This window comes from Megascapheus bottae, unplaced genomic scaffold, assembly GCF_031878675.1.
Source record: "Megascapheus bottae isolate mThoBot1 unplaced genomic scaffold, mThoBot2.hap1 HAP1_SCAFFOLD_43, whole genome shotgun sequence".
Classification (NCBI taxonomy): Eukaryota; Metazoa; Chordata; class Mammalia; order Rodentia; family Geomyidae; genus Megascapheus; species Megascapheus bottae.
The window spans coordinates 1,810,950-1,874,561 of record NW_028327392.1 but is presented as its reverse complement, the minus strand read 5'-3'; the positions used below and the strand labels follow the sequence as shown (position 1 = coordinate 1,874,561).

Genomic DNA, 63,612 nt, shown 5'->3' with positions numbered 1-63,612 from the left:
TTTAGGGCTGGGAGTTTGGCCTAGTGGTAGAGTGCTTGCCTAGCATGCATGAAGACCCGGGTTCAATTCCTCAGTACCACATACATAGAAAAAAGCCGGAAGTGATGCTGAGGCCCAAGTGGTAGAGCTTTAGCCTTGAGAAAGTCTAAGAACAGTGCTCAGACCCTCAGCTCAAGCCCAGGAATGGCAAAAAAAAGATGAAAATTTATCCAAGTTTTCAAGATAGTCAAGCCTTGTTTGTTACAGTTTTAGGTACATAATATTAACGTTTGCAACTAAGCTCTGTACTTGGGCACCTCATTCCTGTAATTCTAGCTAGTCAGTAGACTAAGAGCTGAGGATGGTGATTGGAAGCCAGGCCACGCAGGAACGTCCATAGTTAACCAGTGAAAAGTGAAAAGTGGAGGAGAGTGGCTCAAATGGTACAGCACAACCTTTAAGTTAAAAGCTACAAGGCAGACTTAGAGACTGAGGTTGTGTCTGTGCCAGTACAGTCCCCAAAAAGGCCACCATAAAATACAAATTGTGTGGCATCTGCTTACTATAGGAATGTCACACTCATGATCCTTCTGCCTCCAGAGTAGCTGAGATTAAAAGCATGTACCATCACACTCAGTTTCTCCTTCTTGTCCTTCTTCCATTTACTGTGCTGTTCTTTTGGGACAAGTCTGAGACAAGGAGAGCCTAGTTGGCCTTGAATTCCAGATCTTTCTGTCTCAGCCCTCTGGGAGCTGTTATTACACATAAGCTTCACCATAAGTGACATATTATTGTTTCCTACCATAGTATAGTTTTTGCATTTTTAGGAACACTGCAGAACGCACCATTTCATGTAAAATTTGTTTCGTTCTGAGATACTTACATTTATTACATAAACACTCTGCATTATTTTCTTGGTTTTTATTGTTTTCCTTGTTACACTTAGTGAAGTTTGAACTCAGAGGCTTGTGCTTGCCAGGTAGTTTGGGGTTGATTTTATTTTAACTATTGAGCCATACCCCTTGTTAGCTTTGTGCTTGTGATTGTCTGAATAGGGCCTTCCTTTACCTCAGGCTGTCCTGGACCTCTATCCCCTTATTTATGCTTCTCACAGAACTGGGATGACAGCATGAATCACCATGTCCAGCTTTTTATTGTTGAGATGAGCTATTGTGAGTACTTGGCTTAGTCTGGCCCTGGACAATGGTATTATCAATTCCAGCCTCCTGAGTCACTAGAATTAGAGGTGTGAGCCACTGAGCCTGGGCTACACACTCTATGGAAGTCTTTCTTCAGATACATTTATTTCTCTCAGGGAAATATCTGGAATATAAGTGCTAGCTCATAAAACATAAATGTAAATTTTATGAAAATGTCAGATTTTCATATTAAGTGAAGTAAGCCAGACTCAAAGGAACTTAGGCTCAATGGTTTCCCTCATTCGTCATAATCAGTACAAACCTTGGGCTCTACTAGCAGAGATCTGCAATAGAGCAAAATCTTGATACATAAGCCCATATAATGTGAAGCTAATTGAAAAGACCTCCAGGATATTGAAACAAAAGCCATATAATGAATGATTGTTGTCCTAATGTACTATGTTGTCTCTCATCTCCTTTGCTGTCCCTTGGTTATCTCATATTGCTATAGTATCTCACTTTGTTATCTGATATATTGAATTTATTTGTATTTGGATATTTGAAATTTGATAGGGAAGGGGGGAAAACCAAGACGGGTGGGGGGTGTGGGGGGGAGGGAAATGGCTACCAAGACATGTGAAAGGGTATCAATGTATGTGAATTAATGCACCTTCTATCTGGCAAATATCATGTAACCCTTTTACTAATTAGAGTAAAAAAAAAAGAAAATTTCAGATTTTTTCCCCAACATTGTATCCAAAATAATGTAGAAGTGTTAAAATTGCTCTGTATCCTTGATGATCCCATGTGTTTTGGGCTTCTTAAATTTAATTTCTCAGGCTAAAAGTGTAGTGATTTTGGCCTTTCATTTTAATTGTTGATGAGGTACATTTATTCTACACTTCCTCCGGGGCTTCATCAAAATTTAAGTCATATGAAGCCCTGTATATATAGTAATTATATTATGAATACACATGAATATATTATGAATACATGGAGCTATTGGGCTAGTAGTTTGTTCATAAAATCTGAAACGAAAAAGTATGAAATATTCAGAACTGGTACATCCAGAGAGCAGAATGCTTTCCTAGGTAGGAGCAGGGAATTAGTCTGTCCAAAAGATTGTAAATTATATAGTATTTTAATTAAGGATTACTCCTTGACAACAGCATGTAGCTTCATCATTTACATAGTGTGTATGAAGCCTTTGCATTCAGGTTTCTGCGTCAAATTAAAGACAAAAAGAAAAATAGCATTTTTATACCAATAATACATTTGCATTGTCATTTTTTCCACAGGTGCAGATGGTGCATAAAATGCCCTTGGCACCAGAGATGTAATCACACCATCTAATATATTTATGAACATTACTGGGACTATGATACTGAGGTAAAAATCTCAGTCTAGTTGGTTTTTTTTTCTGTGTTAATCTTTTGCTCAGTGGCAAGACATATGTATAAAGATTTTCTTTGAGCTAGGCACCAGGGACTCATGCCTGGAATCCTAGCTACTCAGGAAGCTGAGATCTGAGGATCAGATTGAAGCCAGTAGTGGCAGCAAAGAATCAGAAGTGGAGCTATGACTCAAGTGGTAGAACGGTAGCCTTGATTGTAAAAAGGGAAAGGATAACATTTAGGCCCTATGTTTAAGCTTACTGTGTTAGAAAACAAGAGCAGGCAAGTTTGCATTTCAATGTAATCTGCTTTTTCGCCTTTCTTAAGTAAGCAGATTTAAAAACATAGAAAAGTGTTATTAGTGAAGAGACTAATTTGCAGCAGTGCTATTAATTGGAACAAAAGGAAAGATCATGAGAAAGAACATGTATAGGAATTTAGGGTTATGTGCTTTCTTCAGCAATAGATATTTGAATATCATAAGTAAAGGATTGTGATTAGCTGAAGATACCTGGGGTCAAGTATTTATTTTTTCTTTTAATTGTTACACAGCATTTCACAGAAAAATTCTGAAGCAATGAATAGTGATGAATAAAAGATAAAAACTAGTCATAGAAACTGTCACCATACAAAAAGTTTCAAAATTATCTCCTAGACTTCCATAACAAGTTAGATTGCTGATGTCTTTGAATATTAATATGTTCAGATAATTCCTCCCTGAATACAAGACCTATGTGCAGACATGATTATACAATCTATCATCTATAAGTCTGTCTTTTCTATCTGTCATTTATGTACTTCCTGGTATAGGAATTGGGGCTTGAACTCATGACTTGTCCTTCTGTTTTGCTTTTATTCCCAATAAATTCCTGGTTGAACTATGCACCCTAGCTATCACTCTGTGTGTCAGGAAGTTGTGACTGGACATGGGTGTTTGGATTCCTGGTCAATGGCTCTACATCCTAAAAAGACATACTGGCCATACAAGTCGTGTATCAGCCCCTGTATTCATGATCTTTCATGTCATATACATGTTTCTCACATTTTCCTGTCCCATTCCTGCTAAGAGAGGAAGTTCAAGCATCTTGTCAGAATGTGATCTCCACATCTCCCACTGGCTCATTGTTCATCCCATTATTCTGCAGACTCCTTGCTTAGTTCTTTTGAAGAAGTGTGCTGCTCAGTCCTCTGAGGCTGAAGAGCTAAGGATACAAACTCCAGTGAAGGCACGAGGGCAAGGTAAGTAGTCCAATTTACTTCTAAAAAGTCATTTAACTGAAATTTTCTCAACAGATACTGTTATGTTAAATGGTCAATCAAAATGATAGCTAATAAAGGTAAGCTTAGAAGTAGATCCACAGAATAATTAAAGTAGTACACTGCATTTGCCTTTTTCATTACAGGTCAAAAGTGACCTTGTGAATTGATAATTTTTTAAGTCATCAAGCTCTCTGAATAGGATCAGTGGAGCAAGCCACAGAATGGGGCTTCGTAATGAGTTTCACTATCCACTACTGCTCCTGGCCCTACTGTTTACTTTTTTTTTGCCAGTGCTGGGCTTGAGCTCAGGGCCTAAGCACTGTCCTTGGATTTTCTCAAGGCTAGAACTCTACCACTTGAGTCTCAGCACCATTTCTGGCTTTGATCTATGTATGTGTTATTGAGGAATCGAACCAGGGTCTTCACGCAAGCTAGGCAAGCACTCTACCACTATGCCAAACTCCTGCCCCCCCTACTGTTTCTTTTTATCCTGTTGCTTCACTTGCACCCAATAAATTAGCCACCAAAATGGTTCCATGCACTTATCTTGGGTAAGCTTCTGTATATATTCAAGTGATGAAGATCTGGGTCACTGAAGTAATTCCTGCTAGGCCCGGGAGCATGGCCTAGTGGTAGCCTCTTGCCTTGCTTGCATGAGGTCTTGGGTTCGATTCCACAGGACCCCATACACAAAAAATGCTGGAAGTGGTGCTGTGGCTCAAGTGGTATTGCTCTAGCCTCGAGAAAGCCAAAGGTCAGTGTTCAAGCCCTGAATTCAAGTCCCAGGACTTTTGCTTCTTTAAGGATCAAATTTTCTTTTGCTCTAAATACCATGATTTATCTGATTTTAGTAGGTGAGACTGATAAAAGATAATGGTTTTCTCGGCAGGACATGACTCAGTCTAATGCAGCAGAAGGACAAGACATGTGTGAGAGAACATAACCTTTGGTATGTTCATTATTTACATTCTATCTTCTCCTATAAGGGGTCTTTGTATTTTCAATAATATAGCCAAAGGAATTTATATCCCAGGTTACTCTAAACAATCAGTGGGACAAAGCATTAAGTGCTCTATAATTCATTTCATAAGTATGAATATTGGGATATTTCTTAGAAATGTCAATATCTTATATTCAATATGATACTTGGAGTTACACTCAAAATGGATGATTATGATTTGTGCTTCTGATAATAAATATGCCTCATGTAGATGGGCACGGTGTCTCATGCCTATAATCCTAACTGAGGCTGAGATATGAGGATCAGGATTCAAAGCCAGCCCTGGCCCTAATGTCCATAAGACACTGATCCCCAATTAACCACCAGAAAAATGGAGGTGGTGCTGTGGTTCAAGGGGTAGGGCAGTAGCCTTGGGCTGAGGAGCTCAAGGAAACACCCAGGCCCAGAATTCAGGTCCTACATCCAAGAAAAATAAAAAAATAAGTAAATATGCCTCATGTGATAAAAGTTTAAATCCCAATCGAAGACTAAGCATTCTGAATTGTGAATCCTATTTTGTTACTAACTCTTAGCTTCTTTCGAATTTGATAATTCTCAGAGGTTTCAAATTCATAATTTCATATTAAAATCATTAGTGCCAAAGATTTGGGCAGAAATATATCGTGTGCTGTGCTGTGAACTTCAGTATGTGGATTGAGCAAGTGAAGAATCTGACCTAATCTAACTAGTTGTGTCAGAGAGGTGTTTGAGAAGGGTGTTTAATATCACAAAAAGCAGAATATTTCATTTTAATGAATTGGATCAGAAAATGAAATGTTTATTGGCTAATTTAAATATAGCTCAGCATAGATTCACATTGGATATTTTGCTGTGAATACACACAGATTAAAGAACCAATATGCGTGATAACCAAATGGAAGAAAGCCCAGGAACCCATATATACAATAGGAACTTAGGAATCATGGCTTCATGCCATGTTAAAATTGTGTTATATATTCAAAACTGAATCAGTTTCCCTTTCCGAATATTAACCTATGGAGACACCATCGGTGAACAAACTACGCATGTTTGCATTGTATTGACATGATGGACAAGGTATCTGTCAGCAAAGAATTTTAGCTCTAGCACCCCTTCCAATGAAGATGTTGAGAAAGATTTAAATCTCCTTTGTTCCTGAGATGGAAGCCAGAAGGAGGAAAAGTCCCTATTCAGACAACGGATTTCCTAATGAGACCTTGATCCTCCATGGAAAGAAAGCTGAGAAACAAGTGAATCTCTAGGAGGATCATTGTCCAGGGAGACAAGCAGAGCATGCCTAGGTTCATCATTTTACCCTGACAGTCAAGGGTTGAGCAGTTCTCAGCTAGAAAGATACCCATTATCCTGGTGTTTACGTTGTAATCAATTGGAAAGAAATTTTGCCAGAAGTCCAGTTCTCATTTTTCACACTTAACAAATAACTGTTCTTATGCCAGACTCAAAGGAACATAGGCTCAATGGTTTTCCTCATTTGTCATAATCATTAGAAACCTTGGGCTCCCCTAGCAGAGATTTACAACAGAACAAACCGAGATACATAAGGCCATATAGTATGACACTAAATGAAAGGACCTCCTGGATATAGAAACAAAAGCCATATAATGAGTGATTGATATCCTTAACGTGCTATGTTATCTCTCATCTCTTATGCTGTTCCAGGCTTATCTCATATTGTTACAGTTTTTCAGCTTGTTGTCTGATATATTGTACATATGCTTATTTGGTTATTTGAAATAGGGTAGGGAAGGGGGAAAAACAAGATGAGGGGCGGAGCGGAGGGAGGGAAATGGGGACCAAGACATAAAAAAGGGTATCAATGTTTGTGAAGTAATGCACCTTCTATCTGGTGAATATAATGTAACATTTCTAATAATTACAATAAAAATATATGAAAAAAAGAAATAGCTCTTCTTACCAGATACTTTTCCTTTAGATAATCAAGAGCCTGGGATTTGGTAGGTCCATGTTCAAAGCCAACCCATCATGAAAGTCTGGGAGACTCCCTGTTCACAATAAGTAGCATTAAAGGAGGCAGGCAGTGTGCCTTATGAGATGAGGTCGAAGCCAGACATGGTGTAGAAAGTTGAGCAAGAGTTAAGAGAAGCCCTAAGTTTAAAAGTTGACATGCTCAGAATCTGAAATCGAGAGAGAGAGGGGGAGAGAGAGAGGGGGAGAGAGAGAGAGAGAGAGAGAGAGAGAGAGAGAGAGAGAGAGAGAGAGAGAGAGAGAGAGAGAGAGAGAGAGCGCACGCACAAGCAGTAAGAAATTGTCCTTTTAATTTCTTTAAGCTTATTATACCTTTTTTCTTCCTAAGGGAAAGTTTACATTGTGGTAAAACTTTCAGTATTTAAAACTAACACACTGACTAAAATTCCATTGAGTTTTCTTGTCAGTGAAAGCTTTTTCTTAATGCATAGATCAATATGCTCTTGTGTCCTTGTGCATCTAGGAAAATACTCTTTCTTTTTCTATTGCTGTTGATCCTAGGCCTTTAATTGAGGGCCTGGGCACTGAGATGTTTTTCTTTTTTTTCTTCTTTCTTTTTTCTGTGCCAGTTCCAAGGCTTGTACTCATAACTGTGGCCCCGAGCTCAGGCCCCAGGACTTACAAAAAAAAAAAAAAAGAAAGAAAGAAGGAAAAAACAAAAGAAAGAGGCATTGTCCCTGCGTTTTCACAGGCTAGTGCTCTACCACTTAAGGCTCAGCACCACTTTCAGCTTTTTCTATGTATGTGGTACCTAGGAATTGAACCCAGGGTTTCGTGCATGCTAGGCAAACACTCTACCACTAGGCCATGCTTCCGGCCCACTGAGGTGTTTTTACTCTTGGTTACCACTCACCCATTTGAGCCACAGCTCTACTACTGAATATTTGAAGGTTTATTAGAGATAAGTCTGTTAGACTTTGATTCCTAAGCAGATTTCAAATATGGATTGTGAGATCTCAGCCTCCTGAGAAATTAAGATTACAGATGAAAGCTAGTAGAGCCCAGCTGACCATTACCTTTTCTTTTGCTTAATTCAGTATTAGGATCCTTCTTATCATACAAATATCATCTTTTGATACATAAGCAAATTCTCTCCTGGAAAGTGTTTCTGTATTTTATTACTATCCTAGTGAAAATATTAGTACTTTAAAAAATATGTATTTGATACCCCATCCTCCATAGCTTATGGGATGTGCAAGGTTGCTTTCTGTGTTCTTGAGTTAATTGCTTGCTGAAATATTCTCACCAGCCGTACTTGTGTATATCTGTAAGGTTTTTCTATAGTCACATGCTTGAATGACATGAACAATGACCTGACAACAACCATGGCCGCAACAACAGTGGTTTCACATGAAAATCAGAAGAAAAGAGCTCAGTGATAAAGACACTGAAAACAACAAAGTTAATTTTTTACGAATTCAAACATTTTTACTTAATTAATTTTGAATACCAATTAAGGAATGGTAGCCATGAATTATAGCTGAAATAGGATCTTTACATCTTTATCTTATGTATTTGCTTTTTAATTTTTCCTCTAACCTTTAAGAAGAAGAAAGAACTCCAGGTCTGGTAATGAATAATTATCTCATTTGTATATTTGATGTATGGGATTGAATGTATTTTCTGAAATACATATACATTTTGAAATACTGTTATTTAATTTATAGATCACACATCAAATAAATGGAGCAGATGATTCTAATGTCTTCTCTCAGTTGTCTGAATTGGTCTCAGAAGAGTCTGCCTTGCCTCATGATGAGCATTTCTCCATGTAAAATACCACTGAATACCTCTAAGTTCTTTTTGTCTTCCCCCAGTTCTGGGGCTTGAACTGAGACTCAAACTGTGACCCTGAGCCTTCTTTGCTCAAAGATAGGGATCTACCCCTTGAGGCACAGCCCATAGCTGTCTTTCTCTGAGTATTTTACAGGAGATGAGAGTCTTATGGACCTTCCTGCAGCAGCACCCTTCTCTGTGCTCTCCCATTCTCACTGAGGATCATACCGCTTCCACCTACAATACTGCAAGAACCATAGGTGCCTTTCACATTCACGACAACTCCAGAGACCATGGTCAGTTTTGTAAATGCTAATCCCATATTTAGTGTACACCAGATCTTTTCAAGCAACATGGCCACAATGTTATAGCTCTCACTATCTGTAATCTCAGTGTGTCTGTGGCTAAGACCAGATTTGAAGTTCCAGACCAGCTGGAACTACATAGTGGGAACCTCTGTCAAAAATTAGCAGGCGTGGGCAGGAGTGGAAGAAAGGAAAGGTACAAAGAAGGGAAGTTCAAAAAGCTTTGTAAGTTCTCATTGCCTTTAGCCATTAATTGAAGCTTCCTTTCTGTTTTCACAAGCACACTGTAGGGTAAGATTTGTTGTGTGTTTTAGCATTCTAGTTTGTCCATGCCTTGAATGCACATTGGTGTCCTTTTACTATAAAACTGAAGACTGCTGATGTTTGCTGTCCTTCAAGGGGTGATTTGTGATTGTGTATATTCTTTGGAGATCTGCCTTTCCATACTTTCCATCTACAAGAGTTCAGATTACCATAAATCTAATAACTTTCTTTTTAGAGTGGATACTTTCTGGCATTAACAAGATCAGTGTGTGTGTGTGTGTGTGTGTGTGTGTGTATAGATGTGTGTAGTAATGCTTGAAATCCAATCCAAGAATCTTGCCTGTTTTTTACTTATGGCGGGCTCTGTTCCACTTGAGCCTGCACTTTCTGGGTTTTGGATGGCCCATTGAAGATAAAGGTCTCCTATATTTGCCTGCCCCTGGTAGCTATGAACCAACATCCTCTGAGCCTTCTGAGTAAATAGGATTATTAGTGATCAACTACTGGCATCCATATCTATTGGCATATGACTTTGATCTTTATTCACTTATAAGAAATGTCAGAGGAAATCAAATGACATCATTAGGATTACTCTGAGAAAACACTGATGTTTAACACATGGGTTAACATTCGCTGTGCTCATCAACCTTCTGTATGATTTCAATCTTTTATATCTGTAATGAGCAATTAGATTTCTTGAGCCCTGTTTTTGGCAATGATGAGGTCACTTACAAAAAAGTTGGTTCTTCCTCTCTTGGTTTTATAAATTGTAGGATATTTCAGGACAGGATTTATTGAGGGTTAATTTTGCCCTGCTGAGGCAAGGCATTTCTGATGTCCTCTGCTCTGTAATGACATCAATTCCTGGCAGAGTGTGAACAATAGGTAGTTTCCTGTCATCTCTTCATGTGTTTTATTCCTCAATGTCAGGCCCCTTTCTGAACACACGTGATCCATTGCTCTGTTACATATGCAAGGGGGTCCTGTGTAGCTCTCCTGGATTTCCCTCATATCTCTCTGTACTCTCCAGTGCGCTGTCATGTGACAGTCAAGCTCCTAGCTTCCTTCAGCCTGTTTTCCTCACCATTGCATCTTGGGAACTTGGAGTATGCACCACCTAGCTTTCTTCTTTTTGTGCCTTGGTCTGTACCCCTCTCACAGAAGGGCCTGGGCACTGGGAACATTTTCTTCACTGTCTCTCAAGGACACCCATCTATAATAGTTTAGCAGTGCATTCACTGACTTCATTCTCTCAAATATGTTGTCTTCAAAGTGCTTTAGTGTGGTTTGCTTGAATACTTTTGGATTGGCTTCATAGAGAACCACAGCTCAGTACAGCTTACTGCACCTTAGGTAGAAACAGACTGCCATGAAGCATCAGTAAATATTGTAGATTGATTGGATACATATCAGCTCATAGTCTCTCTTCCTGTTTCCTTTTTAGGAAAGCTAGTTTCTTCTGGAAAGTACTTCTGTGCCTAGTGAAGGTCAATTCCTAGTGCAAGGAGAAAATGCATCTACTGAAGCGACAGTGGTCATTTTTCTGCCTTTCCACTGCCCTAGGCTCTAAGCTAACCCAGAACAGGGATGTAACTCATTTATCTGCAAAGCTTCATGCAGTGGTTTCATGGAGTAGAGTCTTTTTATGCACTTGGACAGAAGAGTGAATGAGAAAATATGGATACATGTGTTCCTTTATGGTTAAAAAACTGAGATAGCCTTTTTACTGTTTTTTTTTCAGGTTGTCTATTTCACCCAGAATGCACTTCATTTATGTAATGATCTTCACAACTTTAAAAAAAGACAATGGAAAATACATATGAGAATATATTTGGAAAATACGTGCAAATGCCAAGAAAAGGAACAAGAAAAAAGCAAAGAACGTATTATCACAACTACAGTGTGAAGAGCAAAAAGGAGAATTTTGTCTTTTTGAGGATGTGCCAGTCTATATGGAAAATCTTGAACAGCATTTAGATCTATACATACAACTTCATAGCTTTCTGACTCCCCTCTCAGGTGCTTAAAGGTGTGTTTTTATAGTGTTCACAGTTGGGGATAAGTTATTTTACCAATGATACCTGTAATAATTAAAGGCAAATTTCTTAAATCACAATTATAATGACTTCCTAAAATTAGAATATACTGAGATCTCATTGTAAGGCAAAATTTTTGAATATAGTATTTGTTGATGCTGCCAGGAATAATATTTTCTATATGATAATTTTATATGTTCCTATTCACTTACTTTCAATAACTACTTCTATGTATAGTATTGTAAAATTTAACATGTGTAGTTAACAAATTTTTTGATCAATACCTGCAAAATACTCATAAAAATTTGTTTGTTCACAATTCCTCAGCATTCAGCCATGTTGTCATACTTTTCCATTATTGCTGACAGTAAATGCATGCAAAGGCATTTTTCATTTATTCGTTAGTCCTGGTCCTCAGAAATTCAAGTTCCTTAGGCATACTTTATTGACTAACGAAATGCTGGTATTTGTCCTTGGCAACCTTCACAGGACTGTGGACAGAATGAAGGAGGCCACTGAAGGAATTTCCTTGGTGACTGCACACTCTCAGTCTCTTGCACATACTCCTGTCACAAGGCCTAGCATCAAGGGCTCTTCTATGAAAAGACTTCCACATGATGCAGAATTGAAGGGAAGTTTCCCTCCTAGAGAAAACCATGTGACTTCTTCATCAAATGCATACACTTCAGTTAAGAGCCTGGACCAGTACCTGAGCAGGGTCAGTTGCATTTCAATATGTTCCACTGGTTTGCAAAGTTTGAATGATTACGCTTCAGTTTTGACATCCTGACTTGTTTGACTACCTTGTGCTCAGTTAATATTGCTATCATTCAGTGTAGCTTGTTTTATTTTGTGGATCCTGGGGCTTTAAATCTGGGCCTGGGCTCTTTCCCTGAGCTGTTCTGCTCAAGGCTAGGGCTCTAACACAGGGAGTCTTCCAGACTGTTGTGATGAATTGGCATTGAACTTGGACCTTCCAGTTCCCAGCCTCTTGATTAACAAAAGTATAAATTGTGTTTGATAGGAAGATATTTCTTTATTCTGGTGGTAGGGCTTGAATTCTGGACGTAGATGCTGTCCCTGAGCTCTTTAGCTCAAGGCTAGTGCTCTACCACTTGAACCACAGCACGACTCCCAGAAGATATTTCTTTATTATTATTATTATTATTATTATTATTATTATTATTATTATTATTATTATATTGTAATGTATAGAAGGATTACAGTTACATTCACCAGATAGTATGTGTGTTACTCAGAAAATATTTCTTAAATGTGAGAAATATTTCCTTCTGCCATCATTCCTTTCCTATTCATTATGACAACATAGATGCCAAGGAAATGGGTATCTTTCTAGCTGCCTCCTGCTCATTCCCTGACTGTAAGGATAAAATGATGAACCTAGGCACTCTCTGCTCTGCATCCCTGGAGGCATGTCTGTCAGTATTCTTTCTCTGGAGGAGCCATATCTCAATATGAATGTTTCCTCCTACTGGTATTCCTTTCAGCCACCAAGAAAAATCCTTCTCAATTCCTACATTGAAGGGGTTCTGGAGACAATTCTTTGCTGATACAACACTACAATGTAAATATGCATCCTGTTTGTTCACTGATTAACTTTTTCTCCAGCGGTAAATTTTCAGAAGGAGAAATTGATTCAGTGTCTATACATAGCAAATATACAATGTAACACAATTTTATACATAATTTTATAAATAACAGAATTTTAACATGGCATAAATTACCAATTCCTATGTTCCTACAGGATATGTGGATTAATGGTTTCCTTCAACTTCGTTATAGTCTCTACAGGGACTTTTATCTGTGTATACTCACAGCAGAATGTCCAATGTAAATCTATGCTAAGCTGTATTTACATCAGTCTATAAACACTTGATTGTATTTTTTTGATTCCACTCATTAAAATGAAAGATTGTTTGTTTTGCAATATTAAACACCCTTTCAATTATCTCCTTCAGACACAAGAAGTTAGGTTATGTCAGACTCTTATCTCCCTCAATCTATACACTGAAGGTAACACTTGGACACTACATGGTATATTTACACCCTTATCTTGGGCATTAATGATATTAGTATGAAATTATGAAGTTGGAGCCTTTAGAATTATTTTCATTTGGTAAGAAGCTAAGGGTTAAAAACAAAATAGGATTCTTAATTCCTACTGCTCTGTAAGGCTGATTTGGATTTAAACTTTTATCATGTGAGGCATATCACAAGCACAAATCATAATCACATTTTGAGTATAAATCCAAAGAAGAACACAAAAACATGAAACGTCCATATAAAATGTTAATTTGAAAAAAATGAAAAAATGTATGTGCAGAAAGACTTAGAGAAGAATGGTTAACACAGGTGCAGTGACTTACATCTATAATCCCAGCTACACAGGAAGCTGAGAAGTGAGTATGGTAGTCCAAGAACATCACAGCAAAATATCACAAGTTTCAGCTCAATAAAAAGCTGGATGCTGTGGCTCAAGTCTGTCATGTGGGCTCTGCGAGAAGCCCAGGGGGCCCATGCCAGGTTCTGAGCCTCCTGTGGGACATGGAAGGCTGTGGGCCTTGAGGGGCCCTGAGGAACTAGACTTGGCCTGATCCTACCAGGCGCTGAAGTGAGCAGCATGGCAGAAAGGTGCTGCATCCTCCTGAAGCTCCCAAGTGCATCCACTACCCAGAGAGCAGAGCAAGGAGGTTTCCAGTCAAGGAACCCAAGGCCTTGTCACCCACTGTCCCCTATGCAGAGTGGGCATGCCCGAGAGTGTGGGGGCGGAGCCCAGAGGAAGGGGGCGGGGACAGCACAGCCCCAATGCCAGGGCCTCTGGCCAGTCAGCTAAGGTCTAGGGCTTCCTCACTGAGGGCTCAGCATAGGATGGGAGAACTAGATCCTGCCAACCACTGGATGTCATCTGGAAGAGAGGAGACAAGTCGAGTCGCTTCCTGTAAATTATCCAGAGCTGCAGCACTCCCCTCTCAAACTCTGTTTTCGTGTGTGTGTGCGTGTGTGTCCTAAGGCTTGAACTCTGTCCCTGAGCTTCCTTTTTTTTTTTTTGGTCAAGACTGGCTTTAAAACACAATCCTCAAATCTCAAGCCCTAAACTAGCTCAGATTTCAGGCACTGGGAACTGGATGTTTGAATTTTTAACAGACTACTTCACCTAGTCGTCCTTCTAAAGACTTCAAACCGGGAACTGGGATATCCATATTGCACATTTGGAAACTGAGGCACAGAGAAAAGAAGTAACAATTCAGGTGGCAGGGATTAACAGCGTTGCTTCCTATTAAGCTTCCTGGTCTCTGTGGCTTTCTGAAGGGTCTGACCCAGCTCCTGATTGGTCTATGGGCTTCTGTTCCTGCACCCCCTTTATAGGAAACACTGTGGACACTGGGATGGGATCGTTCTCTGTGTGGTTGTCATGGGCACTGTAGTGTGCTGAACACCATCCGGGGCCTCCATCTTCATGTAAGAAGCACCTACCTTAGGTGTGGCAGCCAAAGTGTTCCCAGATATGGCCCCGCAGGCCCTTCTGCATTACAGGTAATCACATTCTGGTGCCCTGGCATCAGGTGATCACCACCTATGAGCCAACCTTCCTGTGTTGGTACACCAAGACCCAGAGGAGAAAGATTCCTCCATGCCCATCCATGCTTCTGAGATAAGATTTGTGCTCTAGAGTGCCAAGTGTCAGTAATCCTAGCTACTTAGAATGCTGATATCTGAGGACAGCCAGAAAGAAAAGAGCATAGGACCAAAATATCCAAAACCCAGAAGTGGAGCTGTGACACAAGGAGTAAAGCACTATCCTTGATAACAAAAACTAAGGGACAATGCCAAAGGCTGATTTCAAATACAAATATGAGCACAAACAATAAATGGAGAGAGAAAGGGCAGACTGACACTGTCTAAAAAGAAGTGAACCTGTGACAGCTGGGCACTAGTGGCGAATGCCTGTCATCCTTGTACTCGGGAGGCGGAAATTGAGGATCACAGTTCAAAGCCAGCCCAATTAGTAAAGTCCATGAGACTCATCTCCAACGAACGACCGGAAAATCAGAAATGGTGCTGTGGCTCAAAGTGGTAAAATGTTTGAGCAAAAGAGCACAAAGGCAGTGCCCAAGCCCCCTGACTAGTAAAAGTTTGAAAAGAAAAATAAATGCATTCATTATCTGACTTTCGTAGCTGTAACCTTGTGTATATCACCTTTATAATAACAATAACAAATAAAACTTAAAAATAACCAAATAAATGAAATTTCCTCCCTGAAAGGATTACTGCCTAATACATCATCACAGAAGAGGGCCTGACAGGAGGCAAAGGGCAGCTGGTTGACCTGCAGGGTCACTGTTCAGTGCTCTGGTTCCTGCTCTGCCTCATGACAAAAAACCCAAATAAACAAAAAAACAAGAGGAGGATTTACAGGGAATGACAAGGAGTGAATTCTTCCCCATATTGTTTATGTCCACATGGTTTCTCACCATCATGTATAGTTTGATTCGCAAGGCACTTAGACCAGAGACACTATTCACACAATGTTTATGCAAATAGGTTTTTCTCTTTAGTGTGAATTCTTTCATGTCTCTAATGGTGAGAGAGTTGTGTGAAGAAAATCCCACTCTGCTTACACATATAGGGTTTTTTGTCTGAGTTCTCTCATGTTTTTGAAGGTAGCAGGGATGAATAAATATTATTCCACACTGCTTACATCCTTAGGATTTCTCTCCAGTGTGAGATTTTTCATGTCTTCAAAGATAACCAGAAATAATGTTTTCCCACATCACTCACATTGAAGGGTTTCTCTCTAGTGTTACTACTTTATTGTGCCTCAAGTTAACAAGACAAAGAGAATGTTTTTCCACATTGCATATATCTACAGAGTTTCTCTCTGGTGTACATTCTTTCCTGTCTTTTAAGGAAATGGGGAAGAATGAAGGTTTTCCCACATTGCTTACATCCATAGAGCTTCTCTCCAGTGTAAGTTCATTAAAGGACCCTGGAAAAGTGGAATGTTTTTTCATATTGTTTACATTCCTAGGATTTCTCTCCAGTGTGAATTCTTTCCTGGGCTTTTAAGGTAAGTAGAGGAAGGGTAGGCTTTCTCACATTGGTTATAACCATTGTGTTTCTCTGCAAGATGAGTTACTTTATGCCCTTGAAGGATACTGGAAACTTCTCTATCTCCCTCTCTTTCTCCTTCTCTTTCTCCCTCTCTCTCTCCCTCTCTTCCTCTCTCTTTCTCTCTGTCTCTCCCTCTCCGCTACCTCTAACTAACTATTCCCTGAAAAGAACCAAGAGAAAAATAGAGTAAGAGATTTATAATGTTCAAATGAACCCCTTTGAGAATCCAAAAGGAATTGTGGACTGGATCATTAGTCTTTACATTTGACAGCAGAGAGCCTATCAATGCCATTTCTTTTTTGTGAGATTGTCTTATTTTCTGACTGTTATAGTAGACCTTGTTCATTATCTCCTTTAGAGCATTTTTAATACTTGACTATCAGATCTGAGTGTTTTACAAATATTGCTTTCATCAAGTCTTTGCTTCTTCTACAGTTTTCCTTTTCTTTGATCCGCTCCTTTTGAATTGCTATGATAAGTTTTTCTCATGCCTAAATTCAAGGCAAGTATGATAGAATGATGTAGCTCTTTATATTGACAAAGAAGTTTAATATGATTTAGTTGTTTATATCACTTGGGCCAGCTACTTGTCACACATAACATTTCAGTTCAAAACTTTAACTAAAGAAAAAGGATGAAAGGTGTGATTTTTAAACCATTTTTTTAAAACATGGGTCAATTTCAGAAAGTTCATGATGATGAATTAGACATGTTATATGTAGAGAAAGATGATAATGTATTGAAGAAAAGAGTCCCATGAACTGTTTTTCCTTACAATTCTGTCTTCCTTAGATTTGGCTTCAGACAAAATGACTTGAGATTGCTAATATTACTTGTTACCACTGCAGCAACCCTTCATTTTGGAAACAAGCTTCTGAATGTGTTATAATTTGAGGTTCAACTGCCTTTCACAAATATCCTCACACATCTGTTGGAGCAAGTATTGTAACACATTTGAATTTCAAAGTTTTTGAGACTTGATTCTTTTCTACTTAAAAGGAAGAAAATTTGGGCCGGGAGTTTGGCCTAGTGGTTGAGTGCTTGCCTAGCATGCACAAAAACCTGGGTCGATTCCTCGGTACCACATACATAGAAAAAAGCTGAAAGTGGTGCTGAGGCTCAAGTGGTAGAGCTCTAGCCTTGAGAAAGTTCAAGGACAGTGCCCAGGCCCTCAACTCAAGCCCCCCCAAAAAAGGCAAAAAAAAGGAAGAAAATTTGAGGCAAATAAAAAGAGTGATACTCTTGCACTTTAGTGGGTTTCAAAATGGAGTCAGGAATCAGAAATATCACTATAATATAGATTCAGCTTATGATCAGTAAACTGTAAAATATTATCCTAAACTACCATATACCCAATTCATTACTATGATATGACTTTAGTTCCTTTTTTGTATAAAAAGTACAATATTCATATGAAACAGGATAAATAAAGAAAACTGAAATGTGCTTATTGATGGTAGTGCTTTTAGATATTCATTTCATGTAAAAATGTCTCTGAAATGTAGCATTAATTACTAGAATGTTCTCTTGGCTCCCATCATCTCTATTTCCTCTCCTCTTATCCTATGTTGCTCTGCTCTTTTGCTTTTGGAAGAAGTATTTTCTATTCTGACATGTCTGGAATCACATAAATGGAAACAATCTGTGGTTACTTTTGGCATTTCCTTCCCACTATATTCACCCAGTGAACTTCACGTGCAGTACTATCAATCATGAATAAAAATAATTTTCCTATTTTGGAGTAGTTTGGGGGAGAATGGCAAAATTTTATTTTCTAGCATTGCCCTCATATCTGCCATGCAAGTGGCTCACACCTGTAATCCTCGCTACTCAAGAAGTTGAGATCTGAGGATCATGGTTCAAAGCCAGTTTGGACAGAAAAAATACCCATGAAATACTGATCTCCAATTAATCACTCAAAAAGGGGAAGTGGCACTGTAGCTCAAGTGGCAGAGTACTATCCTCAAACACAAAGAGGCACAGCACCTCGGCCCTGAGTTCAAGCCCCACAACTGACAAAAAAAAAGATGCAGGCATAAGATGATTGGTAACAGAAAATTGTTGAAAATGAGGAAAATAATATAATGAAACTATAGCTAGTGTATTTTCAGTGGACTCTGTTTCCAATGAGGTTCTGGATTTGATGTTCTTTTAACCGTTATTTGGCCTTCCACAGGTAAATTTCTTTACAGACACAAGCTGGTGTATTTCAGGTGGAAAGCTGCAGTGCCTCTTGGGTTCCAGATACAAGCATTGTGAACAGTTGTCTGGAGGAATTATGATGGAGATGCAGTCAATGAAATGGAAAACCAACTAGATGAGAAGACTACAGGTCTCATGACCACTACAGAAGAGATTTCCATCCTAAACTAGAGAGCACACTCTTAGGTTAGGTCCCAGTAGTCTTTTATGCTGTGACTCAACAAAGGACTTCACTGAGAGGAGCAGTTTGGGACTTATCTTTACAATGTCTTTGATGGTTACCTGCATGCTCATTGCTGGCTACATCTTTGATATTAAAATTTAACTCTTAGGTTAATGGAGCTGCGCTGCACTTTGTTCTTTACTTTCTTGGGTAAACCAATATGTATTAGAAATATGCAGTGATTATACCTGAAATGTGTCTTAGCTGGGCACTGGTAGCTCACACCTCTCATCCTAGCTCCTCAGGAGGCTGAGATCTGATGATTGCAGTTCAAAGCCAACCTGGGAAGGAAACTCCATGAGATTCTCACTCCAGTAAACTACTCAAAAATCCTGAAGCGGTACTATGACTCAAGTGGTAGAGTGCTCACCTTGAGCAAAAGAAGTTAAGGGACAGCACCCAGGCCCAAATTTTAAGCCCTAGGATCAGCCAAAAAAAAAAAAAGCTTACACCGATCACCCCTCATACCATAGAGACTTAGGTGATTCATGATTATACATGTAGTACCAGCCTCAGCTCCAGTTTGCACCCAGGTGATGTCTAAACCCAGCCCCTCTTCTTCCTGATGACAACCCAGAGGCTCCCATTCATGACAGTCCAGCCCTGCTAGACCTTAGCCAGCCGACTCACCCTGGCCTGCAAGAACCACATGGCCATGTGTGGATGTCAGCCTCTACAGGGACGGGAGCTGTGGTACAGAATGGAAACTGTGTGGCAAGAGCAGCTGTGACTACCCAGGACAAATTTTACCCCAGGGTACCTCCTCAGCCATTATACCACCTTACCTAACAACTGAGAATGACTTCAAACTAAACCAATGCTTCCATTAGTTACCACTAAGGGGGGGATGAACTATCTAACCCAGTCCTGGCCTCTGGCCACCCGGAGTTAAAGCACACCTCTTGCTGGTTCCTCATTGCCCCAGTTGTCTGCTTAATTGGTCAGAAGTTAGCCTCGCTGCCAATTAAGCTTTGCTGACTTTCAAAACCCAGCTCAACTTCCCTTCCTGGTTGAGAGAATCTTTTTGGAAATAGCCAGCTCTAGGCCCACTGTCTTCAATAAAAGACCTTCAAGTTTCTCTGTACATGGCACTCCTCTGTTTTGACTCATGGGGATACAAGAGGAACTGAAGAAGCCTCAAAAAAGGAGCCTGTGTGTTCCCAGAGGCTGAAGTTGTTGTCTTGTTCTTCACAGGATAGAAACAGGGATGCACTCTACACAGTGTCTGGCTGAGATCACCAGAGAGAAAGCATCAGGGAGATAGAAGGTTGGGCCTTCCAGGGAGATTTGAGCTATGATCACAGCTAGGTCTGTTTAACTCTAGGCTCTGGGGTTTGCATCAAAAACAGTATTCTGAGGACTGGTGGCTCAAGCCTGTAATTCTGGCTTCTCAGAAGGATGTGATCTGAAGATCACAGTTCAAAACAGCAAAGGGCTGCTTCCTAAAAGCAGAAATGAAACAAACCTAGACTCCCACCACCTCCAACCTCAACTACAGTTGAGAAATCAGTGGTCACTGGGCTACGATCATCAAACTCTGGGATTTATCCAATAGACTCACCAATTTACAACAATGTTAAGTGTTTTATTTGGTACATAGTTGTAAATAGTTGTGGCCTACTGTATAAATAGCATATCCATCAGTACAAACCCCCAATTTTTTCTATTATCTGTATTGATATGTATAATTATTGTAACCAGAGTTCCCCCACACACTAGAGAACAAGAACTGTTGAGTCCATCTACCCAACTGTCCCATCATAACTGCTCACCATATTCTTTCCTCAAAAGAGTAGGAGATAAATCTGAAAAGTCAAGATAAACTAAACTGAACTTGTTGGATGCTGGCGGTTCACACCTGTAATCATAGCTACTCAGGAGGCTGAGATCTAAGGATCAAGGTTCAAAGCTAGCCCAGGCAGGAAAGTCCATGAGATTCTTACTTCCTATTAAACCCATCAGAAAACTGGAAGTGGCATTGTGGTAGAGAGCTAGCCTTGAGCTGAAGAGCTCAGGGACAAAACCAGGTCCAAGCCCAGAGTTCAAGCCCCATGACCAACCAAAAAATAAATAAGCCCCCCAAAGCCCCCCAAAACTTAACTGAACTTGATAGGCTTGAAGTTTTAGTTGTTGTTTGGTTTTGTAGTTATTTGGGATTAATTAGAATTGTATTCTTGAAAACTATAGACTTAAACTATCATCTGTGCTTCCAGAGGAAAAAATGATAATGCCAGTCCCAACTTTTTTTTTGCCAGTCCCAGTGCTTAAACTTAGGGCTTGGGAAAAACTGGAAGTGGTGCTGTGGCTCAAAGCAGAGAACTATCCTTGAGAGAAAAGAGCTCAGGAACCATGGCCAGGCCCAGAGTTCAAGCCCCACCAACCACCACCACCAACAAAAACAATGTTCCTCTCTTCTATTAATAACCCAACATTATCTTATCTCACTTTTCTCCACCTATTCCCAAACATATCTACCACCTCTGACCATCTTTCTACTGAGGAGTAAGAGCAGCAATAACAAGAAGTAGAAATTAAAAGTCTTTTGTTGTGTAACCAGCATGATAATGGAAGCTTTATTGAGCATAACGAAAGTGTTATTGGAATCTATCAAAACAGACATATTGTAAAACCTTTAGGAACTCTAGGCTCACTACATTGAAATTTCTGATTCTGATGTGAAAGGCCAATTTGGTTTTGCCCAGGTATCTAGAAGTTGGCCAGGTTCTTGTGCTGTACCAGGCATTCAGATCTCAGTTTGGGACATTCCTGTGTACTCATGAACACCTTCTTCTTTGCCTTTCACAGCATCCTTTGGGCAAACAGTTTCTTTTTGTCACATTTTACATGAGGCTCTGTGATATTCCTTTGCTTTTTTCTTAAAGATTTCTGGCATCACAGCAATCTTTTACTTCTCTTGGGCATTCTTCTTGTTTCCAGGAACAAAGGAGGACTGTAGTTTAAAATATTTAAAACAGATGAATTAACTCTGAACTTTAAACCCATTTGTGTGTGCGTGTGTGCGTATCTGTGCGTGTATGTGTGTGAGATAGACACACACACACACACACACACACACACACAGAGAGAGAGAGAGAGAGAGAGAGAGAGAGAGAGAGAGAGAGAGAGAGAGAGAGAGAGAGAGAGAGAGAGATTCTAAAAGAGTATTGAACTCTTCCTAGATCAGGACTCGTGAAATCTGATATTTCAAAGAATAAGAAAATCAAAGACTCAATCACATTAAGTGAAGTAATCCAGGCCCAAAGGAATCTATAGGCTCAATGGTTTCCCTCATTTGTAATAATTAGTACACATCTAGGACTCTCCTAGCAGATGATTACAATAGTGTAAAACCTAGGTACCTAAAGTCATATAGGATGAGACTAAATGAAAGGATCTCTAGGATATGGAAACAAGAGCTTTATCTTGTGTGACTGTTGTTCTTAATGTACTATTTCTCTTTTCTTTTTTGCCCTTTGGTTAATCTCATATTGTTACTGTATCTGACTTCATTGCCTGGTATATTATATATATGTTTATTTGTTTATTTGAAATAGGAAAGGGAAGAGGGAAAACAAGATGATGGGGAGGGGGTGGGGAGAGGGAAATGGAAACAAAAACACAAGAAGGGGTATCAATGTGTGAGAAGTAATGCACCTACTAACTGATGAATGTAACTGTAACCCTTCTATACATTATCCCAACAATAAAAGAATATCAAAGACTCAAAGTCAAAAGTCAAATTCCACACAGCATAATCATGCATACATGATATCCGTTAGATTCTATGGAAACATTCTATGATTTCTATACCATTAAAAATCAGCAAAAACCTACTTGCCTCCAACTATGTAAATTATTTTCCCCTACATCTTGCTTGGGTCAATGTATTCATTTTTCATACTCAATCATCATTTTCTTGAAAAATAATTCTCTAATCTTTCTGCTAAGTGCTAAGGAGAATGTTCCACATTTGTGTTAAGCCTAACAATGGGGAAGTAGAAAGCTTTTGTGTGCTCCTCATTTGTGCCAGATGAGTCCAGTAAATGACTGTGTATCATGAATACCTGGAGCCTCGTTTTTTTTTAGATGAAAAACTCTGAAACAAAACAAAATAAACACTATCCAGCTAGGATATCATGAATTATATATTAAAACATGTTTGGGCATCTTTCATTTTTTTCCTTCTATAAGCCTATTTGGGCAGGAGCTGAACAGGAAGATGTGGCTGAATTTCATTTTTAACCCAGACCTGTGTGACTTCTCTGTGTGTTCAACATCTAGAGTATCCCATCAGAGCTCTGAGCCAAGGCTCACTGATGTAAATGGCTAAACAGCTGGGTCACATGACATATTTGTCTATGTGTTCCAATAAATATTTTGCTTCTGTAATTTTTAATCTTGGTCTAGAAATATTCAAACAGTGGATAAATAGCAAAACTGTCATCAATGTACTCTCACACACTCAGCAGTGACTGGCATGTGTCACAGTTTACACATTTCCAGGGGTGCACACACGGGGACTTACCGGGTCTGTATCATAAGGTGGGATGAAATGGTTACATGACACCTATAGATGAGAGGAGGACAGTAAGCGCAGAATCTGAATAGGAGAAACAAATTGATAATTTAAGCTCGCCATCCCTAACATAGAAGTTATTTATTACTACTCACTTATCCATCAGGCATTCTAGTGATGGTATGACTGAGAATTTAAAGACAAAGAATAGAGCTCACAAGTGTGGCACAGGAAGTTGGAAACAGAGTATAGTAAAATTCACTTATTTCCTTAAAATTCAATGGAAATACATCATCACTTCCAAAAGAATGAGAATAATAAATGTTATTTAGGAAAACTTGTTCTTGTCAAGAACATTGTAATTATGAAATTTTGTAGCTGGGTGCCATAGCTCACTCCTGCAATCCTACTTACTCAGGAGGCTGAGATCTGAGGATTGCAGTTCAAAGCCACCTGGGCACTAAAGTTTGTGAGTTGTTCATTTCCAATTAACCACCAGAAAACTGGAAGTAGCACTGTGACTTGGGGATATGGCAGTAGCCTTGAGCTAAAGAGCTCAGGGACTACGCCCAGGCCTAGATATCAAGTCCCACAACTGACAACAACAAAAAATGTAGGTCAACAAATGACACAATTTTATCCATGAAACAAAGTTCAGTTTTTAAGTTTACAGGTCTAGAAAATTCTCTGCTGACATTGTAAGCATATGAGTTCAAGAGTGGATGGTAAGCTTGAGATGGTGCAGGACAATCAGGTTCTGTGAGGTGAAATCACGCAGGTAGTAAGCATGGTCAGTGATGTGTCTAGACAGCAGTGTTCATTTCCAAACCAATTCAGATGCAGCTTCCACAGAAAGTTAAAATGCCAATTTCCATATCCTTATGGAGGCAAGTTACACAAAACATATCTTTACTCACTGTACCTTTGTGCTTATATTAGTACTCTTCAAAAGAGTTAAAACACAGAAGCAAAACAGGTATCTGTTCATCAAGGAGCACATGCATAAATACAATATGTGGCCAAAACAGAGAATCATTCAGCTATAAAGAATGAAATAATATCATTTGCAGGAAAATAGAAGTAGAGCTTATCATGTTAAGCCAAATGTACCAGACTGAGAGAATCAAATGTCACTGGTTCTCTCTATCTTGTAAATCTAGACTTTAAAGATGAATAATAGGAATGTACAAGAGGAACTTTTGGGGGAAGGGACAGCAGTGGGAGTGAGGACATGACAGAAGAAGGTATGGGACATGTATGAAATGCTCTTAAGTATACTATTTGATAACTATGAATGAAACCAGAACAACTATTGAAATTATTCTGAGAGTGGAGAGCACAGGTATGGAGGATATTGGAAGCACCACTGTAAACAACAAAGACATACCAACAACAACAAAATAACTGTAGAGATTCAGCATGAGAGCTTGAAGTTTTAAAAAATGCCCAGATCTCCAATTCTATTATGAACACTGAATGGTAGCAATATTAACTGAACACAAAGCAGTCAAACAAGTCAGGATTTCAAAAACTGAAGAACAATCATTCAAATACTGCAAGCCAGTGGAACATATTGAAATGCAACTGACCCTGCTCAGGTACTGGTCCAGGCTCTCAACTGAAGTGTATGCATTTGAGGAAGAAGTCACATGGTTTTCTCGAGGAGGGAAACTTCCCTTCAATTCTGCATCATGTGGAAAGTTTTCCATAAAAGAGCCCTCGCTGCTAGGCCTTGTGACAGGAGTATGGGCAAGAGACTGAGTGTGTGCTATCACCAAGGAAATACCTTCAATGGCCTCCTTCATGCTGTCCACAGTCCTGTGAAGTTTGCCAAGGACAAATACCAGCATTTCGTTAGTCAATAAAGAACGCCTAAGGAACAATTTCCTTTTAGCAAATCAACTTAAAAGGTTCTAGATAATATTCCCAAAAACTAGAAAACATTCAGTCTCATCATCTATCTATATACTATGAGCGGAAACAAGCATTTGTCACTGAATTATAATTCAGTCACAACCTCTGGAACGAATAAGAGCTGAATGCAGGATCAGAAATCATTTTAAAAGCTCTTGAGCAGTTTCTTCCTTTTATTTATCTTCAATGAGGCCTGACAGGACTTGCCCCTTCTGTCTTCCACTTGCCATCACACTGAACAAGGAAATATTTTAACCCCTTCTTCATTTCTCCTTTCAGTGCAGTAGAGAAACACCAAAGGCATTTTTTCCATTTTCCCAAGATTAAATGATTATTTAAAAGGCATGCCACACTGTATAGAAATCAACATTCTCTCCCATAATTCTGTGCATCTGGGACTATAGAAATGTCACTGTCCCTGCCTCACATCTTCAAATTAACATTCTCAGGTCATAATAATAAGAGTTCCCACAGGAGACCTTCCAGAAAAACAAGCTATTTCCTTGGCTCATATTTCCCTGTTTTTGCAGCATGTACCAGCAATCTATCCAGGAAGTATACAGTGGGGAGTAAAGAGGGGATCCACCAGCAAGCCTGCAGTTGTTGACAGCCATAAGATTAGATACAAGCATAAAGGGATAGGTCAACATATGGCAAAGAATGCTGTGACAGCTTGGGAATCACTTTTCATTTCATTCATGGTAGAAACCCCACTGTCCAGTGCATAGGTGTTCACGAGGTAGGCCAGGGAGTTACAGAACCACAGAGAAATGATGTCACCTAGGCAGTGAGGAATGAGACCCGAAAAGAATCCCAGCAAGCCCTCTTCCCGAAAGATAGTTATTATGGAGTCACAAAGTCCACAGTATTTGGATTCTCTGCCAATGGATTGTATCATACATCTCAGAGTGATCACGTGGAGGGGATGTGTAATGAGGGTAGCAGCACAATGAGCCATCATCTCTCGAGGTGTCTCTTTGATAACTTGGTCAAAGGAACATGAGGCTTCTCTATGGAAACTTCCAGTTCCTGTGTCTACGGACCACAGTTCCAAGGGCTCCTGAACACAGTCTTGGAGTTAAGCCTGTGAACAAGCCATGTTTCCTGTCGATGCTTCCAATGTGCTGAGCATAACAAAAGAGACCAGGAAGCTGACGTACTTGCTGCCCAAAAATATTTTGTCCTATTGTTGGAAGAAGAGGCACATATCCCACCCAGATGAGTGACACTAAAGGCATTTTATCTCCAGCCTCCCTCAAGTGGCCACACACAAAAATGCAGCCGCGGAATTGACCAATTCCAGTCTTAGTTTAGAAGACTAACCCTAGTGTCTGTCACCTTGGAGTTAATAGTATTTTTCTGCTACATCCCCATGAGAAATAATTAGGGTAGAATCTTGCAAAAAAAAACCCAGTTGTATTCAGCATTTCTATTTATATCAAATCTGCAAAGGAATTTTACAACAACGTATCTTTCTTAATTACTAGCATTGAATATGTAGCAGATAATTTAAGAGAATAAATTCATCATATAAGAGAGTTAAGTGGGAAAATCCATATAAAGAAAATAATAGTACCCATTTTTGAGTAACATTTTACAAGTTAATTTACTAAGAATTATATTCCAAAGTCATAGTACTTATGTCTCATAGCCTACTAATGTCATCAACCATTTCTCTAGAGACACAGTCACTGACCTTGGATTATGTTCTGTCATTCTCAGTTTATTACTTACTTGCTGAGTTCATAATGTTGAGTCTCTCTATGGGTTATTCTCTCTACACAGAACTCCTTGGAATGTTGAATCTCTATTTTGTGCATCTCTTGTCCTTGTTTTAGTGGAGAAACTTGAGATTCCAACATTTTAAGCCTGCATTCAATCTGATTTTCTATTAAATTTTCTGAACCCTTTTGAACATGCCCTTGGCTCTAAATCAAATTAAAATACATATTTAAGCATTACAGCATTGGCCATGCAAAGCCCAGAACTTCATGAAAACAGCTACTGTAACAATGATTTCAATGGCTCACTTCTGTAAGCCCAGACAATCAGGAGGCTGAGTTCTGAGGAGCATGCGTGGAAAGCCATCCCAAGCAGAGGAATCGTCTGGCTTTGCTCATCACTTCCACTTACAAACAGTGGCCACACCTTTCCCTTGTGCGTCTGGCCACTCCTATTGAACTTGCAGCAATCTCTGACATTTGGTCCCACCCCTTCCGGTTTCCATAGCCTTTCAAGGCTAAACTCATTTCCCTCATGTACATTTCCAGCCCTTACCTATTTAAGGAGATCATTTATACTTCTATGGTATTTGTTCCTGCCATTGTACTTGTAGACAGACCTACAAAAACCTTTACATGCCGAGGTCCCTTCTGTAGATGGTGTCACATGTTGCTTGTTCATTCTAACTCATGTTGCTGTGAGCAGTGATTTTCTGGTCTCCTGTGTAGGAGGACAAACTTCCTGAAGATGCTGAATATCATTCTTTGTCTGGCTTTCACCCACAATCTCTGACTTTTTTTTATAGGACTTGCACCTATTCTGTTTGGTGAGCAGTTTTCTAGAGACCTATTTTTGCCATGGTCTTGTTCTAAAGCTTCTTTCAGACATATATTCAACCGCATTATTTGCAGGGTTGGATATCTAGAGCCTATTCTTGATTGGTTTTTCCATGTTAACCCAGTGCCTGTGAAAAAAATTCACCCAGAATCCCTGGCTAATGGGCTCTGACATGAGCACCTCTGGAGGAGTTAGGGATACAGCTGGATAGATCTCAGATTGAACTTTTGAATCTTAGAAGAGATCAAAGTGGCTAATAAACCTAGGCCACATGTCTACTTCACATCTTTGGGAATTACCAAAAACAAATCCCTTATTATTTTTGAACATGACTAGTAGAACTACACGTTTTGTAACTTTCAATTCCTTAATACACTTCTCTAAGAACCTGATGTATCTGATGTAACCTGGCAGTCTCTTTCATGGAGGACACTTTTTTATTCTTTTTTCCTTTCTTCTTTCTTTTTTTTTGTTGGTCACGGGACGTGAACTCTGGGCTTGGGCGGTGTCCCTGAGCTCCTCAGCTCAAGGCTATGGCAAACTTCCAGCTTTCTAGTGGTTAGTTGGAGATAAGACTCTCACAGACTTTTGTGCCAGGGCTGGCTTTGAACCTTGATCGAGTAGCTAGGATTACAGGAGTGAACCATCAGTGCCTGGTTTGGAGAACCTTTTATCAGTGTATTTTCCTGTCCTGTGTATCAAAGTATGCCACTTAAATGGTACTAATTCATATGTTTTAGTGTTTCTTCAGCCTTCAGAGAGATCAGTCATCACAAATGTCTACGTGTATAATGGAACTGCATGCAAACAGCTACTATATCCAGAATCAGTTCCTGGAGACAACTACCTCACTACTCGCATCGAGTCCTCCCCATGCCATCTTGTGTTCTTGATCATTACAGGAGCAAGCATGGGTGACGGGAGACACTTTCTCCTGCTAAATTCTTATGTAGCTTTCAGTTCTCTCCATACATCGGCATCTTGAATGATTCAAAAATTTCTACTGAGATGAGCTATTTAAGAAAGACCTGGAAAGTCTGATGAACCAAGTGAAATAGTTTCTTCATGTTTTAGTTTTTAATATTCAGTTTTAATTGATATTAGAAAGGGGAAGTACAGAATGCTTGGCATTACATAAGTAAGGTAATGAGTACATTTCTTCTTGGACAATGTCACTCCTTCCCGTTCCCACCCACAAGTTGTACAACTCATTTTCAACATACAATCTACTGAGTACCACTGCTACATTTGTTCACTCTTTGTTCCCCATCTTTATGTTCTCCTTTACCCCCACAAAGACAGATAAATCAACAGACAAAAAAAGGAAACAAAAACAACAACAAAGAATAAAACCTGGGAATACTTTTTAAGCAACAATGCTTAAACAATGCTAAGTAGCTGAGATTTTAGACATGAGATTATGAACTTGATTATGAGCATGCCCAGTTTGTTTTGAGATAGGGAAATGTTAATTCCCTATGCACCCACAGCCACCTACAGAAGCTGTCCTCACTTTGGCTCCCATGGGCTGAGTTCATGTAGGTATGTAGCATCATGCTCAGCTAGGTTTTCTTTTCAGATGCCAGAGAGAAAAACATTCTAGAGGGAAAAGTGTTCCCTAGGGACATTCCTTCATGAGAAATTCAGATTACAAATGATTCCTCTGCAAAACATCACTGAAATAATAGATTATAAAGACAAACTCAGGACTCTAGTACAAGTTTGTTTTTTACTTAAATTTCTTGTAATATCAAAAACTGTACGTTGTAAATGTACTAAACTACGGGGAGGGTCAGGAGATCTGGAGGGAACAACTTGTGAGAAAATGAAGGAGAGAGTAACACTGTTCAAAAACAAATGTATTCATCACCTGATTTATGTAACTGTAACTCATCTGTACATCATCTTTACAATAAATTTATTTTTTTAATTTAAAAATACTCTCTGATACTGATATTACACCAAGTTCTAGATGGCAAAATTTAACCATTGATAACATTAAGTGAGCATAAAAGTTTCATTTACAATGATCTAGTTTCCTTGGCATCTTATTACAAACTTCATCAACTTTTTTGAATTCAAGTACCATCAAGTCAACACAACAGCTGTAAAGAGGATGAAGCACCAATGTGAATACAAGAAATACTGCACCAGTGGCTCATGCCTCTAATCCTAGCTTCTCAGGAGGCTGAGATCTTAGGAACAAGGTTCAGAGCCAGCCCTGGCAAAAAGTCCTGTGAGACTCTTATCTTCAGTTAACCAGTAAAAAAACGGAATTGGCACTATGGCTCAAAGGGTAGAGCTGTAGCTTTGAGCTGGATATGGACGGTGGCCAGGCCCAGAGTTCAAGCCCCACAACCAATGAGAAAAGAAATACGGCCATCAATAACCTTTGTCAAATTGACTTAAACATTCTTTACTCTGACAATGGAAAAAGAAGTCTTCCTCTTTAGTGTGGTAGACTTTGGGAAGAGACTCACCAAAGGAGAGCTTGCCAGTTTTGCCCTTTGTCTTTTCAGCTTTTGTTGAAGTCTTTCAAATTTTCTTTGTTTTCTTTTCTATGGTAGCTTTCAATAGGAAATTTTGAAGTACAAGCCTACGAGGCAGGTTTTAAAATTATTTCCACGTATCCAGTTTTAAATGTTTCATATAATTTTAAACAAGGTTCTAAATAAGTGATTATAGAAATTCTGAAATGCCTCAAAAGATTTTAGTAATCATACTTTTGTTTCATATAAAATGTGCAAAATTAGGATTAACTTGAGATGTTATACACATATCATGTTTCTCTTCTTGTTCTGTTGTGGATCCAATAAAAGCCCCCATTCAGCCAACCATCTTCCCAACCACTGAACTACTTCCCAAACCCCTGGATATGCATTTTAGGAACTCAGAATGCAGGTTCCTTAGCTTCACACAGATGTATGTAATTTATGCTGCTTCAATTTATACTTTTGCATTTCATCTTCCATTTCCTTTGCCTTTGGTACAGCTTCTGTGCATCCTTCCTCCTTTCCTTCTTGCAACTAAAAGAGATGAAAAACATTTTAGCAACATTCTGGTACACTTTTGTACACCAACTGTTTTCGTGCTGGCATGTTTCAAGCATTGTGAGACCCCTTCATCCCCATGCTGTTCTGGTCCACTTTAGGGCTCATACTGTGTACTTCGCTAAGGCAGTTTCAAGGAATTCACATGGTCCACAGAGCCTACAATTATACTGGCTAGCCTTGTACAGACATAATTATGACCCTGTTCTAGAACTTTTGTAGTTTAAAAATGTTTTGAGTGTGTATTAGAACAATGGGTTTCTTTGCACATATTTTCTGTTAATCATATCTTCTATTAGCTTCTCCTATTACTCTCTACATGATCCCAGTCCTCCTCCTTTAAGAGATTCTCCTTTTACTTCTTGCTCAAACATTATTTTTAAGGTTTGTTTTTTTTATCAGACATTCTAATTGGCAAAATGGGGAAGTGTTTGTGGAAAACATTTATATTTGGAATTTAAAGCACTAACACATTGTATAGAATATGAAACTTTCACATATACAAATATGCAGAACTAGGCTACGCTTGGGATGGAATAGCATGTTATTCTGTAATAAATGGGCTTTGCATCTCAGAGTGTGAGTGGTAGCATGTTCATAGTTTGCACAGTGCCTGCCTCTGAACCACCCTCCTCAGCTAATTAGTATGTGTTATCATGCAAGGTAATGCCTGTGTCTTCAATTCTCCATTGGTGCCATGAAAATCAGAACAGTATAGAATTCACTGGCTTTGGAAATGTTAAGCTAGGAAACATCCAGAAAGGGCCAGTAGCACAGAGAACTGTCTGCATTTGCATATGATCACATTTTATATTCTGATAACATGCCATCCTTTAGGAAGTGGCATGTGGGTGGGAGAAGTCTTCAGGAGACCAATCCTTCTTCACAGCAGTAACAGTGACAGAAAGTGGAAAGCACAAGGTTTCAGAATCAATCCCCATGGCTAAAGCAAGTATCTACAGGTGCCATAGGCAGCAGTGGTTTTAGGCACAGGAAGCAAGAGATAGATGTCTTGTTCTCAGTGCTATTCAGGGGGTCATGATCATGCAGCAGAAAGCACAATGGCACTTCTCCATTGGACGGCAAGTAATGGAGCTGACAATCAGAGGCAGGGGAAAGCCATGCACCTGAAATGCTGAACTCTACTCTAAAGTCAAGATTCCCCTCAAAGCAATTCATTCTAAGACAGGGCTCATGACGGGCAACTTTAGCAAGCACTCAGATGCAAAGGTGCAAAGTAAAATGGGACCTAGCAGAAAATGGAGAGGCAGTCCTTTTTTTTTTTTTTTGGCAGTTCTTTCTGTAGGTGAGATGATATGGTAATATCTAGTAAAGGAAACAAGCTCTCTATTTACCACTGTGAGAAAACCATGGGCATTTATTTAAAAAGCTACCTTAGTACAGTTACAGTATAGGTACCCTGTACTACCTTATGTGGTTTTGATATATAATTGCTTAAGAGTTATTGCTTAAAAACCTTGGTATGTCAATTTTTTGAGAATAAATAATTCCATTATTAACAATTCCTTAATAATGACAACTGTTCAGTAAAAGTATGTTTTTTTTGTCAGTTGTGGGACTTGAACTCTAGGCCTGGGTGTTGTCCCTGAGCTCTTTGGCTCAAGGCTACTCTTCTACCTCTGGACCTGGGCTCTGTCCCTAGCTCTTCAGCTCAAGACTACTGCCCTACCCCTTGAACCACAGTGCTATATCCGGTTTTCTGGTGGTTAATTGGAGATAATAGTCTCATGGTCTTTAGTTCCCAGGCTGAGTTTAAACTGCGATCCTCAGATCTCAGCCTCCTGAGTAGGATTACAGGTGTGAGCCACTGAGCCCAGCTAACATAAATATTCTTTTAAAAAGAAATCCAATAGCATAATGTAGATATTTTATCAACTACTTATAGATTTTATGTATGCTTAACATTTCAGGCCTTTTATTCTAGGTGTAAAATGAGAGAACAATTAATGTGATATATTTGCAATTCCGGGGAAATTCATAAATCATTTCTTTACAAGTTATCTTGAAATACTGAACCAAATGAATATGGAGTCGGGGATGAGAATGAGGTTTTGTGGAAGGGACTCAGCTTGAGGGTTTGTTGTGACACATCACTGTTCCCAAAAGCTCTCTGACTGAAATAGGACGTTATGTGAGGTAGAGGCTGGCTCTTCTCAAAGGAAGGAAATGACTTTTACAGTAGGGTTTCATCCCAGCTCCCTGTTCTCTTATCTACAAGTGAAGGAAGAAATTAACGTCCACATCCACACATCAAAACTTAGAATAACAAGTGGTTGATTTCAAGAGTTTTGATACAAAAGATAAAATACCCATTTTCTTCTTGGAAAATATTTACAAATTTCTCTTTTCTCTTTGGATTTTTTTTTGAGCTTTGAACTTGGGGCCTGAGCACTGTCTCTGAGCTCTTTTGCTCTCTACACTTTGAGCCACAACTCCATTTCTAGTTTTGAGTCATTAATTAGAGATGAGTATAACGGGGACTTTTCTGTCAGGCTGACGTTAAACTACGATCCTCAAATCTCAGTCTTCTGAGTAGCTAAGATTTCAGCCATGAGCCACTTGTGCCTGGCTGTCTTTGGATTTTGGCAATAGCAGTATTTTGAACATAGCCTGTGACTTGCTGGGCAAGGGAACCCTGGATGGCTTTCCCCCTCCCCCTTCCCCCACAAAAATCTCTTGTTTGGCTGAGGCCACTGGGAATGTCATCCTGTCATTGTTGCACTATACCTCATGTGATGAGACCAACAATTGCATACACACATGCAATTCCATAACACACAGAGCTGGTTCTTAAAATGTGTCCATCTGCACAATCATACAATATTTAGAAATGACTAAAAAGCATACCTCAGAATTCAGTTTTTGTTGCTCCATTTGTATCTCCTTGGGCAGGCAAAGACAATTTGATGAGATTTCAGTTTCTAGTCTTCTGTCTTTTGCTAGTTTGGAAAGTTCCCTCTTGATTTCTTTTTGTTCCTCTGAAAGCTAGAAATACATTTTCTTAATTTTTTGGTGTCATACTATAACTGGGAGGAGCACATCTTAAATTTGAAACAGTGCTTATTTTAATTCACCATTTTGTTGCTTGTAATGTGGCTCAAATTCAAAGCCTCTTAATTGCTAGGTAATTGCTCCACCATTTGAGCCACATCTCTACTTTTAAGCTATTTTGTTTTTTTTTGGGGGGGGGCACGGCTGGGGCCATGATATTCCTACTGATATTTCCTGTGTTGCTTACATTAAAGGAAAGCTTCACCAGGCCCCAGTTATTTCCTGGGATTGGGGCTTCCTGATTTTTACCAGGCTGTGATTTATTCATCTCTGCTTTCTGACTAACAGAAATTACAAGTATTAACCTGCGCATCTGACAATTTAAGGTCCTTTATCCAATATACTTTACATAGACTTTAATTTCTCCTATGACAAAATGTTGACAACAACCAAAAATAATTCTTTAATACGGTCAGAGATGAGATTCTACTGTGAAACATAATCACCTCACAAAATATTTGACTAGTGTAATTATACTTTCAAAGCTTTAACATTAAAATACCTATATTCATATTTATTCCAGTGATTAAAATCAATATGCCTTCTACTCCTTCCTTTAGAACATATACACTGAAGGAGGGAAATATAAGTCTAAGTGAAATGAACTCCAGGATATGGAAAAAAGAGATATGTCCTTGTGGTTGATGCCTTTAATGTATTATGTGAAGGTGTTTCTTTACTCTGCTTTTTTATTTTTATTGTTCTAATTTTTTCTTTTTTCCCTTATTGTTTATCACCTGTTGTTGCTGTCTCTGACTTTGGTACCTGATGTATTATACATATATTTATTTATTTATTTGAATCAGGGAAGAAAAGGGGAAAAGCAAGATGCTGAGACAAAGGCCAAAGGATGAAGCAGTGTAAAAGGAATATTCACAAGAAAATACGTTGCAAATGAACTTTACAACTTGGGATGTGGTGGAGGTATGGGAAGTGGGAGAAAAACATGGGAAGAGGGAAAATGTTCAAGAGGTAATGTACTCACTACCTTACAAATCTAACCACAACCTCTCTATACATCACCCTGATAATAAAATGAAAAAGAAAGAAAGAACATAGAACACGAGGGTCTGCCACAGGAGCTCACACTAGGTATGTAAGAGGTAGACTTTGGAAGGAGGTGTAGGAGGGAATGTGATGAGTCTCCCTTATCACCCAGCAAGCCAGGCATGTTGGAATGTACTCGAGATCCCAGTACATGATAGGCAAGGATAAGAAGGACCATAGTCTGTGGCCATCTCTGTGCAAAATGGATACCAAGAGAAAAGCAACTAAATCACATAAAGGACTGGCAGCTAGGCAGTGTGGATCGTCCTGCAATCTTAGCAATTCATGTAGATGAAACCTGAAGATTATAGTTCAAAGCCAGCCATAGCATAGAAGTCTGTGAGATATTTCTCTCCAATTACACACACACACACACACACACACACACACACACACACACACACACACACACCCCTCACCAGAGATGGAGCTGTAGCTCAGTGATAAAGTGCTAGATTTGAGCAAAAAGATCAGGGACAGTGAATAGGCTTTGAGTTCAAGCCTCAGGACAATCACACAAAAAACAAAAGAAAGGATTGGTAATGTGACTGAAGCAGTGGAGTACTTCTCCAACAAATTCGAACTCTAAATTCAATTTCAGTTGCTCAAAAAAAGAGGGGAGGGGCCAGGAGTTTGGCCTAGTGGTAGAGTGGTTGCCTAGCATCCACAAAGACCTAGGTTCGATTCCTCGGTACCACATACATAGAAGAAAGCCAGAAGTAGTGCAAAAAAAAAAGAGGGAAAAGGAAGGGAAGAAGAAAAAAGAAAGGAGGGAAAGTAAGGAGAGGGGAGCAGAGGATGAAAAAGGAAAGAAAGAAAAAAGAAAGAAGGAAAGAAGGAAGGAAAGAAGGAAGGGATAATATATACTAAACATATGTTAGATGTTAAGAATTAGTCCCAATTATTTGTTTTAAATATCATTATTTCTAGAAGGAGACACACTGTGTCCTGCCTAAGTGAAACAATAACAAATCACATAAACAGAGCTTTGGTCAAACACAGGCCAGGCATACAAAGGTGGACCCACAGGATAGCAAGTCTACTGATGAAGCAGGTGTGTTAAGTGTGTGGAAGTGCATCCTTCTGATGGTTTTGCAGTGATGAAATTGCCTAATTATGCAGTTCCTTGTGCAGGTGCCTGCTGAATATACTAAATCAAAGGGATACAAAAATAATATTGGCAATGAAATAAATGAAATAAACATAGCAATTGGATGTCTGTAGCAGATTTATTTACCTGAATCAAGGCATTTCGTAAAGTCTCTAATTCCATATCACATGAACAAGGTTGCTGATTGCCTTCTTTATTATCTTGTCTTTCCTTGTTTTGTTCAGATGAGCAATGTGCATTTGTCTTCTTTGTCATCTAGTCTTATGACATGAATACAGTTGTAAAATTTCTTTTGTTAGAAAATGTAAAGCTCATTGGCCGATATCTCTTCACATGTTACCATAACAAAACTTTTATGATCCCTTCCTTTCTAGCCTTATTTAGTATGTCACTTAAATCTCTTCCAAAAGCTACCACAGTAGAAAAGGAACAATTAAAGATAATTCTGTTACTTAGGAAGCTACTTTTACTAGCATAAAATATGAAAATGAAACTCTAATATTTTTCATAAGAGATGAAAGTCATTTTTATATAATCCTACTGTTCTCTCAACTAAACTAGGTAACACAATGTAGCTAATAAGTTTGAAAGTTAATGTGCACAAATGTGCATACATTTTCTACAAAAAAGTTTTATCTTTATACAATCTTTCCAATGATTCAAAGAATGACTTGCAGTGTAAGGTAGCCCCTTAAGATATTTTCACACAACATGTATCTACCCAGTACCAGAACCCCAAGCCAAGCTAAGTTTTCTAATATCTGCAACCACACTTCCATGTTTCCTTTATGTAACAGTGTCACTGATTAATATCAGTATGAATACTAGGAAGAACTTAAATGATAAACTTAAATAATACAATAGTTACTAAAATAAAACAGTAACTTTTCTAGCATAGATTAATTTTTAGATATGCATATATAATAGAGATAGTAGATAAAATAATTAAAGAATTCTTTTTTTTGCCAGTCCTGGGGCTTGAACTCAGGGCCTGGGCACTGTCCTTGGGCTTTTTCCTCAAGGCTAGCCCTCTACCTCTCAAGCGACAGCACCACTTCTGGTTTTTCTATATATATGGCACCGAAGAATCAAACCTAGGGCTTCCTGCATGCTAGACAAGTACTCTACCACTAAGTCACACTCCCGCCCACCCCAAAGAACTACTTTCTAATCAACTTTTTCTTTCATTGTTGTTGAGTGAGAATAAGTGACTGCTCCTGTCAGCCTCAGAGAAACAGAAGAATCTAACACAGTTGAAGCACTGGATTTAATCCCCAGAACCAGCTGTAGAAAAATAAATATATAATTTTTAAAAACATTTTACTGAGTAGAAATGACAATTGTTTATTGTAAGGAATTGTGAAAGAATAGAAACATTCTATGAGTATTTTTGAAATATTGATCAAAGTCTTTATCTACTCATATTTTACATAGGTAGACATATTTGCTACACATAACATTTATTGAAAGTAAATAATTAGAAATATATAAAATTACTTATATGAAGAATATTCTTCATCAGCATCAGTTTTAATTTAAAAAATTAGGGTTCAAAAAGAGTTTGCAGGCTGGGAGTGTGGCCTAGAGGTAGAGTATGGAAGTGGCCTAGCATGGAAGAAATCTTGGGTTTGATTTCACAGTTCCAAATGCACAGAAAAAATGTTGGAAGTGGTGCTGAGTGCTAGCCTTGAGAAAGTTCAGTGACAATGTCCAGGCCGAATTCAAGCTACAGGACTGGAAAAAAAAGTTTTTGCAATATACTGAGATGTCTGTTCTACTTTGTTTACATCATTAAAATTGAGGTTCAGGAAATATTCCTGGAGCAGGGAGTTTGGCCTAGTGGTAGAGTGCTTGCCTAGCATGCATGAACACCTGGGTTTGATTCCTCAGTGCCATATACATAGAAAAGCCAGAAGTGGTACTGTCGCTTGAGAGGTAGAGGGTAGCCTTGAGGAAAAAGCCCAAGGACAGTGTCCAGGCTCTGAATTCAAGTCCCAGGACTGGCAATAAAAATATTCCTTTAATTACTTCATGTATCAATGGTAAATAACTCATCAAAAAATATCAAGCACCACAAAACAAAACCCTGAAGAAAGTGAGAGGGAAGTCAGTCACAGCAAAAGTTCTTTTCTGTATGTATTTAAATGGAGCTCAAATGTTTCCACACAACTAGATACACACCTCCAATGACAAAATTCTCTTTCCTGTTCTTCTTCACACTGTAACTGTGATAATACTTTGCTTTCTGCTCGCTCCTTTTCCTGGCATTTCAATACATTTTCCAAACATATTCTTATATGTATTTTACGCTGTCTTTTTTTAAGTTGTGAAGGTATTTTATATGAGTGAATTGCATCCTGGGTCTGAAATAGCTGATCTGAAAGAAAACAGAAAAAATTCTTTGGGCACATAAAGGACCAGATGTACCCATAATCTCTCATTCTCACTCTGGACACTCTACCCCATATGAAACCACTGTACAAAGCTCTGCAGGTTACATCCCTGTTCTGGGTTAGCTTAGAGCCTAGGGCAGTGGAAAGGCAGAAAAATGACCACTGTCGATTAACTAGATGCATTTTCTCCTTGTTCTAGGAATTTATTAGGCACAGGAGTACTTTCCAGAAGAAAATAGCTACACTGATAATTAAACACTAAAAAGGAGACAGGACGAGAGACTATGAGCTGATATTTATCCAATCTACAATAGTTATTGATGCTTCATGGCAGTCTGTTTCTACCTAAGATGGAGTAAACTGTGTTGAGCTATGCTTCTGCCTGAAGCCAATCCAAAAATATTCAAGCAAACCACACTAAAGCACTTTGAAGACAACATATTTGAGAGAATGGAGTCAGTGAATGCACTGCTAAACTATTGCAGAGAGGTGTCCTTGAGAGACAGTGAAGAAAATATTCCCAGTGCCCAGGCCCTTCTGTGAGAGGGGTACAGACCAAGGCACAGAAAGAAGAGAGCTAGGTGGTGCATACTCCAGGTTCCCAAGATGCAATGGTGAGGAAAACAGGCTGAAGGAAGCTAGGAGGATGAGTGTCACGTGACAGCGCACTGGAGAGTTCAGAGAGGAACAAGGGGAATTCAGGAGAGCTACACAGGACCCCCTTGCATATGTAGCAGAGCAGTGGATCATGTGTGTTCAGAAAGGGGCCTGGCATTGAGGAATAAAACATATGAAGAGATGACAGGAAACTACCTATTGTTCACACACTGCCAGGAACTGATGTCTTTATAGAACAGAGGACATCAGAAAGGCCTTGCTTCAACAGGGCAGAATTAACCCTCAATAAATCTTGTCCTGAAATATCTTAACAATTTATGAAACCAAGACAGAAAGGACCAACTTTATCTGAAAGTGACTTGCTTCCAAAAATAGGGCTCAAGAAATCAAGTTGTACATTACAGAAATCATACAGAAGGTTGATGGGCATAACTAATCATGTATTAACCACCGTGATTACTCTGTAGTTTTCTCAGGAGTCCCAACTGATACATTTTATTCTGCACTTGGGAGAACTTAATAAAAGAAAGAAATCATATGCTGATAGATCTGGATGCTGTAGCTCAACCCTATAATCCTAGATACTCAGGAGGCTCACAGGATCAGGGTGGGCAAGTAAATAAATACAGGAGGCCCTTATCTTCAGTTAGTTAGCAAACCCCCAGAGGGTTGAGCCTAGACTCGAGTGGTACAGAACCAACCAAAAGCAAAATGCCAAGCATTTGAGCCTCAGACTTCCAGACTTTCTGCACATGTGCGTACACATGTGTACACACACACACACACACACACACACACACACACACATACAGTGATCATATTAAGAGCTTAAAAAATAAAGCCAAAAATGTATCCTCTCAAAAATGAAAGCTGTTAGAGTAACGGTGATCTGAACTCTTCAGGATGAGCTGTGGAAAGACAATTCACCAGAGATGATACACAAATAGAATTGGCCCTGGCAGGATAGCAACCATCAGCATGCATCTGTGATGCAATGAAAGGATTTGGATATGCAGCAGGGCAGGGACCAGCTAAAATGCTAAAACTCACAACCAATGTCACATTACAGTGTACTTGTAAAAACAGAGAAAAGGAAACCAGTAATGTTGATGTTAATAGCTAATGGCAATGAGAATTTACATAACTTTTGGAAATTTCCTTACTTTTATCTTTCCTTTCTGCCACTCACCTCCTCCCCACTTGTTTTGACACAGGGCCTCACTATGTAGTTCCAGCTGGTCTGAAACTTTAAATCCAGTCTTAGCCAGAGATGCACTGGGATTACAAATACATGTTGACGGGGCCAGGAGTTTGGCCTAGTGGTAGAGTGTTTGCCTTGCATGCATATAGACCCAGGTTCAATTCCTCGGTAACACATACATAGAAAAAAGCTGGAAGTGGTGCTGAGGCTCAAGTGGTAGAGCTCTAGCCTTGAGAAAGTCCAAGGACCGTGCTCAGGCCCTGAGCTCAAGCCCACGACTGGCCAAAAAACAAAACAAAACAAATACATGTCACCCTGCCTGGCTTTTTGAAAGCTCCCAATAAAGTCACAAAAGGAGCATGAAGAGATTTTGTGAGTGATGTTTATTCGCTCCTTTAGTGGCCATGAATAAACATATATGGAATACATTAGTGAAAAAATAAACTGTAAATTTCATATCATGTGTAGTTCATCAGGCATCAGTAACACCTAAAAAATCAAAAGAAAACTAAATGCTCTACTGCAAGAATACCCCTGTATGGATATGGGAAGGTACATGAGAAATCTAGAGAAATCTGTAGCAATGAGAAACAGTAGCTGGCTTTTGAACCAAGGCTTGAAAAGATCTGGTAGGCACTAAATATAGGATTAGCATTTACAGAGCTGACTAGGGTCTCCTAAATTGGGGTGAAAGTGAAAGGTACCTAAAGTTCCTGTAGTATTGTAGGTGTGACCCTCTGTGAGAATGGGAGAGCATAGAGGAGAAGCACAGTGAAAAGACACAGGAGGGATTTTCCACTGAGAGCGATGCAGTGGGAATCATCTCTCTATGGCAAAGTGTGTAGCCCTCATTCTACTTTAACCTGAGGCATATTTGTGACACTAATGCAATAACAACACATTGGTATTGTATAACAGTGATAAGCAGTGCGAGTGTAAGTAATCTAAAAGACCTTAGAAGCCAGGTGCCGGTGACTCACAACAACTGTATTCTAAGCTATCTGAGTTCTGAGGATTTTGGTTAAAGGCCAGTCAAGGCAGGAAGTTCCATAATGGTCTCATCTCAGAAAAAGAGTAATGGGGCTGGGGCTCAAGTAGTAGAGTCCTAGCCTTGAGCAAAAGAAGCTCAGAGACAGTACCCAAGCTGGGGTTCAAGTCCCAGGACTGGTTAAAAAAGGACCTTACAGGTATTCAGTGGCCCTACCTTCACCTTCCATTCTGTGTTGTTTACTTTGCATGGAGAAATGCTCATAATGAGGCAATGCAGACTCTTCTGGGACTGATTCAGACGACTTAGAGAAGACATTAGTGCCACCTGTTCCATTGATTTGGTCTGTGGTCTATAAAGTAAGTAACAGTATTTCAAAATGTGTATGTGTTTCTGAAAATACTTCTAATGCCATATATTGAATATACAAATATGGTAATTATTCATCTTTTTATATTTGCACTAAAGATCCTTCTGAAGTGAACTCATTTCATGTAAGGTTAGAGGAAAAATCAACAATCAAATATATAAGATAAAGATAAAAAGATACTATTTTAAGTATGAATACTAGCTATGATTTAATTACTTTTTCAATATTAAGGGTAAATGCTACCGTTCATTAAAAAGGACCCTGTTATTTGCAGTGGCTATTTCTTTCTGATTTGCATGTGAAACAACTGTTGTTGCTGCTGTGGTTGTCGTCAGGTCATTGATCATGTCATTCAAGCCTGTGACTATAGAAAAACCCAGCAGATGCACAGAACTATGGCTGGTGGGAGTATTTCAGCAAGCAACTAACTCAAGAACATAGACAGCAACCGTGCATATCCCATGAGCTTTGGAGGATAGGGTATCAAATACATAATTTTAAAAGTACTACTATTTTCACTGGGATAGAATTAAATATAAAAACACTTTCCAGGAGAAGAATAGCTTACATCTCAAAAGATGATATTTGTATAATAAAGAGAGATCCTAATACTGAATTAAGCAAAAGAAAAGGTAATGTCAGCTGTGCTCTAATGGCTCACAACTGTAATCCTAACTACTCAGGAGGCTGAGGTCAAAGAATCGCAGTTTGAAATAGCTTAGGCAGCAAAGTCTGTGAGACTCTTTCTCCAATGAACCACTAAAAATCCAGAAATAGAGCCTGGCTCAAGTGGGAGACTGCTAGTCTGGAGCAAAAAAAATACCCTCAGGGCAGGGGCCCTGAGATCACAACTCAGGATTAACATCAAAAGAAAAAAGAAGAGTATTGTCCTAGATACACAAAGACAGAAGTACAGAACCTGTATATTAAGGAAAAGCTTTCAGTGAGAAGAAAGCAGTAAATCACAGAGAGCTCAATGGAAATTTTGTTCTTTACATTACATTTAAATACTGAAAGTTTTATCACAATATACAACTCTTCCCTAGGAGGAAAAGTTATAATAAGTTTTAAGAATGAAAGCAATAGGACAGTTTTTGTTTCTTTGGTTTTCAGATTCAGCTGGTTCCAACCTTTACACTGAGGGCCCCTCTTACTCTTGTTCAGCTTTCTAGACCACTCGGGGAGTCTACCCCATGAGGTACACTGCCTGCCTCCTTTTTGGCTACTTATTGTTGACCAGGAGTCTCCCAGACTGTTGTGGGGGTTGGCTTTGAACCTGGACCTTCCAATTCCCAGCCTCTGTATCTGGTAAGAAGCTATTTCTTAAATGTGAAAAATGTGTCTTGTCTTTCTGCCATCATTCCTTTCTTATTCATTGTAACAATGTAGATGCCAGGATAATGAGTATCTCACTATCAACTGCTCAATCTATGACTGTAAGGATAAAATGATGAACCTAGGCATTCTCTGCTCTGTCTCCCTGGATAATGTATCCTAGATATTCATTTGTCTGATACAATGTCATATTAGGGAACCCATTGTCTGAATATAGAATTTTCTTCCTAATGGCTTCCATTTCTGCAAGCAAGAAAAATGAAATCCTTTTTAACATCTTCACTGAAAGGGATTCTAGAGATGAAAATTCTTTGCTGACAGATTCCTTCTCTCTCATGTAAATATTCATCCTGTTTGTTTCCTGTCTATCTCTCCAAAGGTAATTATTCAGAAAAGGAAATGGATTCAGTGTCTAACACATAACAATTTTTAATGTGCTATAAAAAAAAACCAAGCCCTAAGTTCCTGTAGGATGCATTGGCTAACGGTTTTCTTCAACTTGGTAATCTCTACGTCATTCATATGTGTATAACCATGGCAGATTACCCAATATCAACATATGCTAAGTTATCATTAAATCCATCTATAAATTTTTAGTTATATTTTCTGATTCCATTCATTAAAATAAAAAATTCTGGGCCGGGAGTTTGTCCTAGTGGTCGAGTGCTTGCCTAGCATGCACAAAGACCCGGGTTCGATTCCTCGGTACCACATACATAGAAAAAAGGCCAGAAGTGGTGCTGAGGCTAAAGTGGTAGAGCTCTAGCCTTGAGAAAGTCCAAGGACATTGCTCAGGCCCTGAGCTCAAGCCCAGGACTGGCAAAAAAAAATCTATTTGTGTTGTAATATTATAAACCCTTCCTTGTTAGTCATCTCCTTCAGATGCAATAATGTCTCAATATTCATACTTAGTAAAATAATTATAGAGCACTTGTTATTTTGAACTATTCATTGTTTAGAGTAGTCTGTGAGGTAAAGAAATTCCTTTGGTTATATTATTGAATAAATAAAATATACTTGTAGGAGAAGATAGCATGTAAATGATGAACATACCAAAGGCTGTTTACGTTCCCTGCCCTCACAACTCTCTTGCTCTTCTGCTGCAATAGACTGAGAGTCATGGCCTGCTGAGAAAACCATATTTTTCACCAGTCATCTACTGAAGTCAGATAAATGACAGTAAAAGAAAGAAGTCTATTCTTAAATTAGACATAACAAAAGTTTATCCTCAAGTGTTCAAAGTAACCCTGAGCAAAATACTTTTATTTCTCCCTTTAGGAATTACTTTAATGACCCAGATTTTCATCAATTGAATATATACTGAATATCATCTGAGAGGAAGACATGGAAACATTTCTGTGATTAATTTATTTGATACAAGTGAACCAACACATAAAGGCTAAAAATAAAATGTAAAAAAATAATAAAAAAGAGCAAATTCAAAGTGCATATTCTTTTATTTTTATTTTTATTTTATTGTCAGGGTAATGTATAGGGGATTATAGTTACACTTGTCAGGTAATGGGTACATTACTTCTTGCACATTGATAACCCTTCTCATGTTTGTCCCATTTCTCACCACGCACCCCTCCCAAATATACAAATAAATGTATATATAAAATACCAGGTAACAAAGCCAGATACAGTAACTACATGAGATTAACCAGAAGGGGAAAAAAGAAAAAAGAAATAACTGTACATTAAGAACCACAATCACCCTATTCTTATCTGCCTCATTTAAGTAATCTATCAGCAGCTCATTCCAATTGTTTTCACCTCAACAGCAAGTGTTTTCAAGAACTATTTCTTCTCTTATTTGGCAATCAGTTTTCCTCTTTTGTGACTTAATCTACTATTTGTAACACTCATTAAAGATGCCTTTTTTCCCTACTTGCCCAGATCGGGCATTCTTTGAAGTGAAGTTTACTTCTTTATCAAATTTGCACTGCATCTAAAACTTTCAGAATGAACAATATTTCCTTAGATGGTTTTTCACTTCCCTAGTGGCAAGGTGGTTCCTACTGTGTCACTTTCTCTGACAAGACCAGGGAGGAACGGCCTTGTGACCATGCACCTTTAGGATTGTGTTTCAGATCAGACTCTCCATTAATAATAGCTCTCGCAACTTTAAGCATCATTTCTGAGAGAGTGATTTATTATATTTCTTAAAAAAGATGCTGTTCTAGAAAGTGAATTGATATTTTCTCATAATTGTCCACTGTGACCTTCCTTTTCCAACAAAGTTCTTCATCTGCTCATTGCCATTTCTATATCCATACCTTATTTTCCTAAATCTAGTCTCTTGTCTAAGTGAGCTTATCACTTCTTCTCCCCTGTAAGTGATCCCATGACATTCCTATTGTATCAGAACACATTAAATTGAACCTCATTATGGAATCCAATTCTGTGGCATACTCTAATGAACCTATTCAAAGAACTTGATGATAAAAAATTGGTCAATTTACAAAGTGACTTTTGGCCTATAAGGAAAAAGGGGGACCAGGAGTTTGACCTAGTGGTAGAGTGCTTGCCTAGCATGCACAAAGACCCAGGTTTGATTCCTTGTTGCCACATACATAGGAAAATCCAGAAGTGGTGCTGTGGCTCAAATAGTAGAGCTCTAGCCTTGACAAAGCCCAATGACAGCGCTCAGGCCCTGAGCTTAAGTCCCAGTACGGGCAAAAAAAAAAAATGAAGTATGCCATTGTAATTGTTCCTTGGATCCACCTTTTAAATTTACCTTTGTTAGCTATCATTTTTATTGATTATGAAACATGGCAGCCAATATGTTACAAAGAAAATTTGTCAAATAAATTTTTAGAATTAAATTGGACTTCTTACCTAGAACTTGTGCCTTTACTGGACTTCGTGTTGTTAGATCTGCAGCCTCAGAGGATTGAGCAGCACCCTTCTTTAAAAGAACAAAGCAAGGAGTTTGCAGAATAATGGGATGAACAGTAAGCTGTGGGAAGATGTGGGAATCACATTCTGACGAGATGCTTGAACTTCCTCTTTTAGAAGGAGTGGAACAGGAAAATGTGAGAAGTATATATGTGAAACAAAAGCACATGAATACAGGGGCTCATATATGCCCTCTATATCCAGTATATCTTTTTAGGATGTGGAGGGCACTGACCAGTAATCCAAACATGTCCAGACATATTTTCCTGTGTACAGAATCATACTTAGGATGCTTATTTCATTGATAAAAAAGTGAGTCATTGAGAAAAAAAGCAAAGAAAGAGTCCAGATAATAGATAGATGATAGATAGATAGATAGATAGATAGATAGATAGATAGATAATGAGTATAAATCATATGTATTTGTATATAGGAAGGAATCAGCTGAACATATTAAAATTCAAAGGCATCAGGAAACCATATGGTTAAAGAAGGATATGAGTTAGTGCCTAATTGTTTGGATGCTGACAATTTGTATGACTTTAGATTTTTTTCCTTTATATTCATTTCTATTAATCTCTTCTAAGTTTTTAATAAAATGCTTGTGTAATAATTAAAAGGAAAAATAAGTACTTGGCATTTCTAACCCAGAGTCTACAACACTAGCCTTAGGTGTCTTTGGCTAATCTCAGTCTTTTAACTTAAGACATTCCAATGACTATAGGTAAAGAATGAAAGTATCTAATTCATAATAAATAAACATATATTTTCTCATGATTTTTCCTTTGGATGCAATTAGTATTATTGCCGAGAATTAGTTTCTTCACTAATAGAACTTTTCTAGATGTTTAAATCAGCTTAGTTAACTAAAGTCCAAAAAGCAGATAACTTGAAATACAAGATTGTCTTTTTTTTCACAGTACTGGGGCTTGAATGTAGAGTCTAAATGTTATGCATTCCCTTTTTCCAATCTAGGCTAACATCATACTACTTGACTATTAGCTCCACTTCTGACCCTTTGCTGCCACTACTGGCTTCAAACTGTGATCCTCAGATCTCAGCCTCTGGAGTAGCTAGGATCACAGGCATGAGTTTCTGGTGCCTGGCTCAAAATCTTTATGTTGCTGGGTACTGGCTGAGAGCTAGGATTGTGGTTCAAAGCCAGCCCAGCAAAAAAGTCCATGAGATTCTTATCTCCAATTAACTACCAGAAAACTAGGAGTGGTTCTGTGGCTCAAAGTGACAGAGCTGAAAAGCTGAGGAACCCATGACCCACAAAAAAGGAATATATGCATATGCATATGCCTTGCCACTGAGTAAAAGACAAAATTAAAAAAAATAAAACTGGACTTGCTGGGCACAGAGGCTCACACCTATAATCCTAGCTAATTAGGACGTAACCCTTCTATTAATTGTAATAAAAATATGAAAAAGAAAGAAAAAGACAACAATCATTCATTACATGGCTTTTGTTTCAATATCCTGGAGGTCCTTTCAATTAGCTTCACATTATATGGCCTTATGTATCAAGATTTTGCTCTATTGCTAGTAGAGCCCAAGGTTTCTACTGATTATGACGAATAAGGGAAACCATTGAGCTTAAGTTCCTTTGAGTCTAGCTTACTTCACTTAATATGATTTTTTCTAAGTCTTTCCATCTGCATTTCTGAAACTCTAACACCATACAGTCATTTCCTTCCTTCTGAAACATATCCCTTGAAGGAAGATGTATATCTTCCTTGCGCTGATATACACTTTCATAAAATTTAAGTAATGACAACTTATGTTTCACAGAATTTCCTAACAATCAATGTCAAATGTCAAATGGAAGGCTGGATTTATTGGTCTAAAAGCATTCTGCTCTAGAAAACTAAAAATGGACAAAAGTAAAAAAAAATTACTCCCGTGATGCCCAAATGCCGTGTTGATACATTGACCAGTTTCCTGAAAAACAGGGTATTTGACAACACAACAGTATTTATTTTATTTTTCACTTACATTTAAAGTAAGTAAACCTAGTGTCTACTCTCAAAATAGTCAAAGAATTATCATCCTAAAAGAACCCAGAACTTTATTGCAAATATCTTTTCTGAAATTCTCTAATTATTATACATTTGGAAGTGAGTACATAGCATTTTCAAGGCAATTATACACACTAAATGGTATGTAAAAATTAAGATTAAATAAACCTAACCCTACCTGTTGTTACTGTATGCATTTATTTGAAATAGGGAAGAAAGGGGGAAAAAGAAGATGACTTGGAGGGAGTTGGGGAGCAAAAGAGGGAGAAAAGCATGAGAAGAGGTATCAAAATTCAAAAAGTAATATACCCACTACCTGCCGGGCGTAACTGTAACCCCTCAATACATTACCCCACCCCAACCATTTTTTTTTAAGTCTACTCCTAAGGCAAAGTAAAGCCCCACCAAAGGTCTAAATCCAATCACCAAACACTTAGTTCTTAATCCAAGTATCTTATATACATTACACACATTCTTTAAAGAAAACTTCCACCTAAAATAAAGCCCAGATACAGAAAAGCACACATAAGAGGTATTCGGCTTAATGCATTACACAAAGGCCAACTCCACTGCACCACAACTAGGTTAAAAAACAAACGGTGGAAAAACAAAAACACCCTGCCACTTCAGAAACAAGATAGCAATCACAGCCTTCTCCTTCCTAACCTATCTTTTCATGAAATAAGTTTCCTGCAGACTTTTTTTTCTTAATGTAGTCTTGCCACCCAAGTTTGCATTTCAAGACAGCAAATATTTAACTTATAAAGGCATAATTTCATTGAAATTGTATCTCTTAACAGACAGATGTATATTCCTAGACAGCAAATCTTAACAATGCTTTTCAAAATGTTTTACTAGGCTTCTTTCTTAACTGGACTAATAAGGGATGTCCACGGAACTGATTGACTAGATTAAGTCCTAAATATATTTGTGTGGGTTTTTTTTTTCCTAGGGCTTGAATTCAGGGCAAGGTCTCACTTGGCTTTTTCACTCAAGACTAGTGTTCTACCTTTTGAACCATGCCTCCACTTCTTGCTTTTACTGGTTAACTGGAGATAAGAGTCTGCTCAGAATTTCCTGCCTTGGCTGGCTTTGAACTCTGATCCTCAGGTCTCATCCTTCTGACTAGCTAGGACCAAAGGCTTACACCACCAGTGCCCAATGTAAGAGCTAATTATATTTTTAAGGACAAAATTACTCATATAAAAAGTATGTATAACTTAAGATCCACAAAAATGAACCATGAATAAACAAGTTGGATTGGTAATAAGTATCTTATTCAGTCACTGCTTTTCTTTTAGTATATTTATTCTTTTACTACTACATATAATAAGATACAAATTCATTTATATAAACACTGATTTTTTTTTTCAGTTTCAGGATTCCTGAACTAGACATTTTCCCCCAACAATGTATTAATATTATATATACTCTAACCATAAGACAAATTCCACCTATCCCAGGAAGACAGATAAAAGCTGTAATTTCACTTTCGGTCAAACAGAAAGGAGTCAATTTTGTGGTTTATGAAGGCAGCAAAACTAACTGGAAAATTAAAGTTATTATAACATTACGGTAGTTATAACTAAGTACATATTTTACGAGCCCTTTCATCTTTTATCCTTGAAACATGTATATGAACAGTCTTGTGTTTAAGATTGCAACCAAAAGCAATTGGTTGGGGTTTTATTTTTTTTCTAAATTTAGGACCCTCTGTGTCCTCAACAAACATATCAATTTTTCACTGAGGTTCAGCTAGTGTCTAAAAATTCTGCTAAAACTAAATGTTGATATGGCAGGGTTCGCACATAATTTTTTTTTAAAAAAATTGGCCTTGGTGAAATGTAACTTTGTCTCAAAGTATAATGTACGAATATATGTGAAGAACAGAAGAACCCTGGCTTCTAGTTCAAGACATTCCTTTATTACCTATTCCATTCAAAATGTTTCCTGTCTGCTGTGTGCCAAGGCACTGTGTTGGTTGATATCCTAGATTTAATACGTATTTTCTCGCAAATGCAGTCACATGCACACATTTAGCAGTATTTTCCTAAGTGTGTAATTTAACTCTTAGGAAGCGAATGGTATACACACTCTGAGCACAACCATGCACGTATATACGACCACGGCATACATTCTTGAAATTACCTATGACAACCTCCCCCATCAGCAGACAAACTAAATGGCATGAATGTGCTAGCTTCAGTGCTACTAGAAGACTTTTCACTGAGCAACTTACAAGGTGACCAGCCTGCACGTCATTCCATGACTGGTTCCATGAATTTTGCAGAAAATAACCCAGGCTGAACTGCGCCGCGTCCCACTCCACTCACAAAACAAAAACTAAAGCAATTCCTCCAAACCAGACATGATTTTCCAGGAGCTCCTTAAAACAACTCTGCCCAATAAAGCAAAAGCTGGAAGCAATTACCAAGAAGAAAACACACACACACACACACACACACACACACACACACACACACACACACACATACACACACACTTTTAAAACAAAATTTCCTTGAGCCCATGTGGACCTAAACCGAACGCAAGGGGAGGCGGCGGAGAGGCCCGGTGCCGCAGGAGTGGCCACGGAAGGGTGGATCTCCCCACCCCCCAGGCAAAACAAAGGAAAACTTTACACAGGTTGCAGGTTTTCTATCCAACTCCCCCCCCCACCCCCGCTCGTCCCGCGCCCAGGTCCTCCCAGCCTGGCTCAGAGGCCGCCTGAGCCGGGCGGCCGGCGGACCTCTGTCCACTCTCCAGGGCAGAAAGGAGCCGCTCCCCGCGACCCCTGATCGGGCTCGGGGATCCGAATGAAGGCTCCACGCCCCCCCCACTCACACACACACATTTCCCACCCAACCTCCCTCCCCCACCCACACGCTCACCTCGTCGGGGGCGGGGTGGGCACACGGGACGCCCCGGAGGACGTGGGCAGGGACCAGGAAGCCCGGGGTGGGGTGGGGACCGCGGCCGCAGCGAGCAGGTAGCTCGGGCAGAAGACACACGCCCGCCGGGCCGGGGGAGGGGAGAAGTTTCTCCCCAACTTCCCAACTCCGGGCCGGTGGAGAGCTGCGATCCTGGAGTCGCCTTCCCGGAGCAGGGCGCACGGACCCAGCGCCGCCGGGAGCGGGGTCGGTAGTCCCCGCCCGCGGGGCCGCAATGGGGTCCTTACCTGCCCTCTGGCTGGGCTTGCACGGGTCGCTGTGGCCTTGGCTCTGGCACGAAGGAGAAGGGGCAGCAGGAGGATTGACGCCCGCCGAGGTCTCCTGATCTCCCTCCTCCACCCGGACCACATCCTAGGCGTGGGGGCGTGAGGCGCTGGGTGGCAGGCAGCAGGGAGGACTGCGGAGCCGGCCCTGGACGCCTGACTTCAGGAGGAGGGAATTCCCGGGCTCCCCCACCCCGCGACTCCCAAACCACGCCCCGTCCCCGTCCACGCCCCTTGCACCTTCCGCGGGGGCGGAGGCGGGGGCGGGGCGGGGGCGGGGCAGGCGGGGGCTGAGGCTACTTGGGCCTGGTGCCTGCTCACAGGGACTAGTGTGGCAAAACAAACTGGAAGTGAGTTTGGCCTAGTGGTTAAGGTGCTGGCCTAGAATGCATGAGGACCCGGGTTCGATTCCTCGGTACCACATACATAAAGGAAGATCAAACTACAATGCTTATAATAAGTAGCATGTTCAAAGTTGTTTCCTTTGTATATGTATGCATACTGAGTAATAACATAAAATAAAAATTTCCACCCTAGGTGACTGTCAGAAAGTTAGAAATCCAGTATACTAGCTGATGTGTAAATTTCCCCTTGTTAGTGAAATATAGTCAGTTATGTGTTCAATTTGTAAGTAGCAAATTCTGATCTGGACTTTCTAAAGATGCAGGTAACATTTGAACAGAGATGCCAGATGCTGTTCTGAGTTTCCTACATGTTAACTCAATCTTCATCACAAACATGAGGCAGAAAATTATGATGGTCCTATCCCGTAAGGAAAATGAGAAAAAAGAGAAGTTAACAGACAAAAATCCTAGCTGAGAGTGATTAAGCCCAAATAATTTAATTTAGAGCCAGCACTTACCTTACCTAGAGTTCTAGGAATAAATTTTTGAAGTTTAAAATTGGCCTGCAATGTTTCAGCTCTGCACTTATAAAATATGTATTCTTGCTTCTTGCATTCTTACCAAATGTTGCTTTGGTAGAAAATAAATCATATTAGGTAGAATATTGAAGGGGAAGTAGATATCCAGTTTAGCCCATCAGCTCTCTTACAGCTATTCTTCGTTGAAGTCAACTTTCAACTGAGTAGCAGAAAATTTTCATTTAAAAATAAATATATGGGCTCAAAGTATGGCCTAGTGGTAGAGTGCTTGCCTAGCCTGCATGAAGCCTTGGGTATGATTCCTCAGTACTACATATGCAGAAAAAACCTGAAGTGGGGCTGTGGTTCAAATGGTAGAGTCCTAGCCTTGAGAAAGTTCAGGGACAGTGTCCAGGCCCTGAGTTCAACCCCAGGACTGGCTAAATAAATAAATAAGCTGGGTGTTGGTGGTTCACACCTGTAATCCTAGTTACTCAGGAGGCTGAGATCTGAGGACTGTGGTTCGAAGCCAGCCCAAGCAGAAAAATCTATAAGATTCTTTTGTCCAATAAACTACCCAGAAAAAGGCAAAAGTGGTGCTGTAGTACAAGTAGAACTCTAGCTGTGAGCAGGGAGGCTCAGGGTCAGTGTTCAGGCCCTGAGTTCAAGCATTAGGACTGGCAAAATAGACAGATAGATAGAAAGATAGAACAAGACATCTCTCTGTATTAAGCAATCCTCCCTTAAGGAAAAATAAAACTTTCCTTCAGCAACATGAACATCTCCTTGGACTAGGGGTATGGAGGAAGAAAATACTCCAGATCCAATCCCCAGCAGCAGATAAAGAGCTGCTGTGGTGGCCCATGCCTGTAACTTTAGCACTAATGAAACTGAGGCAGAAAGACGGAATGACTGAGGCCAGCTTTGGCTACATAGTGAGAGCCTGACTTAAATAATAATAATAATAATATCCACTGTTTGTTCTCAAACCAGAGTTGTTCTAAGTTATTTCCAAAGAAGTCAAGGGACCACCACATGCCTGAGAAATGAAATGCTAAATTTACATGAATGGTGGAAGGCAACGCAAATGTCCTATGTTGGTCTATACCTTACTCTATCGTTGAATACACTCTGAAGCCTGTCTTCTTTTTGATGATGCATGAATTCATTGCTCTGTCCCTTATACTCTCTTCTAATGATTCAACTAACAAAAAATGTTGATGTAAGATTTACTCCTTTAAGCAGCTTCCATTCTCTTGGCCATAAAAATGTGAGGCTTGGATTGGTGGCTCACAACAATAATCCCTGTTGTGTGGGAGGCAGAAATCTGGAGTACTGCAGTTTGAGGCCAGCCTGGGCAAAATGTGAAATCTTATCTCAACTAATAAGACAGGTGTGGTGTCTTGTGCATGTAGAATCCCAGCTACGCAGGAGGCCAATAGTAGACAGATCAATGTCTAAGGCCCATCCTGAGCAAAAACTCAAGACCCTACCTGAAAAATAACTAAAAGCAGAAAAGGGTTAGAGGTGTAACTTAAATGATAGAGTGCCTCCTTAGCAAGCATGTTTAATACCCTAGTACCACAAAAATGAATTCAAAAACATGAAAATTGAATCCGTATTCTTTATTCAGACTTGACTGCCCTTTTCTTGGCAGTCCTGGGGCTTGAATTCAGGGCCTGAGCATTGTCCTTGGGCATTCTCAAGGCCAGTGCCCTACTACTTGAGCCACAAGCACCACATCTGGCTTTTTCTGTGTGGTACTGAGGAATCAAACCCAGGGCTTCATGCATGCTAGGCAAGCACTCTACCACTAAGCTACACTCCAGCCTTTGACTGCTTTTATACATTAAAGAATTTAAATTAGTTTTTACTATAGCCTCTGAGGTTATCCCTGTCTCCTTCATCTCTTTGTCATCTTCCTTATCTTGCGTATCTTCCTCTTCCTTGTTTTGTAAGTACTCTACAACTCAGTGTAATTTAATTTTATCTACCAAGATCCAGTCTCAATTATTACGGTCTCTCTGAGGCAAGCCTGGTGGGCGTCCTATTACCTAGCTCCTTATCATCACCACTCATACATATAACCAACACATTGCATGATTTTTTTTTCTTTTTTGATGCCAGTTTGGGGGCTTCAACTGAGGGCCTGCATTCTGTCTCTGAGCTTTTGTGCTCCAGGATAGTGCTCTAACCATTTGAGTCATGGCCTCCACTTCCAGTTTTTTGGGTTGGTTGTTAATTGAAGATAAAAGTCTCACAGACCTTCTTACCTAGGCTACCTTCAAATCATGTTCCTCAGATCTCAACCTCTTGATTAGAGTTACGGATGTGAGCCATCAGGACCTGCCTATATGCATTTTATAAGCTTTACCTTGCCTCAGTTATTTCAGTGCATGTAGGGTATTTATTTATTTATTTATTTATTTATTCTGTGAATGGATATATTTATTTTAATATATTTTTATTGTAATTAATAGAAGGGTTACATTATATTCACCAGATAGAAGGTGCATTACTTCACAAACATTGATACCCTTTCTCATGTCTTGGTCCCCAGTTCCCTCTCCCCACCCCCAACCCTCATTTTGTTTTACCCCCTTCCCTATCCTATTTCAAATAACCAAATATGCATATATACAATATATCAGACAATCAGGTGAAATACTGTAACAATATGAGTTAACCAAGAGACAGAAAAAGAGATGAGAGATAACATAGTACATTAAGGACAACAATCACTCATTATATGGCTTTTGTTTCTATATCCTGGAGGTTCTTTCATTTAGCATCATCTTATATGGCCTTATGTATCTAGGTTTTACTCTATTGTAAATCTCTGTTAGGTGAGCCCAAGGTTTCTACTGATAATGACAAATGAGACAAACCATTGAGCCTGTGTTCCTTTGGGTCTGGCTTACTTCACTTAATATGATTTTTTCAAAGTCTTTCCATTTCTTTACAAATGGGGCAATGTCGTTCTTTCTGACAGCAGGATAGGATACCGTTGTGTATAAATACCACATCTTGTTGATCCACTCATCAACTGAGGGACATGTGGACTGGTTCCATATCTTTGCTATGGTAAATAGTGCTGCAATGAATATTGTTGTGCTAGTGAATTTAGTATGTCCTTGTTTCTAGACAAGTGGGTAAATGCTGAGTAGTGGAATTTCTGGTTCATAGGGGAGCTCTATGTTTAGTCTTTTGAAGAATGCCATACTGCTTTCCATAGTGGTTGAAGGAGTTTGCACTCCCACCAACAGTGTAGTAGTGATCCCTTCTGGCCACATCCCCTCCAGCATCTATTGTTATTAGATTTCTTGATCCTGGCTATTCTAACTGGTGTGAGGTAGAATCTTAGAGTTGTTTTGATTTGCATTTCTTTTATGGCCAGAGATGTTGAGCATTTCTGTGTCTGTATGCCATGTAGGGTATTTATCTAGACATTTTCCTTATCTTTATAAAACATCTAGAGGATTGGGTCTAACTGCAGAGATTAGATATTTTGTTTTAACTTTTGATTTGGCCCAAATCTTGACTATTTAACTTATATTTAGAAGCCAAATATAATGTTTTACATCATTGCCTTTTTCAAATTAAAAAAATAAAGAAAACAAAAACCTCTGTGCTGGAGATGTGCTAGAGATTGAACCTAGGGCCTTTCATAAGTGAGTACATGCTGTACCTTGGAGATACATTTCTATCCTTATATTATTTTCTTTCTGATATGTAAGTCCAGCTGCTAATGCTGAATGGATCGGAAACAATGTAGCAATTCAACTGGAATTTGCAAGTTCATCCTGGAATTCAGAGGGTAATGGAGACCCCTGGCTGAAGTTTTTCTCCTTTTCTTTTACTTTTTTTCCATAATTCTTTCATTCTTTCCATTCTTCCATTATCATAAGGATAATGATCCTACCTCCCCATCGCCAAAGAACATTCGCAATACAGAAGAAAAGCACTTCTTAGAACATGAAATGAAAATGAAGTGGGGATACCAATTCACAGGTTTCTCCCAGGTATAAGAACACATTCCACAGAAATTACAGCCAACTAGGAATTAACACCTAACAGTAGGAAAAGTTTAGTGACTCAGCCACTAAGGCACTGATTTTTTATAGTTTACAAGTGCCAGGCAAATTGCTAGTACCATTAATTTCTAACACCAAGGAATTTAGGTAATTAATGAAATGAGAATTCTGTAAGTCAGAAACGCCTTGTTTGAGCCAGGCCCCAGGGGCTCATGCCTATCATCCTAGCCACTTGGGGGGCTTAGTCCTGGAGGGTTACAATTTGAAGCCAATCCAGGCAGGAAAATCCACGAAACTCTCTCTGCAATAATAATAATAATGAGGAGGAGGATGATGATGATGAGCCAGATTGGAGACAAAAGTCAATTGGGAAGGCCATGTACAAGGTGAACTAGAAGTGGAGCTGTGATTCAAGTGGTAGAGCTCCTGCCTTAAGTGAGAAAACTAAGTGATAGCCCTGAGTTCAAGCACTTGTGCACGCATGCGCACACACACACACACACACACACACGCACACACACATGCACACACACACACGCACACACACACACACACACACACACACACACACACACACACTGAGCTAAGAACAATAAGTTCCAGCCATGAAACCAGAAAAAAAAGTGGGGGAGGGTAAGAAAAATTTGTGACAAATATCTTTTAAAATTTATGCCAGCTAGAAAAAGTCTGAAATTCTAACATAAAGTTTCAAGGTGAGGAAAATGAAGATTAAGAACTAACCAAGGGCTGGGAGTTTGGCCTAGTGGTAGAGTGCTTGCCTAGCATGCACAAAGACCCAGGTTTGATTTGTTGGTACCACATACATAGAAAAAGCTGGAAGTGGTACTCCAGCTCAAGTGGTAATGTGCTAGCCTTGAGAAAGCCCAAGGACAGTGCTCAGGCCCTGAGTTCAAGCCTCAGGACTGGCAAAAAGAAAAGAAAAGAAAAGAAAGAATGTAACCAAGCCCAATTCTGGTAGCTCACATCTAATCCAACCTATTTGGAAGGCTGAGATCTGAAGATTGTGATTCATAGCTAACCCAGGCAGGAAAGTTCAGGAGACCCATATGTCCAGTTGATCACCAAAAAGCTGGAACTGGAGCTGTGGCTCAAGTGGTAGAATGCTAACCTTAAGCCAATAGCTAAGGGAGAGGGCACAGGTCCTGAATATTGGTACCAGCCCCAATATTGGTATATGTGTATGCATACACACACACATGCACACACATACCACACACACAATGTAATAGCTGGCTGCTGCTGCTTATGCCTGTGTTCTTAACTATTCAGGAAGCTGAGATTTGTCTGAGGATCCCAGTTCAAAGCTAATTGGGGAAAGAAATGTTTATTTTTATGCAGCAAAAAGCCAGAAGTGGAGTTTTGGCTCAAGAAGTAGAGCACCAGCCTTGAGTGAAGGAGCAAAAGGAGAGCACTTAGGCCTGGAGTTTAAGCACTAGTCCCATCTCAAAAGAAAAGAAAAGAAAAAAACCTTTTCTGGCCGCAATACATATAAATGGTTTTTCACAAGTATGGTAATATAGTCAGGTATAGGTAAAGGGGAAGTTTTTGTCTCTGAAATTCTAAGGAAAACATCAACATCAATAATAACAAAAAATCCCCAAAATCCCTAAATGAATACCAGGAAACAGAAGACAGTTGGGGGAGAAGAAGCAATAATAAGTGATAGGAAAACGAGCAGAGGCAGGCAGGGAAGCGTTCCATGGGAATAAAGGCAAACTTTTTTTTATTGTAATTAGTAAAAGGGTTACATGATATTTGCCAGATAGAAGGTGCATTAATTCACATACATTGATACCCTTTCACATATCTTGGTACCCGTTTCTCTCCCCCCCCACACTCCCCACCCATCTTGGTTTTCCCCCCTTCCCTATCAAATTTCAAATATCCAAATACAAATAAATTCAATATATCAGATAACAAAGTGAGATACTATACCAATATGAGATAACCAAGGGACAGCAAAGGAGATGAGAGACAACATAGTACATTAAGGACAACAATCATTCGTTATATGGCTTTTGTTTCACTATCCTGGAGGTCCTTTCAATTAGCTTCACATTATATGTCCTTATGTATCAAGATTTTGTTCTATTGCAAATCTCTGCTAGTAGAGCCCAAGGTTTCTACTGATTATGACGAATGAGGGAAACCATTGAGCCTAAGTTCCTTTGAGTCTGGCTTACTTCACTTAACATGATTTTTTCTAAGTCTTTCCATTTCCTATCAAATGGGGCGATGTCATTCTTTCTGACAGCAGCATAGAATTCCATTGTGTACAAATACCACAACATGTTGATCCACTCATCAACTGAGGGACATCTAGGTTGGTTCCATATCTTTGCTATGGTGAATAGTGCTGCAATGAACATTGTTGTGCTAGTGGGTTTAGTATGTCCTTGTTTCTGGGTGGTTGGGTAAATGCCAAGTAGTGGAATTGCTGGGTCATAGGGGAGTTCTATGTTTAGCCTTTTGAGGCACTGCCACACTGCTTTCCATAGTGGTTGAACGAGTTTGCACTCCCACCAACAGTGTAGTAGTGATCCCTCCTGGCCACATCCCCTCCAGCATCTGTTGTTATTCGTTTTCCTGATCCTGGCCATTCTAACTGGAGTGAGTTGGAATCTTAGGCAATGTTATTTCAGGGACAGATAACATAACCATTTTTTCTTCTGTCTTGTGAGTTTTATTATTCTAGTTATCTCACATAAGTAAAATTACCCAATATTGATCTCTGTGTGTATGAATGTAGTGTACCTTTATGTGTATGTATATATATATATATATATATATATGTATACACATATTAGGGCTTGAACTTAGGGCCTGACTTTTTCACTAAGGCTGGCACTCTACCACTTGAGCTATGCCTCCACTTCTGGCTTTTTAGTGTTTAATTGGAGATAAGAGTCTCACTGTCTAGACTGGCAGAGGAGGAAAGGGAAGTTCTGTAGTAGGAGGAAGGGCAGTGGGCAGACTGGATGCCAGATGGTTTCTGCTTTTGTTCTTGTTTGCCAGTCCTGGGCTTCAGCTCAGGGCATGAGCACTGTCCTTGGGCTTTCTCAAAGTCAGAGCTCTACCACTTGAGCCATAGCACCATTTCTGGCTTTTTTTTTCTATGTATGTGGGACTGAGGAATCGAACCTGTGTCTTCGTGCATGTTAGGCAAGCACTCAACCGCTAGGCCAAACTCCCGGCCCCAAAATGAGTCAACTTTTCTTTTCCTTTTTTTTTTGCCAGTTGTGGGCTTGAGCTCAGGGCCTGAGCACTGTCCTTGGACTTTCTCAAGGTTAGAATTCTACCACTTGAGCCTCAGCACCATTTCTGGCTTTTTTCTATGCATGTGGTACTGAGGAATCGAACTCGGGTCTTCATGCATGCTAGGCAAGCACTCTACCACTAGGCCAAACTCCTGGCCCCTACTTCTGGATTTTTGTCTGTGTATGTGATACTGGGGAATCAAACCTGGGTCTTTGTGCATGCTAGGCAAGCACTCTACCACTAGGCTAACCTACTGGCGCCCCATTTTTGCTTTCTAACGGAAGCTCCAGGAACAGTCACCAGTGGTCATATGGATTTTAACTAAGAAAACAGGCTTCGGGGCCAGCATTCCAGCTCTGTCATTTCTCAGCACTGATCTTTGAGGCCTCAGATTTTCATCTGCAAAATTGGGATTGTTTTCTTTTCCTACTCTTGTTGGACTGCAGTGAAAGTGACCTTGAGCTCCATTTTTTTTTAGAACAATAAAAGGCAGGCTACAAGGAAAACTAAGATGGGCTGATGGCTAGACTACCTCTGTGGTGAATAGATAAGAAATTTACTTGCCTGCAAAGGAGTGCTGAGCCATGCATGGCCAAGGGCTAACTTTGAAAACCAGTTAGATGCAGTTAGATTTCTATGGCAGCAGGAGAAGCTAAGGCAAGCTATTAGACAGAGAGGAAGTAGGGCAGAAAACCATATGGCCAGCCAAGTTCAAGTGTTCCCAGGACTGGGACTAAGTGTATGGACTGTAGTCCAGGGTGGAACTGGTAAAATAGGTGACAGGAAGAACACCAGCATCAACGAAGCTATGCGTGAAGTGACAAGGGCAGGCTTAGCAGCTACGAGTTATGGCCAGGCAGAGAGAAACCAGATGCATTGTTCTGGGACCCTTAGTTCAGTTTATTCCACACCCCCCACTACCTGGGAATCATGTGCTTCTCCAGTGGTTCCTCAGGGACAATTCTTACAATCAGAGTAACTCCACTGTCATTTGTCTAGAACAGAGGGGAGGAGTGCTCAGGTGGTGGAAGAAGTACATTCATTTGTAAAATTTCATTAGGTGAGAAAAGGTGTTTCATTGTTCACTATTTTCTTTTGGTTTAGAAACAAACCATTTGAAGGAGTGAACTTGAATTTGATAGTGAGAAGACTTATTTGGGTCTTGCAAAATAGTGTGTGTGTGTGTGTGTGTGTGTGTGTGTGTGTGTGTGTGTGTGTGTTGATACAAGGGCCTTGCAGTATCAATTGCTCGGCTTTTCTGCCCATGGCTGGGACTCTACCTCTTGAACCATACAGGCTATTTGTTAGTTAATTATAAAAGAGTCCCAAGGATGTTTTGCTCAGGTAGGCTTTGAACTCAGCTGTGTCTCCCCTCACTTCATGTATCTAGGAGTGCAGGTATGAGGCACTGACACCTGACTGATCCTGCAAAGTCTGGTCCTTCAAAATAGTGAGGTTTGGGCTAAGTCACTTGCCTTCTTGGGGGTCTCTGGACTGGATCTTTGGCTAACATCCATTCTTTCTGGCTTGCAAAGGGATGGAATCAGCAATTTCTCCATAAAGTGCCAGAAAGGTTTTTATATGCCACCTTGTCTTCTAAGTGTATAGTGCTATCAGGAGGCTCAGGCAGGGGGAAGGGCAGCTTTTTATCCATATCTGGGAAAATTCTTTCCAAGGACATGAGGCCCTGATCAGGGTAAGAGTACTCTATTGTTAGAATAAATTGAGGATGAATTAGATATGGCCCCATAGCCAGAATCTCATCATGACAACCAGCCTATCTCATTGACACATATGAATAATTTATGGTGTGCTTAGCTTGTTGGAAAGAAGGTTGAGCATAGTAGCCAAAACTTGCTTGCAGTCATGCTACTTCAATTAGAGTTGGTCTTTCATTTTCAGGGATCTTGAAAATGACTCCATTTTCAGGTTCAGATCTAGCTTATGTTTCCCAGCATAGTTATAAAAGCACTCCAATGTCTGTGCTGCTTATTTAGCAGCACTACTTGTTCGCACAGAGAAGAGGTCAGAGGCACCGCTACAATGATCCACCATGGTTTCTTTTATCTCTAGGACTTTAAAAACTAGCAATGTGGGAGAGCCAGGTGTAGGATTCAGAAGGGTTTTCAGAAGAAAAGTGTCTGGAAATAGCCTTGAATTACGAATTACCTACCCTGCGCATACAGGGTGTCAGCAACAACGGCTGTCGCAAAACATGAACTAAAGTGATGAAAGAACACAAGCCACAGGGAGTTGTTATTGTTTTGTACTTGTGTTCATTCTTGAACCCTTCAGGATATGGAGGCAAGGTCTCTCCTGGAACTTTACATACCCATTTCCTAGCTTAAATCCTTACTTTTTTTGCATTTTTTATTGTAATTAGTAAAAGGGTTACATGATATTTGCCAGATAGAAGGTGCATTAATTCACATACATTGATACCCTTTCACAAGTCTTGGTACCCATTTCCCTCCTCCCCCACACCCCTCAGCCATCTTGGTTTTCCCCCCTTCCCTATCAAATTTCAAATAACCAAATACAAATAAATTCAATATATCAGATAACAAAGAGAGATACTATAACAATATGATATAACCAAGGGAAAGCAAAGGAGATGAGAGACAACATAGTACATTAAGGACAACAATCATTCGTTATATGGCTTTTGTTTCGATATCCTGGAGGTCCTTTCAATTAGCTTCATACTATATGGCCTTATGTATCAAGATTTTGCTCTATTGCAGATCTCTGCTAGTAGAGCCCAAGGTTTCAACTGATTATGACGAATGAGGGAAACCATTGAGCCTAAGTTCCTTTGAGTCTGGCTTATTTCACTTAATATGATTTTTTTCTAAGTCTTTCCATTTCCTAACAAATGGGGCGATGTCATTCTTTCTGACAGCAGCATAGAATTCCATTGTGTACAAATACCACAACTTGTTGATCCACTCATCAACTGAGGGACATCATCACTGCTTGTATTTTCCTTGGCAGGCCATGCAAAGGTCTATGACATAGAGTCTGGGAAAGGACCTTCAGATATTGGCCTGTCAGGAAGGTCACGACAACAACAGTGGGTCCAGCAGTTGAAAGGAAAAGGAGATGTGATACACAACAGTGAAAATTCATTATAGAAACCAGGCGCCAATGAGGAACCACTGTATTAATAGCTTCTCAGGGGCTGAGATGTGGAGACTGAGGTTCCGAGCCATCTCCAGAAGAAAAGTTCCTGACACTCAAAGGTCAAAAGTGGAAGAGTGGCTGAAGTGACAGAGTACAAGCCTGGAGCCAAGAAGCTTAAGGACAGTGCCCAGAACCAGAATGTAAGCCTCACAACTGGCACCAGGAAAGAACACAAACATTAACCACGTCATATCTGTCTTCCAAGCTCCACTGGAGGCATAAATAGGAACATCCCAGTCCAGAGGTCAGTGTGGATGAGGGGGCATGAAGGGACAGGTGTCCAAGGAATATCATAGGGCCTGCAAATGACATCACCTTTCCAAGCTGAAATGTAGTGTCCCCTAATCCACTGCTGACAGCCACACACTTGAAGGAAATCAAATTTTCCTAACTCCATCAGACAGACAGGATTCAGCCAGGCCTCAATGCTCAGGGCCCTGTGAGGACGGGCTTGTGATTGTACACTGAGAGACTCTGTGTCAGGGGCCAGAACATATTGGTCTGAGCCTCAGTGCTTTTCTGTTTGCAGCTTGGGACATGGTGGAGTTTAGCCCTGAGGCCTGTCCACTGGGCATCCCATACAATCTTTATGGTTCCTCAAATTTCCATTGCCCTGTTCTTTCTCTTTAAAGTCACCAGCTTAGAACATTGGAAATTGTGGTTAAAGGGATACAGGACTGGGCACCAGGAGGCACAGAGCCCATCTGTATCTCCTCTAAGGTGGTGTGGCTTCTGCACCCAGGTCTACCTGGGGAGAGTAGTATTGAACAGTTGCTAGAAGAGTGAATGGATGAGTTCATGCTCAGGACTAGCAAGTGGTGAGAAAAGGGGTCATCTGGGGAGGGTGTGTCAGAAGGAAGGGCTCAACTGAAGGGACCTCCACAGATGACCTCACTTCCTTCACAGTGGAACTTGGAACCTTGGTATCCCGGCACCCACAGTCAACACAAGCCCCCAACTGCTTACTTGTGTGGCTAGCAGACGTTCAGGAGATTTTGCCCGATTTTTCTCAAATGGGAGAGGCTCAGGTCCCATAGAAGAGCGCAGAGGGTGCTTGGCCCACGTGTGCCCAAACAAGGCCAGGCCTGCCCATGGACACTTCTGGAGATGTTGTTACTGGACCCAACAGGTGACATGGGGAGGTTCAGGGCAGTGAGAGTCTGGGGAGCTGAACATATGGAAATTTCCTGGTCATTAACGGCTCTCCTCTCCGTGTGTGTGTGTGTGTGTGTGTGTGTGTGTGTGTG

At 39.7% G+C, this 63,612-nt stretch overlaps 1 protein-coding gene and 1 pseudogene across 14 annotated transcripts; both read right to left on the bottom strand.

Annotated features, from left to right (window-relative positions):
- Positions 1–3,323: 3,323 nt before the first annotated feature.
- LOC150039987 (ankyrin repeat domain-containing protein 26-like) lies at positions 3,324–38,339 on the bottom strand. Of its 14 annotated transcripts, none has more exons than XM_090327483.1 (8): positions 38,148–38,339; positions 33,605–33,742; positions 30,639–30,712; positions 30,167–30,282; positions 26,862–27,055; positions 24,803–25,031; positions 23,223–23,264; positions 21,246–21,647 (listed from the first exon to the last, which is right to left on the bottom strand). In XM_090327483.1, the coding sequence occupies exons 5-8, from the start codon at positions 26,987–26,989 to the stop codon at positions 21,603–21,605; spliced, it is 444 nt and encodes a 147-aa protein (XP_090183609.1). In that variant the 5' UTR covers positions 26,990–27,055; positions 30,167–30,282; positions 30,639–30,712; positions 33,605–33,742; positions 38,148–38,339; the 3' UTR covers positions 21,246–21,602. The 14 variants fall into 14 exon arrangements, 9 of the variants coding, with proteins under 9 accessions (XP_090183609.1, XP_090183612.1, XP_090183614.1 ...); XM_090327486.1 differs by lacking the exons at positions 26,862–27,055; positions 38,148–38,339 and adding exons at positions 28,534–28,666; positions 36,093–36,210 and having other exon boundaries at positions 30,107–30,282; XM_090327488.1 differs by lacking the exons at positions 26,862–27,055; positions 38,148–38,339 and adding exons at positions 28,546–28,666; positions 36,093–36,210 and having other exon boundaries at positions 30,107–30,282.
- LOC150039988 (mitochondrial carrier homolog 2 pseudogene) lies at positions 25,350–26,201 on the bottom strand (annotated as a pseudogene).
- Positions 38,340–63,612: the final 25,273 nt, after the last annotated feature.

Bases quoted from the DNA above. Each gene is read 5' to 3' on its own strand.
- LOC150039987 (XM_090327483.1), bottom strand. From the start codon at position 26,989: ATGTTGGAATCTCAAGTTTCTCCACTAAAACAAGGACAAGAGATGCAC. The intron at 25,032-26,861 runs GTAAGTAATAAA...CAAACTTCACAG, and splicing joins CAACATTATGAACTCAGCAA to GACTGTGGACAGCATGAAGG. The intron at 21,648-23,222 runs GTAAGTCCCCGT...TTTAAACTACAG, and splicing joins CACCTTATGATACAGACCCG to TCCTCCTTTGTTCCTGGAAA.